The sequence below is a fragment of the Hippopotamus amphibius genome, chromosome 12 (assembly GCF_030028045.1).
Source record: "Hippopotamus amphibius kiboko isolate mHipAmp2 chromosome 12, mHipAmp2.hap2, whole genome shotgun sequence".
Taxonomy (NCBI): domain Eukaryota; kingdom Metazoa; phylum Chordata; class Mammalia; order Artiodactyla; family Hippopotamidae; genus Hippopotamus; species Hippopotamus amphibius.
Genome location: NC_080197.1, coordinates 16,908,844 through 16,979,652, shown reverse-complemented (window position 1 = coordinate 16,979,652; position 70,809 = coordinate 16,908,844). Strand labels below are relative to the sequence as shown.

The following is a 70,809-nucleotide window of genomic DNA, read 5'->3' as shown; positions in this document are numbered from 1 at the left end:
ATTAAGAAAACTGTTAGTTTCTAGCGCTGTGATGACAAAGCTCTCTTGCTCCAATCAGAGCCTTCAGATCCTACTAAATCCACCCTAAACTAGTAATTAGCTGCAGTCTCTCACTACTTAAGTTCAGGGCTGTTCCAGTAAATACCCTTCCCACCTCCTCCAAGTACAAATCACTTATTTATGAAGCCCAGACCCCACTGTCATGAATCAACCCCACAATTAGTCAGATGTTTTACTGAAGAGTAATACCTATTTTGTAATCTAAATAAAAGTGAAACAAACCTTCTGTTAACATGTTAAAATGGCTGGACAAATTTTCACTAAATTTGATGGGTATGCTTAGGATGGTCGAATTACAAGTCACATGGCCTATGTAAAATCCACTTTGGAGCCACCTGGAAAAGAGAGGGATTCATCCTCCAGCTGAAACAGGATAGATTTTTTTTTACCAAACTTTGGAGGGAACTGTGGGCTGGTCAGCCATTAAATACAGGATATGGCATGTATAAAACTCTCTTTGGGGGTTGCTGGGGTAGGACGGCAGTACAAAGAGATAATATTCATCTAGAACATTTGAAACCAAGGCATGAGATCTACACTGCAAGTGACTGAAACATGCCACATGTACTAAAACGCCGGAGACGGAGAAGATGCACAGCAGTTTCAAACATCACACCCCCTCCCTCCAACTGAAGCTGCCCACTCCAAGTTGCTTCTCACGTAAGAAACTTCATGTGACATGTCTTCGGATGAAGAGCACCAGCAGGGGTTTATTTAGTGATGGTTAATGATTCTCTCAAACAATATAGGGCAGGCCAGCTAGTTTATTCATATAGAATCTAAACCTTAGATCTCTGGCTTAACAATAACATAGGAAACCTTTAAAGACACAATAAATCTTGCGTTAAATCAGATGGTTTAAACCAGTTATAAAACTTCTAATACTCTGGGCTGGCAACTACAGCATGACAAATGTTCAGTCCAGGTACAAAACCACATTTCATTCTCCTTGGCATCCAAATCTTAAACAGATCTGAAAAACGCAGTGTTTTTCAAAAGCTTTCCCCACAGACCCACTGCTACCAGTCAAGCGATTACCATTTCTTCATCCCCCAGGAACACTTGTAAATGAGAGGGATTGTTCTTTTGATCTGCTTGACTTGGTGGGTACGTAAGAACTCAGAGAATTACATTTAAAGAATGAAGATTAACTGAGATGCCAAGAAAAGTTTTTATTGCAAGCACAGTGAGCAGAAGGAGATGTCTTCTCACACAAAGTGGCCGCAAGGTCTGCCATTAACTAAATCTCTCTGACAACCCTTCATTGGTTAAAGCACAGTAATGAGCTTCTTGCTCTCAGGTGTACATCATTTCTGCCATGTGGGACATTTTCTTGGGAATATACAAGTAATATTCCATGTAGCCTGACAGGTCCTCAATGGTCACGTCATCCACGTAGACGCGAGCTTGCTCAGAACAGGAGCGGGGGGAGCCAGACAGAGTTCTCGTGTGAAGTGACTGAGAGTAGTCCTCAAGCGTGGATCTTCGTTCTGGGGCCAAGGGAGGGACACTTTGCAGGCCTGAAAAGGAATACACCTCCATATCATGCCACCTCTTACACTGGCACTCCTTGCCTATGCATGCACATGGCTTGCCCTGGTTTAGCTTGGAAACGGCTTGAAAGTCAGAGAGATCATTGGCCTTGAGACTTGCTTGGGAGACTTGGGGAGCATCAGAGGAGTCTTCCTCCTTACTCTCTGATGGGAGCCTTGGAACCGAAGTTCTCAAAGGCTCAACTACTGCCCCTGTGTGATTAGTATCGAGAGAAGTTGAGCATTCTCCTGCATTGAACTCCTTAGGGGTTGAAATTCCCAGCCCACTGCTGCCATCAGGGGAGTCAGTCTGGCTTTTGTGCTTGAGCTGGCTGCTGGAAGAAGCAGCTATTGTACTGCAATGTATAAATTTTGGAGGATGAAGGACAGGAGACTTAGAACGCCGACGACGCTGGGTTCTCACTGCTCCTCGTGACGACTTCCTTGTAGACCTGAGAGGAAAAAGATGTACAAGAAGACGTTGGGATACAGAGCTCTCCTTAAGAGATTCTTTAAGATAGTTGGAAATTTGCCACCTCTCTGGTTTATGAGTCTAAATAAGTTCCCCCCAGAGATGTGCCTACCTCTGTTTTCAACCTGCCTAAGTCTCTGTGTCTCAAAAACTTCAACATCTCCTTATTACCAAGCTATAGAAACAGGAGAGGTAAAGGGTAGTTTTAAATAGCATTTCTTGGACCAAACATTTGGTGCAGAATACCTGTCTGCCCTGTCCGAACCCTTGGCTTGGAAGCCTTTGACCAGTGGGTCTGGGGAAGCACCCTGCACAGACAACTGAGACTGATGCTCTAAAACCTCAACGCTGTGCTCCGTGCCCTGAATACAGCAGCATCAGTACCACTGTGAGGCTAATGCTATAAACAGCCACTCTGCTGTGATTACTCAACAGAAAAGCAGATTTAGAATGCATTTCTATCACTGGGAACAGCTGAAAAACAGATTTAGACTGAAGTTTTCAGATATTTGGAATTATCAGACATACTATATAACTTTTTATAAAATATTTAAATAGAATTGAGCAAAGAGAAAAAGACTCAAAATTGCCAAGCAAGTTTGAAAACAGAAACAGGCAGAACTTTAAAAACTTCATAACTGGAATTAAATACATGGGCTAAACAGCAGAATATCATACAGCTAAGAAAAGAAAATACTGAACTTCTTACAACAGGGGTCAGCAAACTGCAGCCTGTGAATCAAATCTGGCCCCCTAGCTGTTTTTATACAGCCCGGGGACACTGCTCCCACAGGCTGGAACTGTGAGCCATGGAGACACGCCTGGGGTATCCCCCACTTCGCCCCTTTCCTCCACTCCCTGTGCCTGCCTTCCTGGCCAGCAGACGTGTGTGTCACACCACTGCCCGGGGCCCTCGCTGGTTACCGTCTGCATGTTGGGGCTCTGCTGTCAACAATCGCTGGGTACCGAGAGGAAGAATCTCAGTTTGCACCAGGTTCTCTGGAGGAGAGAGGCCGTGCTGGAATCTGGGTGCCACTGAGGCAGAGGGGAAAACTGACCCTGGCAATGCCTTCTTCCCACCCATCCCACCAGGCTCGTCATTTCATCCTGAGACTGTCTCAGCAACTGAACACAGTGTGTTCCCCGCTGGGATGGTGAACATCAAGCAAACAGGGCAAGGCAGGAGTTCTCTCCCTTTCAAAGTACCTACATAGATATTTTCTGAATTGACGCAAGAAGAAAATCTACAGATACAAGAAGCACACACTAAAACAGGACAACTAACTGGAGAATACCAAAAACAGCAGGAATACCTTAAAAGCAGCTAAAGACTAGACAGGTTATTTCCAAAAGAACAACAATTAGTTTTTGGAAGTAGGCTCTGCAACAATAACCCAGAAGCCAGAAGACAATGACTAATATCTTCAAGTACTAAGTGAAAATAACTGTCAACTAGAACTATGATTTCAGGTATATCAAATCAGGTATAACTTTCAAGAACAAGGATGAAATAAAGACATTTTCAGATAAATATTCTATGTGGATAACTAACACAGAGGCCCTATTTACTAATACAGTAAGTCCCCTACATGTGAACAAGTTTGGTTCTGAGAGTGCATTCATAAGTCCAATTTGTTCGTAAGTTCAACAAAGTTAGCCTAGATACCCAACTTTTACAGATAATGCCAGACACGTGAACTAACTGGACACGCGAATGCATATTCGCATCTTTAAAAGTTCACAACTTGAAGGTTCCTATGTAGGGGACTTACTGTAACAGACCACTTTAGGAAGGAACTGATCCTATATGGAAGGTCTGAGATGCAAGAATGGTGAGAGTAAAGAAACTATAAATGAGATGAATCTAAACAAACACTCTAATTTAAATAAAATAAAGTAGGTTAGGGACTTCCCCGGTGATCCAGTGGTTAAGAATCCACCTTCCAATGTAGGAAACACAGGTTCAATCCCTGGTCGGGGAACTAAGATCCCACATGCCTCAGAGCAACTAAGCCCACGCACCACAACAACTAAGCAAAGCTTAGAGAGCCTATATGCTGCAACTACAGAGCCCACGCACCGCAATGAGGAGCCCATGTGCCACAACTAAGACTCGACTCAACCAAAAATAAAAATTAATATTTAAAATAAAGTAGGTTAAATAAAATAGGTCAAATAAACTAGGCTAACTAATTTAAATAAATTAAGTAGGTTAAGTTTAAATAAAACAAAGTAGGTTAAATAAAACTGAACTTGTGAGATTAAAAATAAGTGACAGAACTAAAATATTGAGCAACTTTATATCATGGAAGTCAGAAGGTCACAGCAAAAGTTCTAAGAAGGAGGGTTAAAATATTAGCTTTTGTGTTTGTAAAGCATGTATGGTAAAATTTCAAGGCTAACTATTGAAAGAACAGAAACAAAGTATATAATTTCCACACCAGTAAAAGGAAAAATGGTAGTGAGAAAAATGAACATATTTCAAACAATTTTTTAAAAGGTGGGGAGGAGAGGGAAGGTAAGAAGAAAAGGGGGGAAGAAAAGCAAAAGAAAAAGCAGGGCAAATAGCATAAAATAAAAGAGCAGAAACATGTCCAAATATATCAATAATCAAAATAAATGTAAAGACATTCAACGAAGCAGTTAAAAAAAGATTATCAGATTGAATAAAACAAAATAAGCCATATGTATTTATATCAGACACACCTAAAATTCTGAAACACAGAATGGTTGAAAGTAAAAAGGAAAACGATACACTAGGCAAATACTAAAAGACAACTGTACTAGTTATATTAATTCCACATAAAATACACTTTACGACAAAAACCATTATGAGGGATTAAGAAGGTCATTAATAAAAGTCTCAATTCACCAGGAAGAAAACATTCTAAACTGGCATGAGCCTAGGCTATATGAACCAAACCAAACAGCTTCAAAACACATAAAGCAAAAATACAGAACTTACAGGGAAAACAGATAAATGCACTCTGGTGGGGGAGATTTCAACAAACTCCTCTCAATTATTAACAGGTCAGGCTGACCAAAAGAAAAATTATTTGAAAAAAAATCCTATAAGTAACACATTTTAAATTTTAATTTAAAGGACAGATATAAAACCTAAGAATGATTTGAGAGCCATTCTTCTCAAACACACATAGAACATTTATAAAAATTGACTACAATCCAGGCTATACAGCAAGTCTGAGCAAATTCACAATAAGAAAGGGTCTTCTTTAATCTACGCGTCTTGGCTTCTATACCATAACACACTCTTTTTTGGATACTCAGGAAAGAAAATCCAATAATACGTTAAGGTGTTGGGATAAAAATCATCTGCAATGAGAAAAATCATCTTCTCTTACCCATGCCAACTGTCTTTAGATGAACATGTCGTTTTAGGTTTGGTATCATCCACTGCTGTTCTGACTGATGCTCTGACACTTGTCCCTTCTCCAACAGACAGAGATGCTATGGACCTGAAGACAAGAACAAAGTTTACTGCTTAGAAAACCATGCAAGGAGGAGAACGTACTGCTCTCACCAACCCAAATGCAACTTGTATTAATACCTCTATCACCTTTCTAGTTTGGGTTTCTCAAAAATCGTTCAGCTTTTAGTGTAAATTTTCCTCCAAAACCACATTTGGAGGATCCCTAAGAGCTCACAGTTGCAAAATCATAAGCCAAAGAATGATTCTTAAGTATAACCAGCATGGGATATAAATAGACTTTTAGGCTGTTTATCTGGGGCAGATCAGGCCTTATGTCCAGGGAGAATGCTAACGACACTGACCACTTATTTTATGTGGGCAAACCAGAGCCAGGGAAACTAAGTTTAGGAGCAAAATCCAACTTTAGGAGATTCAATCTAAATGAATACTTCTTCAAACTGTATACAATTTATTCAAAAAATTCTAATTTTACAACCAATACTCTTGAAATATTACTCAGTTAAATCTCTGCAGTTTAAAATTACACTAGTAACATGGGTTCCCAGTAAAGAAGATGAAAAAATTTGAAAGAGAGAAAAGAATCATCTATAATCTTACAATTCAAAGATCACCAACGTTAACATTCAACATCAAAATCTTTTGGACCTTTTCAACATGCACACACATACACGCATACACAAGGCTTCTACTATACATGCTATAGTATTGATAAATACCCTTTAGAAAGAGACAATCTACTAAGTAAAGAGATGTTCACTGGAATATAATTTAAAATAAAAACTAGGAATAACCTAAATTTCTAATAATAGAAAATACTGTACTATATAAATTATGGCCAATCGGTACAATGGAATATCAGGAACTTATTAAAAATTAAGCGTACAAAGAATTTTTAATGATGCAGGAGAATGCTTATAATATTAAGAGAAAACAGCAAGTATAAACACCTGTACATACATTCTGATCTCAACTGTGTACAAAAAGTAAACACTGTTATGACAGATGATTTAGATATTAACAGTGGTATTGGTAAATTGTGATTTTCTGCTTCCTTTTTTATCCTTTCTTTTTTGTTTTTGTGATTTATCCATAAGCATGTATTATGTTATAGTCTGATAAAAAGGACTATGTTGTTTTACAATAAATATACAGAGATTCGTCTTGGTAAGACAAATACCATTAGGAACCAAAACCTGTTAAACAGGATCATGCTAAATTCCTGGCACGGCTTGGTTGGTTTATGAGTCAGTACCTCACATGCTCCATTTGTAAATCAGCAACAATACAAAACAACTAGAAACGTATGATACACTACACAAGTCTTATTCTGCTTAGTCACAGGAATGACTCACCCCTTGTACTCTTATTTGGTTTTCTCAAATGTTCTCCACTGTTCCTTCTCTTTCTATAATTTTACTCAAAGTAGGTCACATGCTACAAATATATAATATTTGATCATATATTGCACAGCTATTTTGAAAAGTTTTTTTTATGTTCCAAGTAATTTTTAGGGGCATGGAAATTGCTTAATTTTATGTTCCAACTTCTTAAAACACCAGGAAAAAAGTCTGTATATCAAGGGTTACATAAATTTATACAGAAGGATTTACATATATGTGTGCATTTATACACTCCTAGCATTTTCCTGATTAAAAAAATATATTTCTATACCAGAAATCACAAAGGAATATACTATGACTACAATCTGGAACTATTTGCTTCTCTGCTTTGTTTCTGTTTCACAAGATAGCTTATAAAGTACTGATCAGTTCTAATGGCAAGATGACTATATTGGAAAAATCACTAGGAGAAGATACTTATTTGAAGTATCATGGAAGCAAATGTAAGCACCTGTAATAGCTACTGTGCAAATATGTTACTATAAATTCTCTCATATAGTAGGCCAAAAATAGTACTAGCAATGAGTAGACAGCTATAACGACAACTAACATCTATTTAATTTAACTATGTGCCAGGTACCAAATGCATTTCTTCATGTTGTCTTCAAGGTACCATATAAAGGAATGGTTAAGAGCTGAGGTTCTGGAGATAAACTGCCTGGGTTCAAATCCTGGCTCTACCACTTCTTACCAATGCGACCTTTTCCAAGTGACTTAATTCATCTGTAGCTCCTCTGTAAACTATATAGTATACTCTGTAGTATCTCTCTTCTAAGTTGGTAGTGAGGATTAGATGACCTGTACGGAGACTTAAGCAGTGTCTATAGCACAGTAAATGACTAATAAATTTTAGCAATCGTTATTACTCCTTGCTGTGGAGTGTTTGGTCTCCATTCATGAAATGAAATATTCTTATATCCATTAAAAATCTGAGATTTCTTCTGGCTTAGGGCAAAGAATGGGGATGAAAAGAGTTCTGCATAGAACATTTGGCAAAGGGTGAAATATTAACATACAGACAGCAGCTGGTCTGCAGGTGCTCTAATTAGTTTGGCCAAAGGGTCCAAGATTATTGATCTCAGTGACAGAATCCTAATGAATAGAGGTTTCCATAGTGATAGGCTCAGCAATCAGAGCCCATGAAATCCACAACGTCTGCAGAGATTCCTGCTGAGACAATTCACTTTTAGTGAAAAATACTGTGATTCCCTAGAGATGTATGAGGAACTCTCTGATGGGACACTGCCTGATGTTTGATTAAAAAGAGCTGGTGGGGGAGGAGAACCCTCCTCAAAGCTAAGAAAAACCCCCAATCTTGGAGAACAAATGAACAGCTATTTTCCAAAATTTAACAGAAGAGTTTCTTTTATAAGTAAAACAATGCTGTACAGAATTTGGTAAAATGTCACACTATGAACATTTACACCTTCTACAAATAAAAAGAAATTTTAGAAGAGAAAGTGCTCCCCTGGGGAAATGTCTATTTAAATCTAGTAAACAATTCCCCAATAATATACTCCACATTTAATTACCCTGATGCATCCACTCTTAATTTCTTGAAAGCAGTTTGTAGACTCTCCTCCTCTCCATCCTTGGCTTCAGATTTCATTGTGAAAGTTTTTACACTACTATGGATGTTCCCGTTAATACTAAAAAGAAAGCAAAAATAAAAGGAACAAAGTGAAAACAGGTGAGTTCAAACATACACTTTTGTTAAAATCTATACTCCGGATACTACCATTGCTTGTTAGGGGGAGAAAAAGCAAATTTCTATTTCTAAAAGGAAGTTTCAATGATTAGGAAACTGTAGGTTTTATTTCTTAAGAGGAGACAAATGAAATAATACAGAAAAAAAATTTTATTATGATGGAATTAAACTGTCCAAATACTTTATGCCAATATCCTATTACCAGTTTTGGAAACTACATCACCTAAAATATGTCTTTAAGAATACTTTTCAACAGCAGGGGAAATCTCTTCAGTTGTGGAAGTCTAGAAACCTACAGACAAAATGATCGCTGCATCAGTAACATAAGGGAAAAGCTCAACCTATACGACTCTGAGCTTTAAAACACTACTGGAAAAAAAAAAAAAAAGGACATCAGGATGGCAAAAAAAAACCCAAAAAACACTACTATTTGTCTCCTCTAACTCTAAACATTTTAGGTAAGAATAACTTCATGACACATGACAGCATTTCTCTAAAGCAATTGTGACCTAGATATCAATATTTATACTCATATTAATATTCATACCCAGGTATCAAGATGTTACCATTACTAACAGCAGGATTGCAAACATATTTCAATGATACTGCTTACTCCACACTCTACTTTTGTTTTCTTTAGCTTCAAATACTCTCTTACAAGAATAGATGAACTATAATTGCAACTCAAAAACAAACTTAAAACAAAATTAGCTAAAAGAAAGAGGTAAGAAGGAAAAAACTGAAATTACTGTTCTATAGATGAGCCTTTAAATGATCTCCACTTAATCAACTAGCTTGATTAACCACCGTTCTCCAGTTCTTCCACCCTGATTTTTATATTTAAACTAAAAAAAGGGGGGGGGGGGGACCAACCAAAGCAACAAGAGATACAATAGAGAAGTTAAATCTTTTGACTCGTCTCCCAATTTTTTTACTCGCGGTAAAAAATTTCTTAATAACAAATTCTCAACAAGACATAAATCAGTTTCTATAAGCATATCACAGGGAATCAGAAATAAAAAAAGTAAAACAAGAAATATAAGAGAGGGAATTTTTGAAGCAAAGAATTCACTTCACCTTCTCTATTTCTAACCTCCTATCCCCAACCCCGCCCAACCCTCCCCACCCCCCCTTAGGCACTCTCAGAGCGAGCAGTGCCTCTCTGTGGATCCTTGGATCCTCTGATTCTGTATCTGTTCATTTCTCAGGAGTGGGTTTGATGTTATTGTGAGACCTCTAATATTCTAAAGGTCACGGTGTCATAATATGTTTGATATAATGTAAGCATGTAGTAGTACCTACCAGTGGCAAAATTAAGAAGCAAGGAATCAAGAATATGTTTCATTTATTTATGTGTAGAAGGTATTTTAGGAAGTTCTCTCTGGGGAACACCTAAAACAGTCTCAAAAGAATTCAGCTAGCTTTCGCCTCAACTTAAGACAAAAAATTTAAATACACTCCCCACATGTATTTTTCTGGTTTACTTAACCAGTACATCAATTTGAGGAAACATTTTCAATTCTATATTTCACTGGTTCCTAATTCTTCTGGATTTAGAGGAGGATCCTCTCCCAGATACACGATAATGTCTTATATACTTGGGGAGAGGGGTGAGCAAAGATCACATATTCTATTATTTTTGAAGCGCCACAGCATTAAAAGGGTGCTAACTGTAGGCTATAAACAAATTCTTCCTGCTGAAGAATACAGGGATACAAGGGAGATACAAGGGAGAAGCTGACACCAGGACAGCGAACCCCATGCCTGTAAGAACTGGCATCTCATTTCTGCCCTAACACTGTGCTAAGATGCTTTGCACCCAAATATGGAACTTTTAATTATACAGTGCTAAATTAATACTATTGCAGGTGACCTCTAGATGGTAATAGAAACTTAGCTAATATTCTTGTTGACACACTAAAAGATCCATCATTTAAAAACCAAAACAGACCAAAATAAAACTGGCCATAGACAAAAAATTTAGAAATGAAGTTCCATCTAAACTATTTTCAGACTTCCAGCATTTTGATTATTCACCTTTTCCCTCAGTTATATTAACCCAGGGCAAAGGTGAGTCTTAGGCATGACCTTAAGGGCTAAAATCAGAGCATGTTTGTAATTACAAAAAGGCTTATTATGCTCCTCCCTCTTCCCAGCTTCCTATTCACTCAAATCAAGAGCTGTACAACTAACTCCAGGAAACATATACCTGATTTGCCCTTCTTCATCAATATTAAATTTGTGGGAGGCGTTCCTGCGGTTTTCACTGCACTAACTTCTTGAAATTGAACAATCCCCTCAAAGACCAAACTTCTAAAGTTACTTTAAGTTAAATCACACGGGGCCTCGGATTTTCCCCTAACCTTTCAAAAAACACAAAATTCTTCTAAGTTCCTCCAACAAAAGGGCAAATTCCTGATTCCTGATTTTCTCTGACTTTCACCGAAGAGTATGTTTCACAATCTTATTGATATCTTGCAGTTTTAACCAATACCTCTTCGAACCTCAAATCTAGGTCCAAGTTTCCAGGACCCCGAAAAGACCTAAGAACGATCAATAAAGGATCTGCACGTAAGCATGTCATCACAATGTTAAAAGATTTAGAAAATGTCCCAGCCCACCAGGAACTGTGGAGTCCGGGAAAGAAAATCCCATCCAGCAACTCTGGAAGACGCCAACAAGACTAAGCTGCAACAATCGGCCCGCGAGACAAAACACGTTCACGCCTCTCTCTACCCACCCAACCCCTACACTCTCGGTGCAAGAGCACGACGTTAATTCTTTCTACCCAGAAACTGCATCTGTCGTGGTTAAATAGGATGGCGGGAAAGGTCGGGACCTGGGGGTTCGGAGAGCAGGGAGCTGTCCAGGGCTCTAGCTGTACCCGCCCGGGCTCTCCCGCTGGAAAACTGCCCCTCGAGAATACCTTCCCGGCCCGGATGAGAGACCTGAGTCGGGCCAACGGACAAGGGATGCAGGAGGAGGCGGGAGCAGAGCTGAAGAGACAGCCAACGAGACTGGGGCTCAGGAACGAGCGGGAAAGGGCGGGAAGGGGCAAAGGGCGGCCAAGGAAGGCGAAAAGGGGAAGCTACGCACGGGCGGGAGAGGGCGGAGACGCGGGACGGGGCGGGGGCCGCGGAGGCGGGAAGGGGCAAGAGAGCGGAGCTCGGGCAGGGCCCGGCGCAGCGGCGGAGGGGGCGCGGAGAGGCGCAGGCCCTGCCGGGCCCAGGCAGCCAGCGCTCGGGGGCGACGCGAGGCGGGAGGGCCCCGAGGGCCCCGAGGAAGCCGCCCGTGGCCAAGCCGGGCCCGGAGGCCAAGACGCGGTGCCGCCGAGCCTCCCCGTCCCGTCTGGGCACTCACCTCCTCGCAGCAGGGGCGCTCCGGTGAGCCAGTCCCGTCAGCTCAGATCGTCTCTCTCCGATCGCGGCGCCTGACTGACCCGGATCTAAATCCGTGGAGGGGGCGACCCGCGCCTCCGGAGTCGCACTGCGCCTGCGTCACTCGGACACGCGCCCCGCCCCCTGTTCATGCTCCTCCCACCCCAGTGACTCTGCAACGCGGCAGGCGGTGGCTGCGCAGGCGCGGGGCGGTGGCCACGCCTCTCAAACGCCTGACGGCCGTCCCTCTTGAAGCACGTGCGCCTGATGTCATTTCCTGTTATTCTCTGCACTCACTCCTCCCTCGGCGAAGGGTTCGCTGGGGAACGGACTTTGGGGCGTGCCTGCTTCCTCCTCTCAGTCAGGTGAGTGTGTGGGCGTTACTCTTCGTGGTGGAGCCGCCTCCGCTCCCCCGGGTCTCCCTGTGACCTGGAGTCAGCGAGGCTGCGGAATTCCGCGGGGCGAGGCCAGGGTGGGGGGATTTTTATGGTAGCCGAGCCCGTCTGAGCGCTTGGTCCGAGCCTCCTCGGTGCTCGAATCTGGACTGCCTGCGACATCTCCAGGGCTGCGACACCAGCCCCCGCCTCCCGGGGATCTTCCACGGCTGCCGAGGAGCAAGGAGGTATGGGACACAGTCAGGACCGTGAGCGTGACGCCGAAATTGGAACTGAAATGCCTTCGCTTTGATGCCCCTGTTGTTTGACTTGAGACAACTCTCTGGGCCTCAGTTTCTCCATTCCGTTAAGTGAGGACCTTTGGACTGTTCAAGCGAAGCTCTTTTTTTTTTTCTCCCAGGGATGGACTCCTTTGAGAATCTGGTGAGAACTACAGACCACCTCTCCAGAGAAACGCACATGCATACTAAACTTTGCAAAAAGGTTTGGGCGGTTCACCTAAGTAGTTGATTTTTAGGGATCTTTTCCGTTTATTTGACTCTGACTGTTGCTCAGATGGCAGGTGGAGAAGGGGTGGGCTGAGCAACAGCTGCCACTCCCTCCAACACCAGGACTGGTTCTGCTGCGGTCGCTCTGTCGCTCTGCCGCTCCTCGCTCACCACGCCTCAGCTCCACGTCTGCACTTCTCAGATCTTTATGGGAAAAGATGGCTTTCCTCAGTACACTGGGCTAGAGTTGGTTCTGGCCCAACCTTTGTGTGAGGTGGTCACCTGAACCGCAACTGAACCCTCCCACTCTCCAGTACCTTAGCTATAATCACCTAACAAGGTAGGCTGCTGAAAATAACTACAAGCCAGACCTTGGAACATCTGGCCCATGTCTGGAAAAGGAATCTACAGGTCTTTAGGTAAGGTTGTGAGAGCATGTTTTGGGCCCTGGGTAAAACATTGTAAATCCTCCTTGTTCATATTTTAGATCCTTGTTCATAGCAGAGGGTCAGTAACTGACAACGGATGAAAAAAACCCTGTTAATTATGAAGTTCCAACATCAAACCTAATGATGCCGATAATGACTTCTCTCTACTACGCAGCAGCCATGCACATGTTCGCACATTTAATGTTCCTGTGATTTTACACATTTTACAGCTGAGGATGCCTGGGACTCAGATATTAGATAACTTGTTCTAGCTCCTGTTCTGTGTCACACAGTGGCAGGAAGTGACTGAGTCAGGATTTAAACAGTCTCAAAAGCTGGCCATCTACTGCTGCCTATCTCTCAACATCTCTTAGAAAAGAATAAGAAACAGGAACGTATCAGGAGTTCCCTGGTCGTCTAGTGGTTAGCATTCTGCACTTTCACTGCCATATCTGGTGTTCAGTCTTTGGTCAGGGAACTGAAATCCTACAAGCTGTGTGGCACGGCCAGAATTTTAAAAAAAGAAAAGAAACAGGAAAATAATGATGCATTTTTTTACCCGCAGAAGTTGCCAAGTGAATTTCATCAAGACCAAATACGTGTTTCTAAGCTGTCATTTGAAAACATTGCTTCAGATGAAAGCACACATCCTTGAGGGCAAGCACTGTATCTAGATCAGTTGAATTCCCAAAGCCTAACACAGTTCCTGGAGGTTAGTAGGTGCTACGTATAGTTTTGGTGAATTCTTCATTTTACCTTACTTCTACCCATTATGGTTTTAAAACAGTAAAACACTAAAACGTTTTTAAAATGCTTCATTTTAGGCGAGCATGTCTCCGTCATAAAGTTGGGTGCTTTCTGAGGATGTGGCTCATTACTTGGAAGGCGAGAATCTCTCGGGAATAAAGTCTGTTAACTCACACCAGCTGATGTGGCCTGGAATTTCAAGTCCTTAGATATAAGCCTGACTCATGGTACCTCATGACTTAGAATGAGAGAAAGAGAAGCCACAAAACACGCCATCTGAGCGAACAAAAAGCCCAATCTGCCTCCCACATCAGCAGCACAGGACCTTTCCAGTTATAGAAAAAGCCCTGAACTTATGTGGAGACATTATATTCAGGAAATTGACTTGATATTAACTTCATGCACATGGTAATGCCATTTAATCAGAGAACTATGGTAGCTGTACAATTCCTTTAACAGTTATTATGTCCATTTCACAGCTGAGGAAACTAAACTCAGAGCGGTTCGGTAACTTGCCCAAGGTTACACAGCTTGTAAATGGCAGAGCTGGGGTTCAAATCTAGGTGTCTGACTCTACACCCACCTTCCTGACCACTGAGTTACACTGTCTTTGTTCTCATCAGCCCCACTCTCACTCTCACACCCTCCCTATGTGCCTGCCTGTACCTGGGATATACTGTTGGGCTTGAGGAAATTGGTCGCCCAGGGTCTGGGACTGTGATCCCGCTGCCTGCCTTGCCTGTCCTCGCGCTCACCAGACGCATTTCCCTCTCGGGTCTCTCGTATTCGTTGTTCTTCCTCCTGGGCACACTGTTTACCCACAACTCATCTCTTCGTTCAAGTCTGCTCATTTCAGTACCCCAGAGGGGCCTTCCCTGGCCACCCCAGCAGCCCCCTCCACACTGTGTCTCTCTGCTTGGCTTTATTTTTCGTTCCAGCACGTGTCACTACTTGACAGAGTGTATCCATGATCACGCCCCTGACTCGAATAGAAGCTGCCTGAGAATAGAGACCTTTCTCTTGTTTATCACTACCTTTTTCATTGACTCTAAGGTCCACATTTTCCCACAGTTTAGCACTCTGAAAATCTGGATGCATCTTCTGATTGACAGTGTGTCCTAATTTAATTGGTAAGTATTTATCGTACCTACGATAAATGGTGAGTCTTTAAAATGATAACGTCTTAGCGTTGTTGAAAAATACATTCTATCCCCAGGGCCAAAACGCTGGCACCGAGTTGTCACGTGACAATTACGTGTCTAATGAAAGCATTGAGTGTTCACTGTGTGTGAGAAACTATTTAAATATTTTTGATCTCCACGATTATCCTGTTACGAAACACTTCCTGTTCTCAGAGCCGTGTGGTAGTGGGGATCCCATGTGTATTCATCATTTTGGAAGACGGCGAGTAGAGAGAGCTGTGTCCCAGTCAGCTCTGCTCTGCTGTGGGACCACAGTGCCTTTCGTGTCTTCAGTTCCCTCTCATTCTTTCCACAACCTTGGTGAGTGCCTGCCGCTTGCCCAGCGCTGCGTGGAAGCCCTTGAGAAGCTCACGGGCTAGGTGGGAGCCCCGGCAGAAGCAGAAGCACAGGATGCCAGTGTGGGCACCCAGAAGGGTTGCCTAGCCGGCCTGGGGGTGCGGAGGACATCTCCAAGAAGGCTTCCAGGAGGTGGTGCTGTCTGAACTGGATTTTAAACTTCAGGTGTTGACCTGGGAAGTGGGAAGGGTTGGGATGAGACCGGAGAGAGAGTCGAAGCCAACTCAAGGAGAGAGTCGTGTTACGGATCTGGGATTGTGTCCTTAAGCAAAATGGTAAGGTGCCCATGGGCAGTTTATTTCACTCTGGAAGCCTCTTAGAAAGTAGATGGGGAGGGAGGCCAGTTAGAAGACACTCGATCTGAGTGAAGCTCAGAACTGAAAAAGTGGCTGGAGGGCAGTAGGAGGCCACAGAGTCTAAAGAGATGAGCGGGACTTGCCAGAGCCCGCTGGTCAGAGAGATGTCCGGCCTGAGTGAATGAGTGGCCAGTAGGTGGCATCATTTACTGAGGAGGGAAATCCAGGAACAGTACAGATTTGGGGACTGGGTAGAGTTTCGTTTTGGACATACGGAGTTTGAAGTGCAGATGAAAGCAGGAATCACGTCACAGGATTTATCCTAAGAGTCGTGGGAGCTATGGGAGGGAAGAGGAATGACTGCATTTATTCTAGAAAGATAACTGGTTTGAGCATGGATGGCACAGTGACCCAGGCCTGAGATGGCAGTGATCCACAAGCAGGTGGCCACAGGAATGGAACGCATGGTAACAGGCGAAGAGACGTATAGGTAGGCTTTGGCAAGAGATTGGACATGAATTCGGTGGGAGGCAGGAAGAGAAAGCCGACAACAACAATCCACTTTCTAGTTTCAGCAACCCAGTGGGTACTGTTGCATATTTATTTTTTTTATTTTTTTAAAATTTATTTGTTTGTTTTTTTATTGGCAGTATTGGGTCTTTGTTGCTGCACACGGGCTTTCTGTAGTTGCGGCGAGTGGGGGCTACTCTTTTTTGCGGTGCGTGGGCTCCTCATTGCCATGGCTTCTCTTGTTGCAGAGCACAGGCTCTAGGCGGCATGGGCTCAGTAGTTGTGGCTCACGGGCTCTAAAGCGTAGGCTCAGTAGTTGTGGCACACGGGCTTGGTTGCTCCGCGACATGTGGGATCTCCTTGGAGCAGGGATGGAACCCATGTCCCCTGCATTGGCAGGCAGATTCTTAAGCACTGCGCCACCTAGGAAGCCCTGTTGCCTATTTCTAATGTAACTGTTGAATCCAGTTGACAGGGAACAGATGAAGAACCTATTTAAGTGGAAGATCATAATAAAAGCTCATACTTTATAGCTTTTCCTTTGTGTAAGAAAACTCATTCTAATCCTCACAACGGTCCTGTGAGATTATCCTCATCTTCATTTTCCAGATGAGATGGAAGCCAAGAGAAGTTAAGTAACTTGCTTGAGGTCACATAGCTGGTTCTTGGTGGATCTGGACTTTGAACCGAGGCACTCAGGCTAGAGTCTGCTCTCCCACGGGCTGTGCCTTCCTGTGACACAGGACCTCTAAATGATGAGCTCAGTTTAGACACTGACTTTGAGAGATCTGCAGGGCAACCGTGAGGAGGTATCCAAAGAACAGGAAGAGATTTGAAGTGAGACATTCGGACTGGAAGGAGATTGTGGAGTCAGCACACAGGTGGCCAGTGAAGCCACAGGGGAGGGCAAGGGCCCCCATGGAGAGGTGAGACGTACCAGGAGGAGAGAAACGGGCAACCCTGGAAGGCAAGCCGCAAGCATTCCAGTTGTGGGAAAGGTATCTTCCCTTCTGCATGTGAATAAATTGCATCAGGTTTACAGGTCACCAGCCAACATTTATTGAGTCCACCCCCTCAAGTTTGGACAGCTCTGGGTACCCTGACACAGCAGAGTTCTCGGACCCGCAACCCTAAGGACCTATCCTGGGTGGTGGTGACACTCTCCACTCTCTCCTGCTACAAGGTCACACTTGGTGGGCCGTTAGCTTCCTGGACATATTTTTTTTTGCCCCCTCACCACAATGGAAGGGCATCTATCACCTCTGTCTACCACCTGTCAGCATTGTCAGCCCAGGGCCACTCCCCATCTCCTGGACTCCAGAAATATGTCACTTGGGACTCCATGTATCTCCCTAAGTTTTTTTGTTTTTTGGCTGTGCCAAACCCATGCCCCCTGCAGTGGAAGCGCAGAGTCTTAACAGTTGGACAGTCAGGGAATTCCCTCAAGTTATTGTTTTAGCTTTTAACCTGTACATTTCTTGTGTCTCCAGCTAGATTCTAAGTTTCCAGAGGACAAGAAGCACATTCCCCTACCCCCCCCCCCAACTTTCTCCTATTTCCCCCTCAGCCTTTAGTCCGCCTTTGTATGTGGGTTAGATATCCCTACGCTGTGTGCTCCCGCAGCACCGCACGCTTCCTCCACCATAGGTGGGGCTGTATCTTGTGTCCCTGGTACCAGGCACAGGGTCCGCCACAGAATCGGCTGAAAGAGGGAGAGAGTCCATCCGTCCATCAATCAGTCATCTTGCACAGTTGCCCACTGGCTTTTGAGACCTGTCGCTGGGGGTTGTTGGCTCCTTTGGCAGTTGATTTTAGTAGCAGGGCCCTTCACAACAGTCTCTAGTTTGGGGAGGAATAGGCGAGAGGTGGGGAAGTGAGATTAACTGGGCTTTCCTGTTATTCTATTCATAGCCCCCAAAGCTATTACTGTCTGTTATTTGATAGTTGTCTTCCTCAAATGTTGGCTGACAAAAAGGGGAGGGAATAGGGACTTCGGGATGCCTTGATAAGTGACCTCACTGTATCCCTCTGTGCACTGGTTCGGGTTAAGTCTACAGCAACTTGAGTCCTAGGACTCAATCCTCAGGGCCTGGAGAGGGGATGGGAGGCGTTTTCTGGTAACTACTGATCACCAGCAGGGGGAGCCCTAGGATCACAGATTCTCTTAAGTGTGATTAAAACCCTTTACAGAGTAGAGTGTGTTTTCAAAACTGTTGAAGATGGAAAGTTATGAATCACTTGCCTTCTAGCTCAGATTTTCATTCAACTTTGCAATTTAAACTGTATGATGAGGGACTTCCCTGGTGGTGCAGTGGTTAAGACTCCACGCTCCCAATGCAGGGGGCCTGGGTTCAATCCCGGTTAGGGAACTAGATTCCATATGCACGCTATAACTAAGAGTTCGCATGCCACAACTAAGGAGCCCCCGAGCCACAACTAAGACCCAGTGGAACCAAATAACTAAATAAAAATTTTTTAAAAATCTGATGACATCAGGAAGATATTAAGGCCAAAAAATAGAATCAAGCAGTAAAACTACAGAAGAAAAGAATCTAAATAGTGAGGACTGGAAGGGATTATTGAGAGAAGCTACTAGTGTGTTGGTAATACTCTGTTTCTTGATCTGATGTTGGTTATAGGAGTGTGTTCATTTTGTGAAAATTCATCAAGCTGTGACACATAGTATAGGTACATTTTTCTGTGTATGTTTTAACTTTCAATAAAATGTTTTAAAAACTAAAGAAAAATCTCTGTACATATAACACAAGATATGTTTTGGATTAGGATGACTGTTCTTTTTACCCTATAATTCTTAACCTTATCTGAGTCCCAAGTCCCTCTGAAAAAGACCAAGGTTAAGAACTTTTGCGGCAGCAAGATAGAGAAAAGGAGCTAAGGACATGAACAGATAGTTCACAGAAAAAGAAGTACAAATGACTCTCAAACGTATGAAAAGATGCTTACTTTCAGTCTTCAGAAGATGAATGCTTGTTAAAAGTGCACAGAGGTACCAATTTTAACCTGTCTGGTTGGCAACAATCCCAAAGTTTGACAGCACATTTGGTGGGGTTGGAGGTAGGGGTGGAGCAGTAGGCACCAGGCTCTCTCAGATATTGCTGGAGGGATTGTGAAATGACAGGTCTAGGAATCCACTCTGTAGATGACATTTGTACATCTATATAATGACTTCTGTCAAAGGTTAGCCATTGCAGCAATGTTGTAAGAGCAAAAGATTGGAAACAACCCAGGTGTCCATATATACAGGACCAAGCTCACAAACCATGGTGTGGCCACACGCAGAAGTACTAAGTAGCTGGAAACAGAGGAAGCTCTCTAAGGTATAGTAAGTAAAACAAGCAAAAAAGATGCAAGAATATATAATTGTGTTACTTGTGTCTGAATAAAGAAACACTGAAAAGACATACCAGACAGCAAGAGAAGCGGATCAGAGAGTGGTAGGGGCGTGGTGGGGGCAGCCAGACTTTGTACCGTGGACCTTGGGTTCTGATTTTTGAATCCTGTCAGTATCTTACCTGCGCCAAACAACAGCAGCAGCAGATTTAAAGAGCCCTGTTCTAGGACTTCCCTGGTGGTACAGTGGTTAAGAATCTGCCTGCCAGTGCAGGGGACACAGGTTCGATCCCTGGTCTGGGAAGATCCCACACGCCAAGGAGCAATTAAGCCCGTGCGCCACAACTACTGAGCCCGTGTGCCACAACAACTGAAGCCTGCATGCTCAGAGCCCATGCTCTGCAACAAGAGAAGCCACTGCAATGAGAAGCCTGAGCACTGCAATGAAGAGTAGCCCGTTTGCCGCAACTAGAGAAAGCCGGAATGCAGCAACAGAGACCCAATGCAGCCAAAACTAAAAGTAATTAAATAAATAATAAAATAAAGAGCCCTGTTCTGAAGCTGTTTAATAAGCCTCTAGGCTCGCATACTTATTATATCTGACAGCTTCACAATGACTGGGTTTGGTTTTTTAAATCTGAATGAAGCTGTGCCTTTACAAGAATCTTCAACTTATTCTACATTTGAGCTGCTGTGTCATGGTTTCCTGGCTCAGCCTTAACTCCCAATATTTCTTTCCTTGTCCTGCCTGTGCTTAAACCAGTCTGCCCTCTCAAGTGTTGAATTTACCCATAATTCATGAGCATCTTATTCTGCCAGAGGAAAGGAAGAGGTTTCACCAAAAAAAAGTGCGCCTGTGCCCTCAGACGCCATTTGAGATCTTGCTGTTCGTCCTTTCATCTTTACCTGTCTCTACAGCCGTTCTTTCTCCCTTCCTCCTCCTCAGAGGGTCTTCCCTCCAAGATCAGCCTCCGCTGTAATGTGAGCCTCCAAGTTCCTGTCTCTCACACCTTCTCGGGACACTTGCACCATTTTCTCTGTACGTGCAAACATACATCATGCCTTCTCTCGTATTTGAAAAAAGAAAAAAAAAGACCCAGAAAACCAAAACCCACAAAGCCCCCTTCTACCTGGATTCCCCCTAAGCTCCTGTCCTTTTCTCCCCTTTAGAACCATGGTCAGTGACTCTCCTTTGATTCTCATTCTTCGATCTGCTGCAACCAGACTTCCATCCTCACTGAAACGCTTCTGGCCAAGGGCAGGAGTGACTTGCCTTGCTGCTGAAGCCAGCGACCCCTTTCTCACTTCTTACGGTGCTTGAGTTCTGAGCATGCTGGTCGTGGCCTCTTTAACTGAGTCCTTCCAGCTTCTGTGGTCCCTGTATGCAGGGCCGTCCTCACCGCCTCTCCTGTTGCGTCTCTTCCCCGGGCTCCTCTTGTGCCCGTAGGTGGTCTTCGGGCCTTGCTTCACCACACTTCTCACCTCACATTCACTTGCTGGAGGAGCCTGTGTCAGAGAATAGAGAAATCCACTATGATTTGCTTGAGTGGAAAAGGAATTTACTGGAAGAATATCAGAAAGCTCATTCTACAAAAGGGAACGCTGAACAGTCAGGCCTCATCAGACGGGACAGAGCCTTTCCCAGGTGCCAGGAATTCTCAGGCAGCCTCTCTGGGGCATGGCCATCACATGCCATGCGTGTGTGATCCCTCCAGGCCCCTGTGCACAGGATTCAAGTTCTGAGGGAGAAGCCCTGGGTGGCCGTGCAGCAGTCGTCAGGCTTTGTCCCCCACTGCCAGTACCCGGGGATGACCACTGTCAGCATTTTGTCATAGTGTTGTGACACTGTGCCTAAGAGCCAGGCTAGATCTGTTAGAAGTTGGCTTCACCACACCCACCCCTCTGTGTGGCCTTGGACATGCTGCCCAAGCCCCGGTGCCTCCATTTACTGCTCTGAAAAAATGGGTCTAATGACAGGACCCACCCCAGAGAGCTTGGAGAGAATTGAGTGAGTGATGTGATGGGACACTGCCAGGTTCCTGTGAGTGTCCAGCAAATGTTAGCTGCTATTATTATTCTTATTGTATTAAATGTATCTATTTGAATTGCTGATACACTGTGTATATAGTTTTTATATTCTGCTTTGTTATTCATTAACTATAGGAAGCATCTTCCATGGCACAAAATATTCCTCAAAAACATGATTTTAATGATTGAATTCTAGTCCATTGCTTCAATATATTCATAATTCCTTCTGTAGGTAACCATCCCTTTGTTTTTGGATGGTTGTGTCTGTGTGTGTTGCATGTGTGTGTTTGCTATAATAAAGAACTCTGAAAAAGAGCACGAACTGTGTGATTCCATTTCTATAAAGTGCAAAAATATTTAGAACTAATCTATGCTATTAAAAGTCAGGACTGAGGTTACATAGTAGGGGTAGGGGACAGAAGTCACCAAAAGAGTGCAGGAGAGGGGCTCTCTGGGATGCTGGTAATACACAGTTTCTTTTTTTTTTTTTTTGGCTGCATTGGGTCGGGTCTTGATTGCTGCATGCAGGCTTTCTCTAGTTGTGGCAAGCAGGGGCTACTATTCATTGCGATACACAGGCTTCTTAGTGTGGTGGCTTCTCTTGTTGTGGAGCTCGGGCTCTAGGTGCATGGGCTTCAGTAGTTGTGGCTCGTGGGCTCGGTAGTTGTGGCTCACGGGCTTTGTTGCTCCGCGGCATTTGAGATCTTCCTGGACCAGGGACTGAACCCGTGTCCCCCCCATTGGCAGGCTGATTCTTAACCACTGCGCCACCAAGGAAGTCCAACACACAGTTTCTTGATCTGGGTGCTGGGCCCGTGGTCTGTTCTAGTTGTGAAAATTCATCAAGTCATACTGCTAGGATATGTGCATTTTTCTGTATATGTATTATACTTTTTATGTTATTTTACAATAAACTGCATATATTTATTGTGTACAATTTGGTATGTATGTGTATTATACTTTAATAAAAACAAGAATAAAAATTAAAAGAACTCTGAGCTGAAAAACCCTTGTTTGTGTGTATGTATACAGATAAAAATGTGTGTGTGTGTGTATGAATGATTATTTGCTTAGAGTAGAATTTTACACCTGGAACACCTGAGTGAGGCAGTATGAACTGTTCAAAGTCTGCAGTAACGCACTGAATAAATTGCCTAAAAGAAAGGTTATCGGCCAGTCACACACTCAGGGCCCACCTCCCTACACCCTCTCCAGCAGTGAGTTGAGCTTGTTTAAGTCTGCCTGTTGTGGGTGGCCATTCCTTTATGAGGTCACTTTTATTTACCACATTTCACCGAGATGGTAGGAGATGGTTCCCTGCCCAAGGTGCATACATTACCTTTTATAATATTAGTAAATTAACTGAGGAATCCCATAAACCAGTATGGACATATTAACTTTCTTCCTGCCTGGTCCATTTTCCTGTAGATGGAAATATAACCCGTAATGCTGGTAATACATTGGGTTTTTTTGTTTCCCTGTTCCCCCTGTCCTAAGATGTATAGCATGTGGCATCTCTTCCTGGGGACAGCACAGGTCCTCAAACCCAGTAACAGGCTCTAAAGGAACCTGGCTCAGATAAGGTGCAAGCTTAGATGGACAGACCCATTATCTGAACTCTGCCTGTGGCCTTCTCTTCTCAACATATCTGGCTAATCTTTGTGCCATATTTCAAATTCAGATTTCCATTCAATGTACTACTCTCGCTTGCAGTTACCCTAGTAGTGTTATTCTAACCCCACAGAAAGAGAGCTTTGTTAAAATGAACTACTGTTTTTAAATCCTTTATATTTTACAAAATATATTCATACACGATTACTTGAATCCCCAAAACAATTCTTGGAGGCAGGTATGTTTATCTCCATTTTACAGATGAGTCCCAGAGAGGTGAAGCCACTTGTCCAGCTGGAGATTGTCAAGGTCAGATCTTAAATCCCTGCTCTTCTCAAAGCATGATGCCTTCAGCCAAGGAGAGTCAGAAGACAGAATTACTTCGGGGAGAGGAGAACCAGCTTTGGTTGAAGGAATAGCTGCTGAAGAGGAGTTGAAGGAGTGGAGGCCACAGAAGGAGTGCTTGCACAGGGCAAGCATGTTAGGCCCATGGTTATGAGGTTAGGCCTGTGGGTAGACTGCTCCCATTACTATGGGGCGTGGTGGGGGTGTGGGAGAAGGTCTCTGGGACTCAAGAAACCTGGGTTTCTCTCTACCACTTCCTGCTGGTCAGCGCTTGGGCAAGTCACTGTACTCTGAGTCTCAGTTTCTCCATCTGCAAGATGGAAATAGCTACCTCTCTCTGCCAACTTAGAAGAATTACTTTGAGGATCTGGTGAGATGGGGTGTATGAATCCTGCATTGGGAATTTTAAAGTGCGGGCCACAAGGAATCCCATAAGCTGTGTCAATTGTGCTGAGGTTGAAAAACCCTGGCCTACACCTTGGCCAGTGTTGGATATTGCCATTCTTTTTAATCTTGCCAATCAGGTAGTTTGAAAAATGATACCTTATTTTACTTTGTACCTCTTCAGGAGAATGGAGTTATTTTTACTTCTTCGTTAATATATTATTTGAATTTTTTTTTTTTTTTTTGGCCATGCCCCGCAGCTTGCAGGATCTTAGTTCCCTGACCAGGGATTGAACTCGGCCATGGCAGTGAAAGCGCAGAGTCCTAACCACTGGACTGCCAGGGAATTCCCTTGAACTTGTTATTAGGAATATGTAAAATTTTTGTATTTTTTTGAAAAACCATTAAAGGTTTTTAAAAACCTACACCTCTTTGATGATTTGTATGCAGTCTGTTCTTAAGATTTGATCATGTAAGTGTCTGTTTGTTTTTCCCTGATAAGAGGTAGCAAGAAATCCTCAATGTGGGCCTTGAGAAGCTGTCAGTATTTCAGGTTCAAGTCCCCCATCCTCTGCCTGCAGAATTTCTCGACTGCTCTTCCAAATCACCTTCTCCCAGCAGACACCTAGGCCCAGGAGCCACCTCCAGGAATCATTTTAGCCTCACCACAGATCAGGGCTCCAAGACAAGATGTATCCCAGGCTGACCTTAGGGCCCCTGGAACACCTGCCATGGACTCATCTGCCCAGACGCCAGGAAAAAAAGTCCTCAGGCTCCTTTCTTGGCTGTGAAACCTGAGATCCAGTCACCCTGGGCCTCTCCCCAGCATCACAGCCAGCCAAGACCATGGGGCTTCTGCAGAGCCTGGGGCTGCTGGCATCAGCTCTGGTGTACCAGGGGCGTGCTCACCTTCCCTCCCTCACCTTTGGGATTTGGTCCAAATGGATAAGGGCTAGAGCCCCGTCCCAAGCCCAGCCCAGCATGGCAAGGACCCCTGGAGAAGGGTCCCACTCCTTTTACTTGGCTCAGAGCAAGCCACGGCCAGCCTGAGGGAAGGGTCCATGGGGGACTTGTTGGTGTTACCTGGATCCTCCCGAGAAAATGTCCCACGTGGTAGAAACAGCGTAGGCTTGCCTGCTGCCTTTGCAGGTCTCCCAGTAGCAGACTTTCAAAGTGGGCAGACAGCTCCTGGCCCAGGGATGGGAGGGCAGGACTTCTGCCAGCAGTTCTGTGCCTTTGATCTGCAGCTCACTGTAGTTTTATAGGAAGCAAGGGCAGATGTGAGGCTGCCTGATCTAATGGCTCTGTCCACTCTCTGGAATCCACACGGATCCATTCACCCAGTGGGATGGAATGTCCAGCCTGTGAGGCCATGGATGCCTAAGACACCCTGCATTGCTGACTTAGAGAGAGAGAGGGAGGCAGAAGGGAGAGAGGGCTATAAGATGCTCCCAGAGCAAAGGGAAGGGAGTGATGTGAGGGAAAAAAACACCGATCCAGAAGTCAAGGCCTGAGTTCTGCTCCTGCCTGGCTGTTTCTCAGGGATACACAAACCACTTTACTTCTTTGGGCCTCAGCTTCCTTGCTAATTGGTTACTGGTGACATTAACTCTTTTACAATTTGCAATTTTTATAATTAAAAATATTGTCAATTAGATAAAGCTAGCTAAAATAAATGAGAGATTTTAAATCAAGTTTAGATCCAGACCAGTTCCTCTTGGTCAGTTTTTCTTATTCAAAAGTAATAGATGCTCAGAACAGGAAAAAAAAAAAAAATTCAGAAGATGCGGCCAGGCAAAAAGTAGTTCATAGAGAATTCCTAGAGAACACCCATGATTCCACCCATCCAGAGACCCTGCTGAGTAGACCTCCCTTGGTATACAGTAGGTCCTTTTTAATTGTCTATTTTTGGTGTCATTGGATCCTTCCAGATAAGAGGTTTTTTGTTTGTTTTCAGTATTTATTTATTTATTTAGGCTGTGCCCGTCTCAGTTGAGGCACAGGGGATCTTCACTGCAGCATGTGGGCTTCTTAGTTGTGGCATGCATGTGGATCTAGTTTCCCAACCAGGAATGGAACCTGGGCCCCCTGCATTGGGAGTGCAGAGTCTAACCCACTGGACAACCATGGAAGTCTGCAGATAAGAGATTCTTAATGTGTATTGGTGAATGGGCTTTGGAGGAAGAGAGCCCTGAATGATTTGAGGAACCCCATTTTGTGAGCCATTAAGGATATTTCCATTATTTTACCATTACAAAGAATGCCATGCACAGAGAAGCTAGGTGGAAAAGAATTAGAACTTAATGAGCAAACAAGAAGAAAAACACAATCTGAACACCTGACAAAAATGCTTTATAGGACACAAAAGGAGTGCACAAAAATTGCCATTCATAGACAAAGGACTAATGCTCATTTTCAGCCATTTACATTTAAGTCGACAAATATTTACCAGGCAGACGCTGTTACATGCTGGACCCTGTGCCAGCTGGTGTGGACGCCACAAGAGCCCAGCCTCTGACCTCACTGAGCTTTCAAACCAGTGGAGATGCACAGAGAAATTATTTCATGCACCAACGGTAGTTTGTGTTTAGCCAGACTGCCTTCATGACTGATGGGTATAGTAGAACTCTGAATTATCCTGTGCTTCTCACTTCCTGGCCCGGCCTCCCTGCCTTCAGGGGCCCTGCATGTTTCAGCCTCAAGAAGAGGCCGCCTTCAAGCTCACATCCAATCCAGACGTTGCCTCCAGGTGCCCCCAAATGAAGGCTGTTCAAATTGTGTTTGTTCTCTTCTAAGAACAAGAATCTCCCTCCCCTCGACTCAGTCCCTTCCTACTTGTTTGAAACTTTTCCTTCTATTGATTTGCAACCTCCATCCCTATAACTTCCTCCAGTTGGTCCCAGAAGCTCACAAAACAAGTCTATCTTCTTCTCCAAACTGCATATCTAAAGAGATCTTCTTCAGGTGAAGCAACCGATCCCATGGACTGGTCCTCAAACAGTGCCCAGTGTCTGTAACGTCCTGCCCTGGCAGGAAGGAACTGTGAGCTTCTTGTTGAGTCATCAACCTGTGCGCATGCCTAGAACTTCCAACAAAGTATCCACAAACAGATGGCCACAGCATGGGGGCAGCAAGGCCCAGACCTTTGAGGACAGACTATGCTGGTGGCACTAGAAAAGGTTCTGCAGCCTCAGGAGGTGGTGAGTGGGAATGGGAGAGAAGCAGAGCCAGCCCTAACTGGAGGAAGTAAACTGCTGTCCTCACACAAAGAGCCAATGTGCCTTAGAGCAGTGTCTCTCCCACTTGCATATGTGCTGATCCCCTGGGGGTCTCGTTAAATTGTGAATTTTGATTCTTCACTTATAAGTTCCAGTGATGTGCTGATACTTCAGACTAGTCTTTGAGTAGCAAAGCCCTAGGACAGTGGAATCACAATCCCCTGGAGGAACTTTAAAAATATGTAAAGTTAGGCTTACCCCAAACTTATTGATTCAGAATCTTCTGGTCCATTTATTCAGTAGGTCTCAACCTGGGCCGCATGTTAGAATCATTTGAAGAGTTTTTAAAAATACTAATTCCCAGAGCTGAGAATCACATGGTCTTCCTTCCTTTCTCCCTCCCTCCCTCTTTCCCTCCCTTCCTTTCTCTTGCTGCTTTAGTTTGAAAAGCTCCCCCGGGTGACTCTGATGACCCGCCCAGTTTGGTTGGGGACCAGAGGCAGTGTTTCTGAGTCCTGGCTGCACATCAGGGTCACCTGATAGCTTTACAACATGTTGATAGCAGGGCCCCTCCGTGCAGACCAATTGATTGAGAATTTCTAGGGGCTGGAGCCAAGAGATTAGCATTTCACAAAGTTCCCCAGACAATCTCAGGGTGCAGCCGCTACTGCAGAGCCTGATACAAAAATCATCTTGGGATTCTCAATGGAAGTACAGGTTATCGCACTCTCCCCCGAACATTCAGTTCAAGGTGTGGGGTGAGGGCTGGGAACCTGTGCGTTTAACAAGTGATACTCATGAGATGGCAAGTTTGGAAAATGTTAAAGTAGAAAAAAGATCCCCAGATTGGCGTCAGAAAGACAGTGCTCCTGGCTTTGTGACTTCTCACAGTCTCTTAGCCTGAGACTTGTATCTCCATTGATAAACCAGAGATGATAATAACTGCCTGAGGCAGGGATGGATAAGATGTGTTTATCGGTGGATAGGATAGAGTTGTTGGAAAGGGGCTGCCACAGGTCAGGGACTTACATACCCAACCCTGCTTTGCATTTAAGTGGGGCAGCCACAGGGTTCTCCTCCAACAGAACGTGGGCAAAGTGAGGCATGCTCACCTGGTCTTCTGCTCTCTCTCTTCACTATCTGCCCATTAGAGAGCAGTGCCCATTGGATATCAATGCCAGAGTGATGTTAGAAGCCATGAAGGCAGGTTGACAGAACTCCCTGCCCCTCCCCCCACCTGCTGCTAATTGGACTTAATGTGAGTCAAAAAACAAACTTCAACTGTGTAAAGTCACTGTGATTTGGCAGTGCTATATTAACTAACACACTGCCTCCAGGATTGTGGTAAAAATTAAATTATCAAAAGCAGAGGGCTTCCCTGGTGGCACAGTGCTTAAGAATCCGCCTGCCAATGCAGGGGACACGGGTTCGATCCCTGGACCAGGAAGATCCCACGGCCGGGAAGATCCCACATGCCTCGGAGCAACTAAGCCCCTGTGCCACAACTACTGAGCCCATGTGCCACAACTACTGAAGCCCGAGTGCCTAGAGCCTGTGCTCTGCAACAACAGAAGCCACTGTAATGAGAAACTAGCACACCGCAGTGAAGAGTAGCCCCCGCTCGCCACAACTAGAGAAAGCCCTGCGCAGCAACGAAGACCCAACGCAGCCAAAAACTAAAAATATAATAATAAATAAATACATAATAAAATAAATCTTAGGGAAAAAAAAAGCAAAGGCTGCAAACTATGTGAGGGCTTAGCTCTTACTCACAAGTATGTTTTGTTACACCTGACTCTGTGTTCTTTTTTAAAAATCTGTCAAAAAAATTTTGTGAGCAATTTCACACAAACATCTGCATTTCCAGGTTCTTGAAAACCCAGAATAACTGGCAACTGGGTTTGCATTCCAGTAGGGCGGTAATTGGCTGGAGCCAGAAGCTGCTGTCCCCGTAGGGTAGGACATGTGGCCTATGATTCGCCACCGTCTCCACCACACCCCGTGGGTCCATACGTGGTCAGCTTCATACTCATGGCATTTATGGCATTTCTCTAATCTCTGTGGCTTCCTGAGTCAGCAGGCCCTGATGTAACAGATGGAGAAGTTAGATGCGTTCGCTGTTAGGATTTTTCACAGTGGATTCCTTCAGGCAACTTCTAACTCGCAGGAGAATCACTCATCCTGCCCAGGACTTGGAAGCAACCAGCTCCTGAGTGATCCTTACTGGCTGAAGGATGTTGTCCACCCCCACCCTGCCCACGTCTGTGACCATTTCAGCATCTATTCAATGGAGGCAGTGGTAAGAGGAGAAAAGGACTCAGGTGTTAAAACTTTCCTGGCTGTCCAGTGGTTAGGACTTCACCTTCCAATACAGGTGGTGCGGGTTCAATCCCTGGTCAGGGAGCTGGGATCCTACATGTCTTGCAGCCAAAACACCAAAACAGAACACAGAAGTGACACTGTAACAAATTCAATAAAGACTTTAAAAATGGTCCACATTTTTAAAAAAATCTTTAAAACAAACAAACAAAAAACCTCAGGTGTATCTGGGGACCAGGTAGACGCAGATCCCAGCTCCAGCTCTGCTGCTTCCTGGATGGTGATATGAGGTTAGGCATTTCGTGTTTGCTAAGCCTGTCTCCCCATCTATCAACTGTGGACATTAATACTCTTCTTGTGCGATTTTTGTAAAGGGTCTGGCTAAAGGACACTGAGAAGACCATGTTAATTCCTCCCTCTTTTCCTGTAGTGTGGGGACTAAGATCAGCTTTGCCCCCAGTAGTAAGGGGAAATCCAGTAGTATCTTTTTTTGTGTGTGTCAACTTTGAATTCTTTTGAAAAGATACACTTGAATAATGCACTTCTCTTGTAGGTGTATTAATCTGCTTTGGCTGCCATAACAAAATACCACAAATTGGGTGGCTTAAACAGCAGAAATTTATTTTCTCACAGTTCTAGAAGCTGAAAGTCCAAGATCAAAGTCCCACCAGGGTTGATTTCTGGTGAGACCTCGCTTCTGGCTTGTAGACGGTCTCCTTCTCACTGTGCCCTCACGTGGCCTTCCCTTGGTGCTCAAAAGAGGATAGAGAGATCTCTGGTGTCTCTTCCTCTTAAAAGACATCAGTCCCATTGGGTTAGGGCCCCACCCTTTTGACTGCATTTAAACTTAATTACCTTCTTAAAGACCCTACCTCCAAATACAGTCACATTGGAGGTCAGGGCTTCAACATAGGAATTTCGTGGGGATGCAATTCCGTCGATAATGGTAGGAAAATCAGAAAATCCAATTGAGAAGAAAAAAAAAATCACTCATCATCTCCTCTTGCCTGTCTCAACCCACCCCAATCTAACCACATAACCACTTTCATCGACAATCCTTCTATGATTTATATATTTTAAAAATTGAATTGTACATACTTTTTTGGTAACCTGCTTTTTTTCCTTTTTACATTTATAGTAACCTGAGCTAAATAGAAATTTTATAGTAACTTATATAATTGTAACCTTCCTCATTTAATGAATATAAATTGTTCCATAGTAAGGATCCACTCTAAGTTATTTATCTAACCCCCTATTTTCTGGACACTCAGAATTCCATTTTCTTTGGACTTGGGTGTTTGTTAGCTCTTAGCTTTGGCCTAATAATAAGCATCATTCATCTGTGTTATTAGGATGATAACAATATCACCTCAACAGAGATAATGACTGTAAAATGCTTAGCACAGTATCTGGCACATGGAAAACCCTCAGAGCTGTTTTTACAATCACATATATTATATATTATAATCTGCCAGTAGTGGGCCCAAGTGAAATGTTTCCCTGAGATTCTCCATCTCGCTCTGCCCTGAGTTCACATTCAATGGCAACCTCTTGGTGGCCGAGTCCATCCCTAGTTGTCATGGAAGAAGGGCAGGAATCCCATCACTGGCAAGGAACATCTAGCCCCCAGGGTGGATTAATACATTGGAACGTTGGTATGAACACTTCAGGCTCTGCCAGATTTCTGGCACCCAAACCAATGTTACTTCCCTGATTAAAACTCTCCTGTGACTCCTTAGTGCCCTTGGCACGACGTGATAATTTCTAAAGGTGGTTGAACAGGCCTGGCATGGCCTCATCTCTCACCTCTGCCTCCAGCCACATGAAAGTCCATCGATCCCTCAAACTCACCACTTGCCCTCACCTCTGGGCCTTTGCATCTGCTGCTCTCTTTGCCTGAAGCATGAATCCCTTTCCCCATATTCTCTTCAACAGGCTCATGCCTCCCCATCCTTAAAGTCTCTGCTTAGAAGTCCCAGCACAGATGCTGGTGGCGCCCTAATGTTCTCACTTTTACCATTTCATTGCACACTGGCTGATCCTGGCTGGCAGCACACACGTGTATTGCTTGAGGGCTTTTTGTGGTCCCTGGAACCCAGTCTGCCAGCTGCAGGGTAGGCCTGAAGTGCTGGCAAATTAACACTCTCCCAAGGAGCAACGCTCAAGCAATGACGGACAGGACTTGGTGTATAAATACCCCAGCTCTCTTCCTCTGGTAGATAATGCCAAGGTGCTTTACACTGGCCTCAGAATTTCCCCATGGCATTAAGCTCTAGCTCCTCACAGTGCTAACTTGCTTGATGACACACCTTCTTTGGCTGTTTTTCCTGTCTCATTGCCCCATCTGCCTCCAGGATTTCCTTCATCTCCCAAATGAACTGCTTCTCCTTCAATTCTTGTCTGAGGGTCTACTTTGGAGGAACTCACACTGAGAGCCTCCATCTCCTGAGAGCCATCCCTGGCATGTTCAGCACCTCAGCGGGGGAGGCCAGATGTCCCTTCCCAGCTCTACCACAACCCCATTTCCTTACCCCAGTCACAGCCCTCACCACGCTGTGCCATTCCTGCCCGGATCCCCATGGAAACACAGAAAATTCGCCGGGAAAAAAATGTAAATGGCTCTTAAACATTTGAGAGGATGGTCAGCTTCACTCATAATTAATGAAATTCAAATGAAGGATGCCAGCTGATAAATGCAGATGAAAGGACAAAATTAGAAAATCATTGTTCAACCCCCAGTAATTGATTCAGTCAAGGACCATCCATGGATGAGAAACTGGATACCCACAGGTTCTGATGGGAAGAGGAAAAATAGGCATTTGGGGAGAGATGGGGTCACCGCCTGAAGCCAGGAATCAGACCTGGCATCATTAATAGTGGGATAGCAAGACATTGTGGACCTCCTGATGGAAGGCAAGACAAAGCACACAGCACCACCCATGAAGTTTTTATTAAATTCTTGACTTCAGAGTGTTTAATCTGATCTAATCTATGCTTTAGATCTAAGTACTAGTTTAAAGAAATACTGGGTGGGGGTGGGGGTGTGGGTGTGGGGGAGAACCACAAGTTAAAGGAGACTGCAATCAGACAAACCCCAAAGTGGGACATTATACAAGACAACCAGTCCAGCCTTTTCATGAGTCAATGTTGTGAGGGGGAGGGGGAAGATGAGGCCCATTCTAGATTAAGAGACTTAAGAATTTATTGCATGCTGCTTGATTGGATCCTGGTTGAAACCAAGTATAAAGACATTTCTGGTACAACGGGAGAAATTTGAATATAAACTAGATATTAGGACCTTAATCTTAACTTTTTTTTTAAACCTTAGCCCGTGGTTTTGTCTCGTTGCTTTTTAAAAAAAATTAATTTCTTTATTTAATTTATTTTATTTATTGGCTGCATTTGGTGTTTGTTGCTGCATGCGGGCGGAGAGTGGGAGCTAGTCTTCATTGCAGCGCTCAGGCTTCCTATTGCAGTGGCTTCTCTTGTTGTGGAGCACTGGCTCTAGGTGCGCAGGCTTCAGAAGTTGCAGCACATGGGCTCAGTAGTTATGGCGCACGGGCTTAGTTGCTCTGCAGCATGTGGGATCTTCCCGGACCAGGGCTTGAACCCGTGTCCCCTACATTGGCAGACAGACTCTTAACCACTGCGCCACTAGGGAAGCCCAAATCTTAACTTTTTAAGTGTGAAATTTGTGTTGTGTTATGTAAGAAAATGACCTATGTTAGATACAAATTAATACTGAAGTATTTAGTGGATGAAATATCATACATACCTATATTTATTTCAAAATACTTCAAGTTCTCACCCATTCCCCCAGTTAAACAAATACTGTAAAATTTTAACAATGATTCTGTCTAGGTGATAGATACATGTGTGTTCATTGACCTATTTTCTTTGTTGTTTCATATGTTTTAATTTTTTATAATAGAGTCAAAAAACAAAAGCAGTGACTTCCTCGGTGGTGCAGTGGTTAAGAATCTGCCTGTCAATGCAGGGGACACAGGTTCGATCCCTGGTCTGGGAAGATCCCACATGCCGTGGAGCAACTAAGTCCTGTGTGCCACAACTACTGAGCCTGTGCTCTAGCGCCCGTGAGCCACAACTACTGAAGCCCATGCACCTAGAGCCTGTGCTCCGCAACAAGAGAAGCCGCCACACTGAGAAGCCCGTTCACCACAACGAAGAGTAACCCTCCCTCACCACAACTAGAGAAAGCCCTCGTGCAGCAACAAAGACCCAACACAGCTAAAACTAATAAATAAATAAATAAATAGCAAATAAAAACTATGAGATACCATTTTCATCCACAGAAAAGGAAAGAAATAATTTAAAAATATGCTGTGTTGGCAAAGGTGTAGGAAAACGGGCACTGTCACAGATTGTTACTGAGGAGTATAAATTGGTACAGCCTGTTCAGAGGGTACTTTGGCAAAGACATATTCTTTGATCCAGCAATTCCACTTCTAGAAATTTATCATAAAGATTATCCTCAAACATGTGCACAAGTGTATATGAATAAGGATATTCACCGCAGCATTGTTTTTATGACAAAAGACCGGGAACAGCATGTATACCCATCAATTTATGGTGCATCCGTACAGCATGGACTGTTATAAAGTATGGATTAGACCTGTGCTGATAGGAAACTCTTTCCAAGATATATTGCTCAGTGAAAAATACAAAGAGCAGGCCAGCATCTGTCTGTCTTATCACTTTGCCTCAAAAAGTGTTTTGCACCTAGTGAGGTTATGATTAATATTTGTTTAGATAAATAATACATATTTCGATGTGACTGCTCTGTGTCAGGCTCTCTGGATGCATTTGGGTCAAAGACACAGATAGGGTCTGATTTTCCACACTGATCCAATTTTTAAGGTCTTAATCCCCTGAATTCACAGATATCTGGATTTTCCCTCAAGACATACCATGTCCTTCTTTGCAAAATCAAACTAAAGAAGACACTTTGAGGAAGAAATAAAAATTTCACATAAAGATAATTTGCTGAACCAGAGAGGTTGATGTGGCAACTGGAACATAGTTCCAAGCTTCCTGGCAACCAGTGCAAAAAGGGAAACCCATGGGCCACAGTGCTTTTGTTATCTGGTAGAAAGAAGGACATTAATTCCTCCAAAACCATGCTTATCGGTCTGAGAGGGCGATGGGCCCAGGGGTCCTTGGTAGCATGATGTGGGGGAGGGAGGGGCAAACTGAGAAGCTAATCTTCCTGGTGCATCTATTTGCTCAATGATAAATAAAATGTTATAACAAGGTAAGCAAGGGTATATTAAGGAACTTTATGTAAAGTTCCCATGTTTAAGATAAACTATGTGACAGCAAAGGCATTACAGGGCTCCTCTAGTCATGCCTCAGTCTCCTGGGGGTGAAGATGTGACCTTGGACCAATGACTTCACACCTCTGAGCCTCACCTCCCTCATCTGGGAAAAATGATTACTGTGCAGATGAAATGAGATGGTGCATGTCGAGTGCTTGGGTTGATAAATGCTTGCTGTGCTGTCATTTATATTAATGTCATGTTATGACCTTATGGCTAAAAACAGAGACTCTGGAGCTGCTCAGCCTCGGTTTGAATCTCAGCTCCACCACTTACTAGCTACGTGACATTGGGCAAGGTCACTTAGCCTCTCCGTGCCTCAGTTTCCTCCTCAGTAAAATGAGGCTAATAGGATTATTGTGAGGGTTTTAAATGAATTGATGTGCCTGGACACACAGGAAATGCCAAGTAAGCAATTGTTCAATAAATCATGTGTTCCCTTCTGCCCTTAAAGGTCCTTCTGGAGAAAAGTTAGAAACTAACAGCTTCAAAGAGAGAGCAAGAGCTATTTCCGGAGACTAACTTATAAATGGAAAGGACTTCTAACACGCGTTGTCCTATTTGCCTTTTAGAAGACTGAGAGGCAGAATGCGTTTATAATGGTGCAATCTTCGGCAGGTGGCTGGCCAGATTCGAGCTACTTGGGGGCATGGCCCACTTCCCTATGGCTCCTCGTGCCCTTCCACGCAGCTTGACTGAGGACTGGTGGCTTTTCTGGCACGGGCCAGGGGCGGGCCAAGGGGAGGAGGAGGAAAGGAGCTCCCGGGATCCCCTCGCCCCTCCCCCGCTCGCCCAGTGAGGAATGACATTCACGGGGAAGGGAGGGGGGGAGCCAAGGAGAGGGGCAGGCTCGGCGAGGCCATGTGATGCTGGGCGAGAGAGAGCCGCCGCCGCTGGAGCCTCCTTCTTTCCTCCCTCGGATTTCGGGCTGTCATGGCGACCCCCAACAACCTGACCCCCACCAACTGCAGCTGGTGGCCCATCTCAGCGCTGGAGAGCGATGCGGCCAAGCCGGTGGAGGCCCTCGACGCACCCGAAGCGGCCAGCCACGCCCATTGGCCCAAGGAGAGCCTGGTTCTGTACCACTGGACCCAGTCCTTCAGCTCTCAGAAGGTAGAGCCGGGAGGGAGCAGGGGAACCGGATGCGCCCGGTGGCTAGGAGGCTAGGTGGCTAGTTGGTTAGGAGGCTAGGTGGCTAGGGGAGGCGGCCCAGTAGGGCTTAAGGGGTCCGAAGACCTGGTGAGAGACTGCAGGAGAGAATCCGGGGTTTCCGGGCCCGGAGGACAGGCGATGCTGGGCTACTCTCCCAGGAGGTGACTGGCGCTGTCCTGGGCCCCAGGAGTACCGGCCGTAATTCCATTCTGCCTCTTTCCCTCCCAGAAAGACCCGGTCTGTTGGAGAAGAGAGACAAAGGCAAGGGGAAGAGGCACTGCTGGGAAGGTGGCCTCTTGGAGGGGCGGCTGCTGTGGGGAGGGGGCAGAGCGCTTCCTGGGGTCCAGCCTCCAGCCCCACTAGTCCCATCACAGGCCCGCTCTCCATGCTGTTGTCCCAGATTCCACAGGCCTGTGGGTCAAAGCTCCCCTGCCCCTCTGCCCCGGGCTGGGAGCCTTCTTAGGATTGGGGCTTGAAGGATCTGACCCTAGCCCTACCCCCCACCCACCCCCCCCCCCTGCAATCTTGATCGAGAAGGAAGGAGTTAACCCATCTCCTCAAACCAGCTCAGCTCAGCCCATAAGGTCTGTGTTTTTTGCTCTTAAAGGCACAGACGGCCCCACAGTCCCTTCTCAGACTCAGGGGAGCTGGAGGGCTGTTGGGAATCCAGCTTGGTGTTGAGTTATTGGGGTTCCCGCTTCCTGGGGGTGAGGTCCGAGCACTGTGCCTGTAAGACCAGGGCGCTTCTAGGAGCGCAATCTCCCACCCTGGGCTGTCCTCTCTGAGGGGCACGGATTCAGCACCATGGCCAGGTCCCAGCAGCTGGTCCTGCTGGAGCCTAAGGGTCACCCATAGCCTGACCATTTGACTTCTCTTTTCTCTGGAAGATCCTTTTGTTCCATTCACTTATTTTCCAGATGGAGAAACAGATTTCTTAATGAGAAATGGCCTTGGAAGCAGGCTCTTTGGTTTGATTCTTGGTCTAGGCTCAGTTTCATCATCTGGAAAATGGGATAATAATAATAATAATAATAATAATATCTATTTCTTTTCATTGTAACCCCTTCTCAGGGTTGCTGAGAGAGTTGTTGAAGAGGTGGTATAGCTTAGTGTTCTACACTGGCACTAGTCAAACTTGAGCATACATTACTGGTTCAAGCACAGAATGCTGGGTCCTACCCCAGAGATTTTGATCCAGTAGATCTGGAGTAGGGCCAAAGATGCTGCATTCTAACAGGTTACCAGGTGATAGTGATGAAGCTGGCCCACTGATTCTGCCTTTGAGTACTTCCTAGTTTAAAGTATAGACTCTGAGGCCAGACAGTCCCCAGCGGGAGAGCCATCTTCCCCAACAATTCAATGTGGAGTTTTTGGCAGGTCACTTTGCCTCCCCAAAGCCTCAGTTTTATAATCTGTAAAATGGAGCTAATGGCAGTACCTTCTTCAGAGGGCAATTGTGATGGTGAAATGAGATGGTGCATCAAAAGTGCTGATAGCAGTGCCTGGCACCGTGTCTGTTAATAATGGGTGTTATGATGTTACTAAAGTGCTAGGTAAAGGAGGGGCTGGAGTTAAGCAAGGTCATGCTGGGACTCATCCATAAATTCTGTACACACGTGCTGAACACCTACTGCATGCCAGGCTCTATATAAGTTGCTGGGGTTTGGGAGTGAATCAGACTGACCTCCAGTTGCCAGGATCTCCTCCTACTCAGAACCTCAGAAGCCAGGCCCCAGTGACCAGGACTGGACAGGGGGTAGGGGAGTAATCCCTCCCATCACCATTTCCCGGGGGAGACTCCTGAATATCCCTTATTCAACATGAGCTCAGGGTTAAGGTGGCCCCTTAGTCAGGGATGGGACCACCCACTGCAATCCCATTTGTGACCAAGCCTCTGACCAAGGCAGCCTAGCATTCTCTTGCCTCTCCTGCCAAGGCCTTCCCCTTGCCCAGGGGCCCATGGTGGGTTCTAGAGACAGTGTAGCCTGGCAGACAGCATATGGGCTCTGCCGTCAGATGGTCCCGGGTTCCAGTCTCATCTTGAGTGCATACTGGCTGTGTGACCTTGGACAAGTCCTTTCACCTCTGTGCCTCAGCAACCTCATCTGGGAAAGGGGACGTTTACATCCGAGCCTGGTGGACTGAAAGGACGTGGGTATGTGTTAAGTGTCTGGCACATAGTAGGGGCTTAGCAGTGCGTTTCCTTCTTTTCCATCAGTCCCAAAGGGCCTTGCCTGCATACAGATGGCCTCCCAGACACAGAAGAGGAGAAGTAAATGACCTCTACCTGCCACCCTGGCCTTACTTTTCAAGCTCTTGGGCACTGGCGCCCCAGCCCTGTCCATGCTGCCCTTGACTGTTCACCACCCCCACCCCCACTCCCAGGAAGTCCACAGGAGAGAACTGCACATCACATCAGTCCTCTGCTCAGAAGCCTGCAGTGGCTCCCAGGTCCCTCCAGGAAATAGCCAGAGTCCTCACAATGGCCTCAGGCCCTACTGCAGGATCTAATCTTGCCTGGGTCATGGACCCCTCATCTATCGGGAGAAGCCTATGGGCTTTTCTCAGAATCATGCTTTTAATTGAATAACATCAAATACATAGCATTATTAGGTTAGAAGGAAAACCAATCATACTGAAGTACAGCTATTGACATATTTTCAAAACAAATTTGTTACATAATAATATGTGTTTCTGTATTAACCTACTGTATCACATGATCTAGTGGCAGAACTGATAACTACTGTAATGTTGAAGTCATGACGGGTGTAACTGCAGCGACTGTGCGGTGATGAAAATATCCGATTCCTAGTGGTGACAATATTACAGGCACTGCTAACACTACCATGCTTTGTCGCCTACACGCATAATTGAAGAGAATGCTAAGTGTCAGCTTGAGATGACTGAAAATAAACCTGTAATTTTCCCATCCTAGTTCGAGGACTCCTTGAATTTATTCATAGACCCCTGGGTCTAGGAGTCTCGATTAAAAGCCCCTGTGCATGACCCTTTCTGACCTCCTCTCCTTTCATCAGCCCCATCCATCCTGTTCCAGCCACACTGGCCACCTCACCATTTCTCAAATATGTCAGACATGCTCCCACCTCAGGGTCTTTGCACTGGCTGTTCCTGCTGCCTGGAACTCTCTTCAGATCCCTGTGTGGACTACTCCCTCACTTTGTTCTTTGCTCAAATGTCACCTTCTCAGAGAGGCCTGCCCCCTGGATCACCCTATTTACAATTGCCACTTGTCTCCCTGAAGCCCTGGCACCCCCAATTTCCCTTACTTCACTCTATTTTTTCTTTTTTCCAATGAATTCACTATTTTTTGACACACCATCTCATTTTAACTGCTTAGCATCTGTTTGCCTCCACTAGAATGTCAGCTCCCCTAGGGCAGGGATTTTTGATTTGTTCACTGCTGGGTCTCAAGCACTTAGAACAAGACCTGGCACAGAGTAGGCACTCAATAAATAAGTGTTGAAAAATGGTGCATTTGTAAGCCATAAGATGTTACATAAAAAAGCATTTGATTCTGTAGGCCTAAAACTGCTCTAAGAAATAAAGCTTATTAATTTTTTAAAAAGTATTTGAGATACAAAAACTATGGCTCAGAGACTCTAAGTGTCTTTTACAAAGTCAAACAGCAACTAAGTAGCTGGGCAGAGACACCAACCCAGCCCATCACAGTTTTATCATAGACAAGGGCCTGGGTGAGGGGGGGCAGTGCCTAACCATGACGATGAAGCACCAGGGGGTGAATTTCAGGCACCCACAGCAGAGACAGTTTGCTCAGAGATGGCTGATGTCTGGTCACAATGAGTGGTGACCAACTAAGTCTGGTGCAGCCTTCAGGAGGCAGAGATGGCAGATGGCCTTGGTGGCTGCATGCCCTTCCCCTGGGCCTGGCTGCCTCCCACACCCCCTCCCCCGCAGGATGGCACATGGCTCTGGCCTGCAGCTCAGCTAAAGGAGAAAGTCTCCTGGCTGCTTGCCGGCGTGACCCTGAAGCAGCTCCACGCAGGACTGTTGTTCCTCTAAAGATAGTCCCCTCCCCAGGCAGGAGCCCTACCAGGCACCCTCACTGGAGTTCAAGGGCAGTGCCCAGGGAATGGTCCTGGGGATCAGATGCCCTGCCAGGATGGAAGGCCAAACATCTGGACCTGCCAAGGGCAAAGGCCTGATTTAGTTTCTGTTTCCATCCATTCAGGGATCCCAGCTTGACCCAGAGGCTGGGTGGCCGGGTGGAACCTGCCAGGAGGATGCCAGGGCGGGCAGGAAGGGAATGGGGTGGTTCGGCTCCAGCAGAACTCCAGCCTCGACTGCTCTGGGGCTCCTTCAGGGCACGGGCACCACCCATGAGCTCAGAGATACACATACACATGCTCTCGTCTTGCCCACTCACACTTACACAGACACACACGGGCACACACATTCACACTCATATCCACACTTACAAGCGTGTGCTCACACAATACTTGAATACTCACACTTATGTGTACACTCATCCATACACACCCACACTCACACACACATACGCACACTTGCTCACTTACACAGCTGTCACTCACGCTCAGACACATGCACACACACTCACATACCCAGACCTAGCAGATGCTGCACTGCCACCCCCCAACCTCCTGCTCAGTGTCTACCATAGCCCCTCCCCCTCTGTTAGAACCAGAAGTGCCCACCCCCTGCTCAGGAGGGCGGAGCCAGCTCTGTCTCCCGCAGGATCTGAAAGTAGTGTCAGCTGGCAGCACGGCTACAGGGCACTCTGCGAGCACGGAGTCCAGCCCCTCATTTTATTAATAATTAAAAAAGGGGGTTCAGAAAGGGGCAGTGATAGCTCTAAGGTCACACAGCATTGCCATGGCAGCGCCAGGCTGAGACTTTAGTCCCTACCTCCCAGCTCCACCCGCAGGACCTGCTTTCAGCTATTGGACAAAATGAATCTGGGTGAGGGTTGGGGTCCAGGGGCTGATCTCCCTCCCCGCAGTCCACCAAACAGAAGAGGTTGTTCATGTTAGCTGTGAGGGTAGGGCATGAAGTACTCTAAGACATCAACAGGAAGTGCAGGGCAGCCTGTGTGTGTGTTTGTGTGTGTGTGTGTGTGTGTGTGTGTGTGTGTGTGTGTGTGAGAGAGAGAGAGAGAGAGAGAGAGAGATAACAGTGATGTTGGAACCCATGTATTAACCTTCCATGCTGGGATTTATCCATGTCATTCCATCTCAACCTTTTGCCAGCCTTAAAGGAGTGGATTACAGTCCTCATTTCACAGAAACTAGGGATCAGAGAGGTCAAGTGACTTGCCCAAAGTCACACAGCAAATAAGCAGCAAAGCCAGGCTTCAAGTCCAGGTCTGTCTGTCTCCAAAACTTAGTCTAATGCAAACAGCCAAGACACATATTATGCCTACCATATGCCAGGCACTGTTCCATAGGGACTGCTTTATCTAATCCTCACAGCAGCCCTCTGAGAGAATTGCTAGTGGGACTCCCGTTGAACAGGTGAGGAAACTGAGGCACACAGATGTAAAGCTACTTGTAACGCCAAGTCATCCAGCAGTCAAATGCTAGAACTGGGATTTGAACTGGCACAGTTTAGCACTCAGCCCAAAGTTTTGACCATAACACTATGTTGCCTCTTCCTGGGAGATTAACTCCTGGCATCTGGGAGGGAGGCTGGAGATGCCCAGGCTCAGGCGCTACCACCTAGATATGTAGGGGGGGTCAATGATGCTTGATGAGAATAGACCTTTGCCTCTGTCAGGGATATCCTCTCTTTCTCCTGGGCTGGAGCTAGAAGTAGGGAGGGGCATGTAGGAGTGGAGCTTGCCATCCTTTTGCTGCGGGACCTGAGACAAGTCTAGCCTTCTTTCTGAGTCTCAGTCCACAGACAGGGACAGTTGGACTCGGTGATCATTAACCACCTGCCAGCTCAGAACTGTTGGGCTGGGTCAGGAGCAGGCCTGGCTTCAAGGCTCTCCTGTAGCATCTACCAGCTCAAGTGTTTGTCTGGGACCCCCTGGACATTAGGGAAAGACTTAGGAGGGGGCAGCCCCAGATTTCCCTGGAAGGAGCCCCCAGGGCAGAGAACACTGATCTGGGCGTCAGGAACCACCGCTTCTAGTTTTAGATCTACTGCTAAATCGTCTGTGTGGCTTTGGCAAAGTTAGTTGCCCTTTCTGGGCTTTCGTTTTCTCATCAAGAAAAACAGGAGAGCGTCTCTGCTCTGCCCTCCTCTGGAAGGCTGTGGTGAGCATCCAACAACCAGATGGGAAGGTGTTTGGGGATCATAAAGGGTTAGGATGATGTTGGCAAATTCTTTTCCACCTCACTTTGTTTCTCAAATAATTTGAGAATTTCTGCTACTGATTATGATGATGATAAGAATTTCTGCAAATTTCCTGGCCAGATTCACGTGTGAAGGCCAGGCTGAGAGTCCAATCCTGATAATGGGAATTATGAGTGAAGCACCATCTAAGTACCAGACACTGTGTTGGTACCACTATGGATACTTCAATTCTGCAAATAAAAAAATTCCTGAAATCCAGAAAGTGTAAGGAATCTGCCCAAACTCACACAGTAGAGCCAGACATCCTACCCCAGGTACGTCCAGCTGTGACACCCAGTCCCGTAACCACCAGGCTGCGCTGCCCCTTGTCCCCAGGGCAGAGCTGCCTTCCTCCCACCACCAGGCCCCAGGCCCCAGGCCCCGGGGAGGTATCCCCCATCCCACACCCCAGGGGCCCAGGAATGGGCTGGAAGCAACAGTGTCCCCTCCAGTGTGTGACCTCTGACCTCCCTCCCCGCACGCCCCGCCGCCCCACCTGGGCAGAGTGTCCCCGTGTGTCCGCCCGCCTTCCCCGCTCTGACCCTGGTGCCTGCAGGTGCGTCTGGTGATCGCCGAGAAGGGCCTGGCATGTGAGGAGCGGGACGTGAGCCTGCCGCAGAGCGAGCACAAGGAGCCCTGGTTCATGCGGCTCAACCTGGGCGAGGAGGTGCCCGTCATCATCCACCGCGACAACATCATCAGCGACTATGACCAGATCATCGACTACGTGGAGCGCACCTTCACGGGAGGTACGGCGGCCACGCAGGCCCAGGCGGCGCCCCGGAACCTCGGGAAGCCTGGGGAAAGCCCCGGGGCCCAGTCTCCCCCGCAGGAAACCACGGCTACAGGCAGGGCTCAGATGCCCCCCAGGAACCGCAGAGCATGGCCACAGATCCCCCGGGACCCCACAGATCTGCCCCCCTCGCTGGTACTGAGGGAAAGGGCATGGCCCAGACACCCCACTTGGAGCACTGGGGTTTATAGCCTCCTGCCCCCGGGAACTCTGAAGTCACAGGCTCGGCCACAGACCCTCCGGAGCCCCTCAGGCATGAGCAGGACCCAGACTCCCTTCTGGGAATCCCCACAGACAGGACCCAGATCTCCCAGGGATGCCAGGGCTCGGGCAGGACCCAGCTCCCCGAAGCCCTGTAAGCAATAGTTAGGGCTACGGACTCTCCCGGACCCCACAGGCATGGGCCCAGATACCCAAGAACTTTCCAGACATGAGCAGGGCCCAGCACCCCAGAACCCCACGGAACCCTAGGTCCTCCCTCACCCTCCCTCCTTCTGGCCTCGCTCAAGTTCAGGAGCTCAGTGCCCGTGGCAGAGGCTGCAAATGCAGCTGAGAGGTCAGGGCCCCGACATGCACTGTTTTAAAAGAATATGACTTAGTTGCCAACATTGAAAAACCAAGGCGAGTTCAGTTTCAAACATCCAGGTTTCCAGCTTCTCTGCAAGTCTGGCCCAGGTAGGTGAGGAGTTCAGCAGGGCTCCAGTGAGGAGAGGTAGGCCGGCAGGACCATTAAGGTCTGCTGTCAGCTTGGTGGGGACTTTATCTCAAGAGGCAGGGAAAGGAGGTGCCCCCCAAACCTCTGGACATTTAGCTGTTCCAGGATGCTGTGGTTGGGGCACGGGGTACCAGAGGCTGGCCGCTTGGAATCAGGGGGCTGGAGGTCCGAGACACAGCCCTCCGCCCCCTGCCCAGCCCCTGCCCGTGCCCCGCAGAGCACGTGGTGGCGCTGATGCCCGAGGCGGGCAGCCTGCAGCACGCCCGCGTGCTGCAGTACCGCGAGCTGCTGGACGCGCTGCCCATGGACGCCTACACGCACGGCTGCATCCTGCACCCCGAGCTCACCACCGACTCCATGATTCCCAAGTACGCCACGGCCGAGATCCGCAGTGAGTGCCGGAGTCGGGGTTGGGGCCGTGGGACCCTTGGGGTAACGCAGTCTTCACCCACCTCCTCTCTTCAAACGGAATCATCCCTCCTCCTCCTCTTCCTCCCGTTCCTGTGTCTCTTACTTTCTTCCCTTTCTTTCGCCTCTTCCTCCTCTTCTCTTTCCTGTAGATATCTCTCTACCTCTGCCTCTCTCTCCATCCCTGTGTCTGTCTCTGTCTCTGTCTCTGTTCAGCTCTCTGTCTCTCACTCTGGGTCTCTCTTTCTCTCTCTCTTTGGTTTTCCATCTCACTCACCCTGTTTCGAACTGAATATGTCTGCTTCTCTGGCAGTCTCTCTCTCTCCTTCCCCTCTCCTGCCCCCTCCTTTTGTCCTGCCACCCCATACAGAGGCTACAGGGCTATCTGTCCCCCCAGAGGCTTGTCTGTCCATGGGAGATGGGGTACCTCCCCACAGAGGTCCAAGATCCAGACACCTGGGGTTGGCAGCCCAGGGCGCTGAGTGACATCAGGGCTGGTGTCACCAAGGCAGACTACCCAGATATTACAAGGCCCCCTTTGTCTGTCTTTCTTTCCTTTGCTTTCTTTCTTTCTTTCTTTTCTTTCTCTTTCTTTCTTTCTTCCTCCCTTCCTTCCTTCCTTCCTTCCGTCCTTTCTTTCTTTCCCTTTTTCTTTCTTTCTTTCTTTCTTTCTTTCTTTCTTTCTTTCTTTCTTTCTTTCTTTCTTTCTTTCTTTCTTTCTTTCTTCCTTCCTTCCTTCCTTCCTTCCTTCCTTCCTTCCTTCTCTTTCTTTCTTTCTTTCTTTCTTTCTTTCTTTCTTTCTTTCTTTCTTTCTTTCTTTCTTTCTTTCTTTCTTTCTTTCTTTCTCTTTTCTTTCTTTCTTTCTTTCTTTCTTTCTTTCTTTCTTTCTTTCTTTCTTTCTTTCTTTCTTTCTTTCTTTCTCTCTCTCCCTCTCTCCCTCTCTCTCTCCCTCCCTCCCTTCCTTTTTAATTAATTTTTATTGGAGTATGGTTGCTTTACAGTGCTGTGGGGTCTCTGATTTCCAATTCAAGCATCCCCATATACTGTCTTAACTGCCAGCCTGAGTGTGCCCACAGCCTACTTTATCCTTTCATTTTCCTGTACTCAGTAAATAAGGGTTGGATTAAATCAGATTACCCATCAACAACTGTTTACAGACTTTGGTCCAGGTGCTCTATGCAGACACCATGGGGTCCTATACACAGATGAAACATGACGATTCTAAGTAGATAATAGGTGCTTGGTAAATGGCCACTTCCACCCTCGCAAAGAAACGAGGCTCATGTTCGAAGGTGGGGCATATTGTGGAACTCAATTTCGTCCCTTTGAGAGTGCCCTTGAACAAGACTCAGGATATATCTCTTGTCCTGTCCACATTGAGTCAATGACATTTATGAAGTCTGCTATAATCCAGGCCCTGGGCAGGGGGCTGGGGACAAAAGGGGACTGTCACAGCTTCTACCCTCCCAGGGTCACAGTTTCATGGGAGCAGAAAGACAAATGACCACGTAATTACAGTACAGGATTAAGTAAATTTGAAAAACCTCTCAGGAGGGCAGTCTGGCACTCTATATCAAATATAAGAAGGCCCACACTTTAGAGATTGTCCTGCAATGACACTTGGATGTGTGCGCCAAAGAAGTATGTGCATCACACCTTTAGAGGTAATAGCAGGAGGCTGGAAACAACCCAGCTGTCCATGATTTGGGAACTGGGTAGACAAAATCTAGTACTTACACACAATGGAATACTATGCAGCTGTTAAAAATATAATGGGCATATGGAATGCTCTCTAAGGTACATTAGTAAGTAGGAAGAAAGTGAAAGGCAAAAAAATGCATCTAGTGTGCTATCATTAATGTATGTAAAAGGGGGTCATATGGATACACAGGTACTTGCAAACACAAGGAGTATTTCAGGAAGGATGCATGAGAAGATTGGGAAGCAGAACTAAGGGACTGCAGATTGACAGGAGAGAGCTTTACTTTTTGCTGCACTGTCTTTAATATTGTTTGAATTTTTAAACAAGTATGCATGTATAATCTGTCCAAAACTAATTGATTTGGGGAATTCCCTGGTGGTCCAGTGGTTAAGACTCTGTGCTCCCGCTGCAAGGGGCACTGGTTCAGTCCCTGGTTGGGGAACTTAGAGCCTACATGCTTTGAAGTGCAGCCAAAAAAAAGAAAACCACAATCTAATCGATTACAATTTTTCTAACCTAGTACTAGTCATTGTTATGATAAGGGGAACACAGAGGCAATGAAGCCAGAGAAGATGCCCCTCCCAGCCTCTGGGGTCATGAAAGACTTCTGGAATGTAGCAACATCCAAGGATGACCAGGAGTTGGAAAGGGAAGGAGAGGGAGAATCCTTTCAGGTTTGGGGGTGGGGGGGAGGGCATGGTGTATTTTGGGAACTGAAGGACCTTAATGTGGTTGAAGTGTAGCCCAATGGGGGCACGTGCGGTTGTGGAGTGCGTTTGGGGAGTAGGGTTGCCAGAATTGAAATTTTATCCGAAGAGCATTGGAGAAACAGTGATGGAAAGTGGCATGATCAGATCTGCATTTTACAAAGAGAAGTGTGGGTAGGGCAGTTAGGGGGTCCTGGCTCTCACCTAGGTGAGCAATGATGGTGGCCTGGACTAGGTGGAGGGAGTCCCTAAGTGCTTCTGGAAGCTGGAGATGCGTCCCCATCCTGTCCTGAGCCATTTGAAGGTGCCTAGAAGGCAGTTGGGGGACAGAGAGGATCTCAGGTCTCCAGCCCAGCTTGTGGGGGTGGGGGTGGGGAACCTCACAGGATGCAGAAGTCATCTTGTAGTGACTCCCCCATCCCAATTAGTCCGAGGTCTTTCCTTGGCCTGGTCTGCCCTCCTGGGATCTAAAGAGAACCACGTGGACAGCCCTGGGTGACTGGCAAGAGGGAAGATGCTGTACTTGACCTTCAAACTCATAAGACATCAATGAGACAATATAGCCCCAAAGCTGAAAGTCTGGGAATGTGCTTACTGGTATCAGGCAAGGAGATGGGGTGGTGGATAGTGAAACCTCAGAGGGCAGAAGCTGAACAATTGCAGTCACTCATTTATTCACTCATTCCATTCATTCATTCATTAATTTAGTCATTCAACACTCACTAAGCTCCTATCCTGTGCCAGGCTTGTACTGGGTTTTAAGGGAACAGAGATGAATCTGATATAGCCACTGCTCTCTAGACTAAACTCAAATTCTAGTGGAGACATATACATCAAGAGATAAGTAAATTAGCATCAAAATCTCCATGTACAGCAGTACAGGTTGTGCACTGCACAAGTCCAGGGTTACTTTTCACATAGACTACAATGTGAATGGATTTGTGCAACAGCAGTTCTGATTAGTGTGTGTGTGTGTGCATTTTCTGGTGGAAGTCTGTGCATTGTACTCTGGAGGACAAAGGCATTGAGTGGTCAGACATTCTAGAGGATCAGGAAGGGCTTCATAGAGGAGGTCATCTTGAGCTGTATCTGAAAGGGGATTTTCAGGAATATTGGAAAAGGCTATTCCAGAAAGAAGAAGCAGTGTGAGTCTAGAAGTCTGGAATGATCTGGCACATTCAGGGAGTGTCAAGCATTTGGAGTGAGTGGCTGAAATGTTACATCTGGGGACAAGGACAGTGGGGAAACTCAGTGGAAGATGGGGTTGGTAAGGAGAGAGGAGGTGATCTTGCTGGGTCTTTTAAGGCACATTGAAGAACTTGAACATTATCTGAGAGTAGTGAGGAACAAGAGGTGGGTTTTCAGCTGGGAGTGGCATGGTCAAGTGTGTGTTTAAGGAAGATCTTTTTGGCAGAAGTAGGGAGAAGGGCTTGGAGGAGAGAGAGTGCAGGTGACCGGGGTTGGGTCACATCATCCAGGCAAGAGATTAGTGGGGGGCGTGGGGGGTCTGAACTAAAGGAGAGTCAGAAGAATGAAAGGGAGAATTTAAGCATGAGAAGGATTAAATAGGAAAATCAACAGGACCTGGGACAGATTTGGTTTGGGGAGCATGGAGAAGGCAGAGTTGAGGACAACCCCCAGGCATCTGGCTTAGCTTAGTGTGGGGCAAGGGTGCTGCCATTTGGATAGAATGCAGACAAGGAGCAGGAGGAGCAGAGAAGATGCTGAGGTTGGTTGGGCCAGGATGAGTTGGAGGAACCCAAGAGATGTCCAAGTGGAGTTGGGGCCCAGGGGAGAGGGCAGGCCAGGTCTGGGCACCACCACACACTGACCCACCGTGTCCCGGACTTACTGGCTAAGAATTCTGGAGAAATCCTGCTCCAATCATAGAACATATCTCAGGATCTTATCCCACTTAGTATTTCCACCTTCTCTTGTAAAACCCACAGCTTACAGTCAGACCTTCAAAGTTAGATGATAGGACACTTCGTCTTCCGTTAAGAACAATTCTCAAGGTGCTGCCTTGAGTTCCATCATTGACCTGTATTCTTTCACCCTGGCCCTTTTGGCATCTTTAAAAGGCCAATTTTTGCAGTAAAGATGGTCAATATGTCTGAATCTTCAGGGAATTTGCCTCACCAGAAGTGGAAATTTCAAGACACCAAACTCTCTTATAGTTTTTTTTTATATAAATTTATTTATTTGTTTATTATTGGTTATGTTGGGTCTTTGTTGCTATGCGGGTTTTCTCTAGTTGTGGCGAGTGGGGGCTACTCTTCATTGTGGTGCGCAGGCTTATTGCGGTGGCTTCTCTTGTTGCAGAGCACGGGCTCTAGGCATGCGTGCTTCACTAGTTGTGGCATGTGAGCTCAGTAGTTGTGGCTCACAGGCCCCAGAGCGCAAGCTCAGCTGTTGTGGCGCACGGGCTTAGTTGCTCCACGGCATGTGGGATCTTCCCGGACCAGGACTTAAACCCGTGTCCCCTGCATTGGCAGGTGGATTCTTAATCTTTACACCACCAGGCAAGTCCCCTAGTTTGTTTTTTTTTAAACAAGTTTTTCCCTGTGGGTTACAGTGAGTGAGCACTAGACTGAGAATTGGACAGGTCCAGGTACAAAATGAGCTTGTTATTTACTAGTGTGGAACGTTCTTTAGCCTCTCTGAATCCATTTGTTCACTGCAGAAAGGGATGGGGGAGACATTCACTGAAGCGTGAGCTTGTCCAGATTTAGGGTGATACTCATTTCTGGCAAACTCCTACTCACACCCTAGGACCTCCTCCTTGGTAAGGTTTCTTGACACTTTGTGCCCCAGGCAGGTGGCCCTCTGGGTCCCACAGCATTCTGTTCGCTCTTTGTTAGAGATTGATCATGCTGTATCATAGGTCTCTCTCTTATGGGTCTAGGGCAGGATGGCATCTCATTCGTCCCTATGTCCCAGCCTGTAGTAACATAGTGTCAACTAGTTATGCCTGTTGATATTGTTACTTCCTGGACTAGTGTTTGAATGGGACCTATTCCAAGTTGTGTGGGAGAAGGGAAAGGAAAAGCACCAGGTATCCGAAGAACGGGACCTTTGCTATTCTCTCCCCAGGACATTTAGCCAACGCCACCACGGACCTCATGAAATTAGACCATGAAGAGGAGCCCCAGCTCTCGGAGCCTTACCTTTCTAAACAGAAGAAGCTCATGGTGAGTGCCCCCAGGCCTGCTTGTTCCCCTTTCCCTCCATCTTTTCCGTGCAAAAGAAGAACTGGGAGAAGCTGGTTCTGAGTAGAGAATCAGCTGATGACATGAAATGGGAAAACCACTGGCTTGCTTTTCCAATCCTGTCTCCTCTGTCATTTACTGGCTCTTTGACCTTAAGCAAGTCACTGACCCCCTGGAGCCTCACTTTCCTCATGTCTTAGGTTGTGTCCCTAAGAGCAGAGCATTGGACAGAGGCTCTTGGGCAAGTGAGGTATTGAGGGAATGCTCTAAGGAGAACCCAGTAAGGATGAGATAGGTACGAAGAAGGGGCCAAGTTTACCTGATCCCACAGGGAGCTCTGGAGCATAAATGGTGCCACAAAGTCTATCCTCCTTGAGCCAAAGGACAGACTTTTATACTCCTATATCAGCCAGTCATTGGCCCAAGTATTTCCTAAGTATTTCCAGGAAACTCCTCATTGGCTGAGAACAATTCCCTGAAGAAGAGGCAGCTGTGAGCCACTATCAGCCAACTCTCACAGCAGCTGGTGTGTGAGTGTACCAGCCCAATGAAAGGGATCTGGCCAGGACAGCCAAGCTCACAGGGCTGCTGTGAGCACCAGATGAGGATACTTTGTATCCCCTTAAGTGTACAGGGGATACACTTAAGGGGATATTTGGAGACTGCATTTGCAGAAGAGGGTTTGGGCCAAGATTCTTCCATTCCTGGTCATCCTTGCTTTATTGAGGCCAACTCCGCTCCTCTAGCTCCTACCTGTCCTGCCCCCAGGCCAAGATCCTGGAGCACGATGACGTGAGCTACCTGAAGAAGATCCTCGGGGAGTTGGCCATGGTGCTGGACCAGATCGAGGCTGAGCTGGAGAAGAGGAAACTTGAGAATGAGGGTGGGTGCCAGTTCTGGGATAGGTGGGTGCTGGAGCCCATCCAGCCCACCCTGTCCATGACGGTCCCAGCATCTTTGTCCCCAGAGATCTCAGAGGACCTTCCAGGTAGTAAGGATCATGGGCCACGGAGTCGGAGAAGACCTAGGTTTAAGTCCTAGCTTGGCCACTTGCTAGTTGAATGACCCTGGGCCAGGTACTTCACCTCCCTGGACCTCAGTTCCCCATCTATAAAATGGGGATAACAATAAGACCTACCTCAGAGAGATGTTGAGACATTGCATGAAATAATACAGGTAGAATGCTTAGGTCAGCGCTTAGCACACAGGAGGTATTTAATAAAGGTTAATGAAGATGATGGTGGCAGTGGTGGTGGTGACCCCTGTCCACTACACCGTCTCACCTTTCCCCCACCGAAGGATGTATTATGGCTCCTTCATGCTATAGCCAGACATCTAGGCTCACCCAGACTCTCTGACCTTGACTCTTTCTGTTCTCAAGCGCCTCTCTTCTCTGGCCCCTGAGCACGCCAGCTTCATTTCCACCTCCACACCTGCACTCCTGCAGCTCTTCCAGCCTGGAGTACCCTCTCCATACCACTCTGCTCCTTTTTTCATCTATACACCATCTTTGCCACCACCCTTCTTCAAATTTCATTCTGGACCTTCCCACTTGCTCTATTTTAAGTGGCCTGTTGGTCTGGTCTCCTCAACAATGCAAATTTGTGGAACCCATGCAACATGTACTGCTACCCCACGGCTTGAGACACACACACAGATATCTGTGTATGTGGGAAGGTTGTGGGGCATAGTGTTCCAAAAGACGGGTTTAGAGTGAGACATTTGAGTTAGGGTTCTAGCTCTGCTGCTTGTAATGTGTGACTTGGACAAGTTCCTTTCCTTATTGGAGCCTCAGTTTCAACATCCGTGAAACAGGATGGTTAATAGTAGAATTTAAAACCTTAACTCCATCTTGTTGAACTCTTTTAAAAAATGAAAAGCACTCAGCACAGCGCCTGGAACATAGTAGGTTATTATATATGACAGCTAAAGGCATGTGCATTCTCCAGATGATAAAACTGAAGCTCAGAACGATAAAGTGACTTGCTTAAGGTCACACAGCTCTTAAATGGCATAGTTGGGGTGAGAACAGGTTCCCTCTCGATGGGTCCAATGTCATTCCAGCATTTCACAACTGAGGCCTCAAGCACAAGGCACACACAGATACCTAAGGTCCTAAACAGGGACATCATTGTGCATGCTAAAGCCAGCTGCCATAAATACTTTCTAGAAAAACTCTTAGGATGGCTAAATGAGTAAAAAGAATACATACCTCAAGAAGGAACTTTCTCATTTCTATCAGAGAGAGTGCTTGAGAGGGGCCACTACAGAAGAGTGTTCAGGGGCCAATGGATGTGGCTGGACCACACGTTGCCCATCATTTAGCAAGCTAAGCGAGACTAAGCCATGTAATGGTGGTCACGGGGATACCGAGAGCAGCAAGAGAGCAGAGACCCAATGTGTAAACACGTTTCAAGCCTCTACTTGTGTCACATTTACGAAAGCTCCATTGGCTAAAGCAAGTGGCATGGCAGAGCCAGGATTAAAAGGGTGGAGGGTTGGACTCGGCCCCTCGATGGCAGGAGCAGTAAAGCCTTTGCAATGGAGCCTGAGTGCAGGAATGGGAGCAATTTGCGGCCATTTTGGCAGTCTACTCAGGGGTGACGTATTCTGATTTTACTCGTACTTTTTACTCTGGTTGCTGTAATAATGGACTTCAAGGGAGACAGAAGCCCAGATAAGATGGTGGTGGCTTGAACTGAGGCGGTGGCAGTGGAGATAAGGAGGCATGAAAGACTTGAGAGGTATTTTGAAGATAAAATCGGTGGGAACTTGCTGAAAGGTTGAGGATGTTGGGGGAAGGGGAGTAAGAGGGAAGGAATCAAAGATGACTCCTGAGGTTTCGGTCTGAGCTGCTGAGTGGTACCATTTCCTGATATGGGCAAGGGGGACCCACAAGTTCTGTATGGGACACAGTGAGTTTGAGATGCTTTTGCAACACCCAAGAGGGGATGTCACATAAGCCATTAGGTATTCTAGTCTGACTTTCAAAGGAGAGGTCTCCATCTCCATTTGGAGATGGAGAGTTGTGAGTCTTCAGCATATATGTTCTGTTTTTGTTTTTATTTATTTATTTATTTTGCCTGCACCACGCAGCTTCCAGGATCTTAGTTCCCTGACCAGGGATCGAACCCATGCTCTCAGCAGTGAAAGTGTGGAGTCCTAACCACCGGACCACTGGGGAATTCCCATATATGTGGTGATTAAAGCCATAGAATTGGATAATGTCACCTAGAGGGCAGTGGAGAGAGAGAGAAAGAGGAATCAAGATCTGCTCATTAGCTATTTATTGCTTGTCACAAACTGCTCCCAAACTCGGCAGCTTAAACATTTGTCATGTCACATGTTTCCTGTGAATCAGGAATTCTGGAGCAGCTTGGCTCAGTGGCTCTGATTCAGGGTTGCGTGATGCAGGCTGCAGTCAAGCTGTTGGCTGGGGCTGCAACGCACTGAGCTGCAGCGTCCACAATGGCTCATGCACACGGGTCTTGACTAGAGGTCTCGGGGCCCCACTGGCTGTGGGCAGGAGACCTCGGCTCCTCACTACATGGGCATCTCATTAGGCTGCTTGAGTTTCTTCACAACGTGGCAGCTGGCTTTCCCCTGAGCAAGTGATCGCAGAGAGACAGAAGCAGCGGAGGCCACATTATCTTTTATGACCTAACCTTGGAAGTCATTCTGTCACTTCTGCCATATTCTATTCATTTGAAGCAAGTCATTAAATACAGCTCATATTTAACGGGAGAAAAACTGGGCTCCACCAAAGAGAAAAGTATCAAGTAATCTGTGGGCATGTTTGTTTTTTTTTTTAATTGAAGTATCGTTGATTTACAACGTTATATTAATTAATTAATTTATTTATTTATTTATTTATGGCTGCACTACAAAGCTTGCGGGATCTTAATTCCCTGACCAGGGATTCAACTCACGCCCTTGGCAGTGAAAGCACGGAGTCCTAGCCACTGGGCTGCCAGGGAATTCCTTACAGTGCTATACGAGTTTCAGGTATACAGCACAGTAATTCAGTAATTCAGTATCTACAGATTATACTCCATCAAGTCATTACAAGACAATGGCCGTACTTGCCTGCACCGTACAGTATAGCCTGGCTGTTTGTTATGTTGCACACAGTACGTCTGTACCTCTTAACCCTATTCTCCTAATTTGCCCCTCCCCCTTCCTTCTCCCCTTTGATAACCACTAGTTTATTTTCTCTCTCTCTGTGTTTGTTTACGGAAAGGCATTTTATTTTAAATACAGCAATGTGTACATGTCAATCCCAAACTCTCACTCCATCCCACCCCCTACCCCCCCCCCACCCCCCGGTAACCATAAATTCGTTCTCTACCTCTGTGAGTCTGCTTCTGTTTTGTAAATAAGTTCATTTGTATCTTTTTTTCTTTTTACATTCCGCATCACATGAGATTTGTCTTTCTCTGACTTACTTCACTTAGTATGATAATCTCCAGGTCCATCCATGTTGCTGCAAATGGCATTATTTCATTCTCTTTATTTTATTTTATTTTTTAAAATAACTTTCTACTTATTTATTTGGCTGCATTGGGCCTTTGTTGTGGCACACCAGATCTTCAGTGCAGTGTGCAGGATCTTTTCGTTGTGGTGCCCGGGCTCTTTGCTGCAGCACGCGGACTTCTCTATAGTTCCATTGCACGCAGGCTCAGTAGTTGTGGAGCACGGGCTCATTCTTTTTAATACCTAAGTAATATTCACTGGTTTATTTTCTATATCTGTGACTGTTTCTGTTTTGCATATATGTGCGTTTGTATTATTTTTTAGATTCCATGGAGAAAGACAAATACCATATCAGCTGCCCTGAGGTTCCCCTGCATTGAGAGAGGGGTAAAGGCAGAGGAGTTGGCAAAGCTGATGAGACACAGTGGCCAGTGAGGTGTGAGGACTCTTGAGTCATAAGAACCCAGAAAGGATTGTATTTTAAGGAGGGAGAACAGTGTCAAAACAAACACAGCCAGCCTGTGGTAACCTGCAGAGAAAACAACAGGGAAATAAGACTCTGATCTCACCCTCACCCACCATCCTATCTCCTGCCTCTGCTCCCCACTGGCCAAACCCCCTGGAGGCAGAGGGCACGGAGACCCATCAGTGTATCGGTGTCCATCAAGTCAGCCTTCTGGGGGGCGCAGAGCAGCATGGGGAGGGGAGGAGAGTGGATCTAGAAAGGAAAAGGGAGGAAATGCAGCACTGGGTGGGTGCAGAGGATAGCGGAGGGCCTGGCCTTGAGTGTAGGCGATTCACACTCTCCCTTGTGTCAGCAGGTGGCAAATGCAGGGGCCTGGAGTGGGTTTCATGGTGGGGGCTTTCGTGTCTGAAGGCCCCTGTTTTCTGAATGAAGCATGAGGTGATGTCATCAGCGGAGAGAACCAACAGGTGTGAGGAGAGAAGATGAAAGATGTGTATTGTTTCCTGGTTGGGGGGGAGGGCAGAGCGCGGGGAAGCAAGCCTCCTTCCAGAGCTGCTACGGGACCTGGCCAGGGCTGCCAGCCCTCCTGGGCTTTGTGGTCAGGATTTAAAGTGTAACTAGTAAGGGTGACTGTCTCCAGTGTACTCAGCTGATAGACTCAGAGAAGGCACGAGATGGGGTTCATCCAGGGCTGCGAAATGGCAAAGGGAACCCACAACTGCGGAGTGGGGAGGAAACTGAATGGGTCAGGCCTTCTAGTGACATGGCAGATAGCTAGCTACCCATGTCCACGGACGTGTGGAGTCACGGCTAGCAGTATTTGCCTACAAACATAAACACAGGGATGGACATTCTGAAATAGTGAGGCACGCTTACACACTCATGAACATCTGTTTGCAGGCAAACACCAAATGCGTGTGGGCATACACTTCCCTTACACATGTGGTAATCCCCCCACTGCATGGACACATGTTCATGTGTGCAGCTGTCTACATGCTAATACACAACCAGCTGCATGGATCTGAGCAGGCATTCACATGGGTAAACATACACACCGTGCAGGATGCAGATGCATAGGTCCACACAGAGACCCAGATAAGAATGTACCCATTGAAAGGGGCCTGCGTGTCGGTGGAGATACATACGTATGTATGGTGACGCACTCTCTCGGGTAGATGTCTTACATTTGATGCAACTTAGATTTGCTGAAAGATGGTGCCCCATACCCCCTATTGTTACCAAGGACAAACTGTTCTTGAAGTAGCTAAGCCCAGTCCCTTCCCTTGTGTACTGGATGCCACCCACGCTCATCCACTCAAAGACGCCACATCAGTAATTCTCTCCACTCCCTCCTGTAGCATCACTTCTCCTCTCGGCTCGATCTCTCCCATCAACGTGCTGTTTTTTTCTTCCCAACCTCCAAAAAACTCTCTTGACCCGTCTCACATTATCGGCGTATCCTTCCCATGACAGCAAAGCTTGAAAGGGTGACCTTTGCCTACCGTCTCTGATTCCTCTCCTCCCTTTCTCTTTGGACTCCTTGCAACCAGGCTTTCATCGTCAGCACCTACTCCCACTGTTCTTGTCAAGGTCACCAGTCGCCAAATGCAATTCTCAGCCTCCTCTTCTGTGGCTTCCCCGCAGTGTCTGCAGCCGGCCGAGCCCTCCCTCCTCGGAGCATTTTCTTATCTTGGCTTCTGGGACATCACACTCTCCTGGGTCGTCTCCCACCTCACAGGCTGCTCCTTCTCACGCTCCTTCGCTAGTTGCTTCCTGTTGCCCAACATCTAAATCTTGACGCCTCAAAGCCCAGCCCATGGTCCCGTTCTCAGCTCTGTCTCCACTCACGGTCTTGATGATGCCGCGCAACTGTATCTCTCCCCACAGACCCATCTCCCCTCAGAAGTCTCACGGGCGTCTGGAAGCTCTCACGTTCAAGAACAGAGCTCTGATCAGAGCCTTCATTGCACGTTCGTTCCTCCTCCCGCGAGACCGTGAGCCTCTTGAGGGAAGCCATCATGTCTTGTCATGTCTTCATGCCCAGCAGATGCTACCAGATAAACATGTGTTGGATGAATGAGTGAATGAATGAATGAACATGAAAACACGGAGTGAAAGGGGGAGGCTCAGGCTTTGAGAGTGAAGGGCATTAGACTCCCGGAATTTCTGAGCTGAAAGGAACACCTCTACAAAAGGGCAGAAGCAAGCTTCCCAAGAAAGTGGACCTCACCGGCAGTGGAGAGGGAGGGGAGAGCATTCCAGGCATGGGGTGCAGGAGGGGCAAAGGCCCAGAGATTGAAATGGGCGTGGCTTGCTTGGGGGGAACCGTGGGCAGGTGGGCACTTTGTGAGAAGTCAAGATCAGGGAAGTATTGGGTTGGCCAAAATGTTCGTTTGCGTTTTTCATAAGACCGTAGGGAAAAAAACCAAACGAACTTTTTGGCCAACCCAATACGTTGGCGCTCTTCTAACAACTGAAAGGGCTTAAAAGCCAGGCAAAGGAATCTGGACATTAATGTGTAGTCAGTGGGGGAGAATTTTGGGTTTTTGAGCAAAGCGGCGATGAAGACCAAAGGAGCTCCAGAATTTCAAGTCTAAACATCTGGGGGGAACATAGTGCACAAAACAGTGTTTCCTAAATACGCAGGCACATGACCGTGGTGATAAATAATATAAAACCACATAGTGAGAATTATTCTCTTTTTGAGTCATCTGATTGCATTAAAGGAACAGTATGCGTATGATGCTAGTATTTAACTCATATAAAGGGGTTATGTGTTAATATCTGCCCCTTTCTTCAAACAAATAAATAAAACAAGTCTTGGGCTCAGGGATTTGGGGCAGGCAGTAGTTTTGTTTTGTTTTGTTTTTTATTATTTTTTGGGGGGTACACCAAGTTCAATCATCTGTTTTTATACACATATCCCCATATTCCCTCCCTTCCTTGACTCCCCCCCCCTCGAGTCCCCCCCACCCTCCCTGCCCCAGTCCTCTAAGGCATCTTCCATCCTCAAGTTGGACTCCCTTTGTTATACAACAACTTCTTGGGGCGGGCAGTAGTATCCAGCTGGAATTTAATAGCGTTTGTTTTGTTTTTGTTAAACATACTCTTATAGTTGCACATAGTTTATGGCAAATGATACTCATTGATACAGTTTATCTTTTCATTCATCATTCATTAAGTAAAGATCTAGTGAGCCAGACACTGTTCTAGGTGAAGGGGATACAGCTGTGAACAAGACAGACCCAAATTCCTGCCCTCATGGAGCTTCTCTTCTAGTACAAGGTGACAGGCAATAAATAAAATGAGCAGTACAATATCTGGGGGAATAATGGGGAAAAGTTGAATGAAGAAAACAGCCGGGGAGGAGGACAGTGACTGCTGGGATCGGGGTTTCAATTTTAACTGGGTGATCAGTGAAGCCCCCTGAGAAGATGGCTTTGAGCCAAGACCTGAAGGAGGTGGAGGAGTAAGCCCTGAAGCTCTGTGGGGGAACAGTGTTCCAGGCAGAGGGAACAGCAAGTGCAAAGGCCCTGGGGTGGGAATGTGCCTGGAATGAGGGACTGCAATGAGGCCAGTGTAGTTGAAGAAGAGTGAGTCAAGGGGGAGAAATTCCCTGGCAGCCTAGTAGTTAGGACTAGGTGCTTTCACTGCTGTGGCCCCGGGGTTCAATCCCTGGTTTGGGAACTGAGATTCTGCAACACATGCAGCACGGCCAAAAAATAAAAGTCAAGGGGAAGAAAAGTAGACTTCTAGGTCTGAAAGGTACCTGGGAACCAGATCACATAGACCTCCAGGCCATTGGAAGGGCTTCAGCTTTTATTCTGACCATGACAGAGGGTCATTAGAGGGCTTGAATCACAGAGAAGGACATGATCTCACTTAAGATTTAACAGGATTCCCCTCTGTGCTATGCAGAGAATAGACTCTCGGGAGTCAAAAGGCAAAAGATAATGGTTGTTAGGACCAGGATGGTAACAGTGGAGGTAACATCAAACTTTGGATGCATTTTGAAAATAAAGTTGATGGGAACTGCTGACAAAGTGTATGTGGGGTGTGAAAGGAAGAAGAATTCAACGTGGCATGAGGCTTTTGGCCTGAGTCGCTGGAAGGATGGAGGTGCTGTTACTGATGTGAGCATGTGTGGTGGGTTTGGGGTGACGGTCAGGAATTCCATTTTGGACATGTTGAGTTTGAAATGCATAGTGGACACGCAAGTAGAGCTAGAAAATGGGCAGTGGGATATATGAATCCAGAGTTTAAATATATTTGCACTTAATAAGTCCGTCGATTTAAAGAAAAAAATAACAGAGGTAGTATGTGTATATGGCAAAAATCATGAAAGAAGTACAGGAATGGGTGACCCTGGGGAAACACGATGGCAGGCAGACAGAAGTCAGAGACATTCCTGAGAGAGGAAGGGGTGTTCGGGGTGGGGAGAAACGCTGACCGCTCCCCGCCCCCATCTCCTCTCTCTTCCACTCTAGGGCAGAAATGTGAGCTGTGGCTCTGCGGCTGTGCCTTCACCCTTGCAGATGTCCTCCTGGGAGCCACCCTGCACCGCCTCAAATTCCTGGGACTGTCCAAGAAGTACTGGGAAGACGGCAGCCGGCCCAACCTGCAGTCCTTCTTCGAGAGGGTCCAGAAACGCTTTGCCTTCCGGAAAGTTCTGGGTGACATCCACACCACTCTGCTGTCGGCAGTCATCCCCAATGCCTTCCGGCTGGTCAAGCGGAAACCCCCGTCGTTCTTTGGGGCATCCTTCCTCATGGGCTCGCTGGGCGGGATGGGCTACTTTGCCTACTGGTACCTCAAGAAAAAATACATCTAAAGCCAGGCCCTGGGCTTGGTGTCTGACTGTCGGTGTCTCTGTGCTGTGTGAATCCCAACGAGCTCTCGGTCACGCCCCGTCTCATGAACACTTGGACGGCCCCTCCCACCCCTTGTTCAGAGTCATGCTATCGTCCGTGTGAACACATTCCATAGTTTAGGAGTAGATGTTGCCAAGGCCGTGAGTGAGGCCACGGTTCTACTAAAGGAGAAAAAGAGTAAGTGAGTGGGAGAGAGAGAGAGAAACAAAAAACACGAATGCCTTTTTTTTTCGATTCAAGGTCTCAAGATGGAACTGTGGGGACTGGTTAGGTTCTGAGGTGAGTCCCAGGCCATTTCATTCACCAGGGTCCAGCTTCTGGGAGGTGCTGGGGGCTCGGAGGGCCTGACCCCCGCGCCTCCCCTTCCCTTTTACCCAGGGAACTCTTCCACAGGACAAAGCCAACATCAAGACTTGACTCTTCTAAGCGCTACCTCCGGGTGGGGCTGGAGATCCGGAGACCCCACAGGAGGCCCCTGAAGATCGGAAGGGGCTTCATTCTTCTCCTGGACATGAACTGAGACAGCACTGGCTTAAGCCAAGGCAGTGACTTCCAACCACAGGCCGTGTCCGGGACCGACGCCATGAGAACACCCTCCCATGCCCCTCTTGATTTGGCCAGTGTGCTTGGTCTGGCACTTGACCAGAAGTCCCTGAAGGCAGTGTCCATCCTCCTCTTCCCACCTGGAGTTGCATTTTCCCACCACGTGAGGTGGACTTTCAGTAAAAGCCACGTTGATCTTCTCTCGGAAGTTCAGCCCTGGCCCAAGTGCAGGGGTGGGTCTGGAGATGGATGGCCCTCAGGTCCCACCTCCAGCCTCTGCCAAAGCCATCTCCGTTAACACCTGCCTTCCCCTTCACTCTTGGGGCTCCCCCTGCGCCCCACCATGCCACGCAGGGGGGTCTCTGCAGCCACGCTGCCAGCCCTGGCGGCGTCTCACTTCCCTGTGCCTTTTGCATGTTGGGAGAGGGTCTGGGTGTCACTGCCACTCATGCTTAGAAACCACTGAAAGCCCCCAATAAAAAGCATCCAGGAGGAGCAGCTGCTTTCCATTTCTAAACCTGTGTTGTCCACCGAGTTCTCGCTTCCAAAGGTCGAGGCCAGAGGGGTAGAGATACGACATTGAGACTCAGTGAGCCTCACTCTCCTGACACTCTCACCAATGTTTTGACCATTTCACTTCTGGTAAGAAGGAAGAGGTGGCTGACGGCTGCTTGGGGGCCCAAGGCTTGAGCTGGGGAGGCCTGGTTCTTGTTTGTTTATTTCTGGCTGCACCACACAGCTTGAGAGATCTTCGTTCCCCAACCAGGGATCAAACCCAGGCCCACGGCAGTGAAGTTGCTGAGTCCTAAGCAATGGACTGCCAGGAAATTCCCAAGGGCAGGTTTTATCTGATAGGAAAGGAGAGAGAGAGGATGTTATAGCACATGTCCAGTATTTTAAGGCCCAGCCATGGAAGAGGGTCACGTGGCTTCCACTCACAGTCCACAGGTAAGAATTTAATTACTAGGCCTCACCCAGCTGCGAAGGAGGCTTGGAAATGTAGTCTGTGATTGGACAGCCTATTGCTAAGGAAGGAGAGAACAGATCCTGGTGGACAGCTAGCAGCCTCTGACGTAAGGAAGCACTGAATGAGAGGATACCCAGGCAGAATGCTGCAGAGGACTGTAGACTCAAAGACCCCACAGCTCCCACCTGCCTGTTGTACATGTGTGGAAACTGAGGCCTTGGATGGGCATGTGCCTGGTTTGGTCAGGATCCCACCATGAGTGAGCTAGAGCCAAGTGTCCTTTCCCTGGTCCCATTCTGTCTCAGAACGTCACAGAGAGCAGCTCAGGTGCGGACAAGAGTCAACATGCAAACGTTTACTCAGAATGCATCAGCTGCTGAGCCTTCTCCGAGGTGCCGTGGAGGGTTGCAGAGATGGGGAGGATGTGGGGCTATCAGAGGTCAGTCTAGTCGGGAAGACAGAGACCACCGCCACCAGGACTGTGGTAATGGGCGCCCCCAATGTTCTCACTGTTGAGAAGGTCTCTCCAGCATTTGCAGAAAGATGCCTGTTGGGGAGGACGGTACGGGCTGCTGAAGGTTGTATCTTCTTTAGCGCCTTGGCTGCTTGCTGCCAAAGTCACAGAATCAACTGCCCAGCTATCTCGAAAGACCTGTTTGGTGCTTCCCTAGCAACCTGGGCCAACATTGCCTAAAACCTTTCGTTTTCTCATCTCTAAATGGAGCTGATACTACCAATAACTGCCATTCTTTGAGTACTAACCAGGTACTAGGAAATTCACATAGATTATTTCTAACTCTGCAAAGCATAGCTTTTTATGTTTCACTGATGAGGAAACAGAGGCTCAGAGAGTTAGCACCCAAGGTACAAGTAGTAGATTGGATTACTGGATTCCTTAATAGGGTTATACATCCACAACTCTTGCCATGTGACTTTCTAGTACCTCCTACTGTGGACAGAGTTTATTCCCTGCCCATCAGGGTACTGTTCATGTGACCAGCTTGGGCCAGTGGACTGTTAGCAGAAGGATGTGACGGGGAGCAGAGGCTTTAAACATGCCATGTGGGTGCCTCAGTGTTCATCATGAGAAGAGCAGGGCCCAGGTAGTTGCTGCCCTTTTCATCTGGACTTTAGAATGAAAGTAGAACAGACTTGAGCCCAGCTGTGGCCTCAAACCAAGTCCAGTTGGCCCACTGCCTGGAGAAAAGCTCACCAGTTGAGGCCAGCCCATATCTGCAGAGTTGCAGCTACCTGTGAGCATTTGCTGTCATCCATCAGGTTTGGGGGTTATTACCGCAATAGCTGACTAATACCGTAGCAGAGCTGGGATGAAGCCGCAGCCCTTCCTGCTTTCTCTATGGCCTAGGCTGTTGGGAATTATAGTTGAGATTAATTCAGTAAAAATGTCAGGCAGCAGATTTTAAAAATCAGAACAAATGCTGGTTGTTATTCACTTTAGTCAATGCTGCATTTATTTTTTTTTAAATATTTTTGTTTTTTAATTTTTTTTTTCATTTTTTGTTATTTTTTTTAATATTTTAAAAATTATTTATTATTTACTTTTTGACTATGTTGGGTCTTCGTTGTGGTGCGCGGGCTTCTCAGTGTGGTAGCTTCTCTTGTTGTGGAGCACAGGCTCTAGGCACGCAGGCTTCAGGAGTTGTGGCACACGGGCTTAGTTGGTCCACAGCATGTGGGATCTTCCCAGACCAGGGATCGAACCCATGTCCCCTGCATTGGCAGGTGGATTCTTAACCACTGTACCACCAGGGAAGTCCCAGTCAATGTCTCATTTTAAAAAGTTATTTTAAAGACACCAAGCCATTTCAGGTTATTGGGACATGTAGAAGTTACAGCACCCAGCCTTCTGAGAGAGACATTCACCAGGCGAAGTAAATCTCTTTCAATAACAAGCAGCCCTCGTATGCACCCAACATTTTAAAGCTTATAACATATTTTCTTATCCATGATTTCATTAAACCAGTCAAAGACCAGTGATGTAGAAAGAATCATCCCTGTTTCATAGATGAGTAACAAGCCCAGAGGGGTTAAGTGACTTGCCTAAGATCACACAGCTGAGGGATTGATAGGCAGGATTTGAATGCAGTCTGCTTGCTCCAGTCCAAGGTTTCTAATAACTCCAGATAAGAGTCAGCTTTTGCCCTGACCTATTCAGCCCTGCATCACTCCCCAGCAGCATGGGGGACCCTGGCAGGTGAAACAAGCTCAGGAAATGCAAATAGAAGGCAAGAAGGTTTAAAAGGAGTGGAGCTGGGAAAGGGTAACAGCAGCTTGCTCAGGCAGGACCTGAATACCTTTACTCCAGAAATTAAGATGCTCATCAGTGGTGACTCCCAGGCTTCCCCACCTGCTCACCTCCTAGGTACTCAGACACCTCAGACACACACCCTGGGGAGCCACGCCCTGGCAGAGAAGACAGGAGAAGTGATAAAGGCTCGGAGCCCAGTCCCCCAAATAAGCAGCCTGGAAACCAGGGTCAGGCAACCCTTAGCTTACCTGTGAGTGGACAGCACCTCAAACACCTACATTACCTTGGCCCAAAGGACCCCACAGATACATGGATGTCCTTTCCCTTCAGCTCTCCTGGAAAACAGTTCTCTAACTCTCCTCTACCACCTAGTTAGCCCTGAAACCAGACTGCAGTCTTGGAGACTCCATTCAATCTAGATATCCTGGGACACAGCCTTCCACACTCGACTGTATGTTTTAACTATCTCGGAGTCCATCAAAATTAAAACACTGACATGTACAGGGTTTCTTTTTCCCAATTTTATTATTTTTACTTTTATTTTTTGGCTGCACCACGCAGCGTGAGGGATCTTAGTTCCCCAACCAGGGATCAAACCTGTGCCCCCTGCAGTGGAAGTGCAAAGTCTTAACCACTGGACCACCAGGGAAGTCCCTCTTTTTCCTGACTTTAAAGAGTTGTATTGATGGCACATTAGGGATGTATTGTGCACTTGGAAGACATTTATATAGTGCCTCCCGTAGACTAGGTCCTGCTCTAAGTAAGTCCTTCACAAGTACCAATTCATGTAATCCTCACAACAACTCTACAAGGTAGGTACTTATATTAGCCCCATTTTACTGATGAGGAAACTGAGGAACTTGTTCGAGGTCGTACAGCCAGTGTGTATGGCAGAGGCAGAATGATCTCCTCCCTCCTTTGCTTTTCTGAGTGTGTGATGTAAATCATCTCTGCCTGAGCTAGGACAGTGTTGGGGTAGGGTAGGGGAACATTCTGCTTCTGACACTCAGCACTCCGTTTGGATTTGCTCATTTCATTGCTTGTGCCTGGCTAGACTGAGGGCAGAACCGTGTCTCTGAATTAACACTGTGCCCAGCACAGTGCCCCTCACCTAGTGGGGCAACGGGTGTTGAAGGAGGTGAGGCGTTATCCCCATCTTAACCTCCACAAAGAGGGTCAGAGATTCTGCCCTGACGGAGGGCACACAGCTGTAATTTCTAGTCAGCACAGATGCAAAGTCGTTCTGCCTCCAGATTCCGTGCTAAATATAACACCATCTATTCTTCGCAGGGACTGCATTATAGTCCTGATATAGTTACCATAATTTATTTAACTGATTGGTTACAGCTAGTTAAATCTTGACAAATTTTCACTATCACGAATAGCTGCAAGAAAATCTCTGGGTTTCTCTTTGCCCCCCGCTATGAGCATGCCCAGAGCCAGAGTCCCTAGACTGACATTGTTGGGTGTGCACATTTTTTTTGGTTTGTTTTTATTTTTGGCCATGCCGCATGGCTTGTGGTATCTCAGTTCCCTGACCAGGGACTGAACCTGGGCCACGGCAGGGAAAGCCCAGAATGGACATCACAAGGTTACTGTCTAATCACATGGGATCAATTTACCATCTCCCCTCTCCCTAAGGTATGGGAGGACCTGTTTTCTGTGCTGTGTGTGTTCAATTTTAAAACTCCCCAGAGACTGTGTTAGGGGTTTCTGGGCCAATTTCTGAAGGTGACTATACTGCACAGAGTTTCCCTTAACAGAATCTACCTTCTCCTTGATAGAAAGCGAAATTGGTTTGATTTTGGAGACTTTTTAAAAATGGCTTCTGAAGTTCATCCCTCCAGGAGCTAGGTCCAGCTCCCCACGTCCAGGAGGTCCCTATAAAGCCAAGCAATCAGGTCTGAACTGCATTAGACTGTGGATGCACAGAAAATCAGGGGTGTGATAAAGTGCACCGAGGTCGGCTCTGCCGTCACTCACCGGGAAGCCAGCTGCCACCTCAGCTGAGTGGGAGTTTCTTTTCATGTTGTTTCCTTAAATAAAAGTCATAACCAGCTTGGGAAGAACTTTTCATCAAGCAGAGCAGAGAAACAGAACACAGTAGAAGAGCTGGTAAGGTTAACCAGTCTGTGCCCATCATTTATCAGATAAGGAAGAGGAGACCCAGAGAGGTTGAGTGACTCGGTCAAGGTCACACAGAAGAGCAGAAAAAGCAGTGGTGGAAGCCAGCTCAAAACCAGGCATTCGCACTTCTAGCTGAGTGCTCTTTATAATACTGCAGGGCACGTCCAGGACCTCCACTGACAGTTCTTTCAGTCTGCCTTTCTTCAGTCTCTATTGCTCTTGAACACAGGGGGAACGTTAGGCTTCTTGAGAGAAGGGATGTCTGAATGAGAATGGTGGCAGCTGATCCCCATGCCTTTGTGCATGCTGTTCTCACGTCCTGGGATTCTGTCCTCTGCCTAACTGCTTGAACTCCTCCTCATCCTCAAGATCCAGAACAACTACGTTCTGTGAAAATATCCCATGATTCCCCAGAGCAGCTGAGTGTCTCCTGCTCTGTGGCCCCAGGCCCTGACCTTGGCCAGCACTCGGAACACTTTATGGTGATTGTGGGCTCCTTATGCATCTTCTCCATGAGCGAAAATTCCTCAAACACACAGATGTAGCAAATTCACCTTTGCAACCCCAGCACACACCTTAAGCCCTGAAGGGATGGATTTTGGACCACAAGCCAGGAGGGAGGGAGTTTATCATCCTGCCCCAGCTCCTGGCTCACAGGATAAACTCAAGAAGGGTTTGGCACTGCTGACGGAATCTGAACAGGGAAGTCCCGCCCCATGAGGAGCTTCAAGTCCTGGAGCCACTAAGCTTTCGACAGACATGCCCTGGACGGGCCAAGCAGGTCAGACTGACAAAGGAGTGGGCACTGAAAGGTACAAAAAGTCCTCACATGCATTTAGGCCTCCGGCGCGACAAGGCTTTTTCACAGATGACCTCATCTGAGTGAATTTTGTAACTGTTCTTTGCGTTACTTCTACGAGGCTTAACCTTCCTCCTATGGCCGAGAAAACCCGCTCCCAAAGCTGGCTGATCTGGACCTCAGGACCCTGAGACATGCATGTGGCACAGAGGGAAGGAGTAAATCAAGCTAAGAAATACATGACAACAGATCCTTAGTTTACGGGATTGAGGAGAAAAAAAATAAGTGACTACAGCCTTGAAATTCCCTATATAACAACCAGTAGCTCTAGTAAGAATTACCCTCCTTTCATGAAGTGGGCTGAGCTCTCTTGGTTCTGGAATTGAGGGTTTTGGAAAAGAACACACGAAACACAGGAATGTGGTATTTCATTATCTCCAGTTTACTTAATTTGCCTGTTTACACACACGATCTGTGTGTGTACACAACAGTGGCAAGAGCCATTCTCTAAATACAATCTGGTACTCAGACTATGACAGATGCACGTGGAAAATGAGGTGCCAGTGAAGGAACCTCAACACAGAGAGGCAACACAAGCACGGCGGTCTTCCATGATCACGGGTGCCCTCGAAAGCCTCTTGCTCAGCACCTGGGGAACAGACACTTTTCAAAAGACAATACGAGCCTATTTCAACAGGACACCCAGGCCCCAAATGGCACTCCAAAGATGTTAGTTTCCCTGCCTTCTCTAGAGGAGCCAAAAAGTCCTAAAGGCTTCATCAAGAAAAAGGAGGCAGGAAGGTTTTCACTGGCTATGCGCATGTGCTGGGCATTTCACATGTATCGTTTCCCTTCATCCTGACAGCACCACCTCCGTTTTACAGATGGGGAAATTGAGGCTTGACCAGGGTCAGACACGATTTGGACCCACATCTCACGCCTACCTAAACCCACTTTCAGCCTTGCCCACTGTCTCACATAGGGACTGACGGCACGTTCCCTAGAGACAGGCAAAGGTGCTAAGACTGAACAGGAAGTGGCCGAAGACTAACCACTACACAAGATTCAGTAATAGATGCTTTCCACAAAGTTAATGTGAGGCTGAGCCTGAATCAGACCTGCAGGAAAGAAATGTCTGGAGATTTAAGTGGGACAAATGAACTAGAGTCACCCTGTGCCTGTTGCCTTTTGGTGCTGAACATGAAACTTAGGAGAGAGTTCAATCCCTTCAACAAGCCCCTGCCACCAACCCTACCACCACGTCCACCGCTGGTTTGCAGATGTAAGCTCCAGAGAGCAAGACAATTCTCCCGGGGCCCATCATGTCTTACCAATGGTCCCAAAGTACCATGGTGACACCTCTGACATCTCACTGTCAGGTGTTTTTGCCACCTCTGGGTACAATGCATCACACCCCACATTTTGATCAATACAGGTTAACCTGTGGCGGGATGAGATACAAACTACATATTTTAAGTATATCTTTATATGCAGTACATTTTACACTGAAGATTTTCCAGACTTCAAGCTCCTAACAACCTAAGCTTGAGTTAGTTAAGCCAGTCAAGTGCCGTGCTTATCAGTTAAGGCTATTACCAGGCTTGACTGGGGGGGGGGGAGGGGCATCAAAGAAGCTTCCAGGATGATTATCCAAAATGCAAGGGGTTGGGTTTGGAAGGCTTAAGGCGAAACCCTGGAGAGGGAAGGGGTAGCTTATCACAGAGCAGTAACTGTGTCTTTGTGGGGTGGAGGGGACAGGGTACCTAACTTTTCCCAGCACTCCCAAAGTGAGGGCCAGACAAGGACACGGCTGGAAATTGAGAAGTGCTGCAAAGGGGGAAGAAAAGGTTGAGTCCAAGGGCAGATAAAACAGCCCTCCGTTTAGTTCTGGTGGTGTTCCAAGTAAGAGGAGGGTGGGACCAAAGTCAAGCCACCATTTAACAGGGACATTTTTGCAAACAGGTTGGCTTCTTGCCATCAGAAGCAAGGGAAGATATTTTCCTCCGCTTCTGACTTACCATAATCTTGTCCAAAAGGGTACAAGTGCCTTGGGCCACAGCAAAGGACAGAGAAGACTTCTTATCACGTGACTCTGAAGCACCATTCAGTCTATACCACTGACATGTGGTCCGGAGAGTTTCTGTGCAAATATGCATTTTGCAAAATTACTCTGACTCCGCTTAAGATTCAACAGGTCATTGAAACGTCTGCTTTCAGGTTTTATGCTTAACAGAGAAAACAGTCCTGTGAGCTTGAATTTAATACCGTAAGCCCAGAGTGTTCTAAAAAGCACTCGGAGCAACCTACACACACGCCAAAGTGCAGCAGTGGAGTCGAGAGTTATTTTCAGGAGTTTTGTCAGCAAAGAACAAATGTCATGGTTGTTATTAAAAACTATAAAGCATTCACTCAAAATAGAAGGGGGTCACCAAAAACCAATATATAACAGACAACATGGACAGAAAATTATCCATGTTCATTACATAAAAAATCATCCAATACTCTTTCACAGAGGCACACCAGTTTAACTGTTTTGGTAGCTAATCACAAGCCAGTTGCAATATTTGACATTCCTCGGATGAAATAAATACTACAACCAGGATGTGTCTTTTAGGTGGTTGGTTATTTTATAAAGAACCCTGCTGGAAATAAATGCTTATGCAAAACTGACCAGAGGGATTACTGTTAAATAACAGCGTTAACACAGAAGACAGCTGAGAATCAGGGAGCGTCTGACGGCAGCAGAGGAGAGTCCTGAGGTCCTGGCCCCCCTTCAGCCACACCACAGAGGCTTTCCTGATGCTGCCCTCTGGCTGACCCTGAGCTCAGCCCTCTAGGGACAAAACGGACGTAACCGATTAAGGTCAACTCTTGCCAGGGACGCAAAGTAACTGACTAGGAATGGTGGTGCTGGTAACATGGGGTGATGTCACCAAGAACAGTCTGGGGCCTGACCTCGCCTTCCCCAGACTCCACCACCGCCCCCCAAAACTGCCCAGTAAGCTCCCTTCCGGAAGCAGGATCAATAATTTAGTCAAATAACCAAGAAAAGTATATGGAAAATCTATTAGCCAGTGTCCTGCTGTCATCCCTTTGGTTTCTCTTTTATTTTTTGTAACTGTCTTGCTTCAAATTCAGGCTAGCGCTCTGGGGAGGAAGTCCCGGAGAGAAGGATTTCAAATACCAACACCCGTACGTCCCGTACCAGCCCAGCAGACCGAACAGGGTGCCAAACACTTTCTGGGACAAGTTGTGGAAGTAAACGGCCGTGCACAGAAACATCCACACCCAGATGAAGGTCAGGAAGCCCAGGGCGACCACCAGGGTGGTGATGGCTGCGTGGAGCCAGTGGCTGCGGTCCGTCTTCACCTCGTGCAACACGGCCATCTCCTCCACGATCATGAGGGCGCAGAAAGTCAGCAGGAAGGAGTGGCCTGAGATGTCAAAGCCGTGCCAGAAGCCTCCTTCCCTGTGGCACTGCTGCTTACTCTGGTGCTCCTTTCTCACCCCCTGCAGGGCTGCGGACTGGTAGCAGCTGCCTGTGTAGTGCTCGATGTTGGCGAAGACGGCCGTGCCCACGTACCAGACGGCCGTGCCCACAAGCAGGGTGCTCAGCCGCCGCAGGACCAGGCCAGCCTTGCCCGTCAGGTGGTAGTTGGTGAGGGCGATGAAAGGCAGGAGGAGACAGAAGGTCCAGGCCCAGGCCACTTTGACAAAATACCTGGCAGAGGAGGAAAGTGGAAGTGAAGAGTGGGGATGTGGCAGAGAGGGTACAATGTCAGGACTCAAGACTCTGGACTCTCAAGGGAGGGAAAAAGGAGAAGAGGTGATAAAAGTTATAGACGACAACTTCACGCACTAAGTACTTTAAGTGTATAAACCACTGAATCCTTACACAACGCTAAGAGGTCAGTTCTGCCATCATCCCCATTTTACAGATAAGAAAACTGAGGCACAGGGAAGCAAAATGCCCAAAGCGGAGGTCATCCGTGGTGGAGCTGGGATTCAAATCCAAGGTCTATGTTATTTGCTCAGGAAAGTTCATCACATAGCTTTCATATACATCCGCTTTCCCATAGAACACTCACAGTTACCCTGGGGGGAAGATGTCATTAGCCCCATATTATAGATAAAGAATAGTCCAGTAACAGGCACAGGATCACACTCACATGACCAGCAAGCGCAGGTTAAACCAAGGTTTGGCCAGCCCCAAAGCCCTGCTTTTTCTACACCAAGGCTTTTTCCTACATGGTAGAAATGATCAGACAGAGGCTGACT

At 46.8% G+C, this 70,809-nt stretch overlaps 3 protein-coding genes across 7 annotated transcripts in view; 1 reads left to right on the top strand and 2 right to left on the bottom strand.

Moving 5' to 3' along the window:
• Positions 1-806: 806 nt before the first annotated feature.
• OSER1 (oxidative stress responsive serine rich 1) lies at positions 807-12,112 on the bottom strand. The gene is made up of 4 exons (XM_057702146.1): positions 11,984-12,112; positions 8,448-8,564; positions 5,427-5,540; positions 807-2,044 (listed from the first exon to the last, which is right to left on the bottom strand). The coding sequence occupies exons 2-4, from the start codon at positions 8,522-8,524 to the stop codon at positions 1,357-1,359; spliced, it is 879 nt and encodes a 292-aa protein (XP_057558129.1). The 5' UTR covers positions 8,525-8,564; positions 11,984-12,112; the 3' UTR covers positions 807-1,356.
• Positions 12,113-35,865: 23,753 nt separating this feature from the next.
• Positions 35,866-59,813, top strand: GDAP1L1 (ganglioside induced differentiation associated protein 1 like 1). 5 transcript variants are annotated; one of them, XM_057702848.1, is made up of 7 exons: positions 35,928-36,107; positions 41,442-41,450; positions 43,039-43,231; positions 44,208-44,381; positions 49,901-49,998; positions 50,785-50,899; positions 59,443-59,813. In XM_057702848.1, the coding sequence occupies exons 1-7, from the start codon at positions 35,928-35,930 to the stop codon at positions 59,784-59,786; spliced, it is 1,113 nt and encodes a 370-aa protein (XP_057558831.1). In that variant the 3' UTR covers positions 59,787-59,813. The 5 variants fall into 5 exon arrangements, with proteins under 5 accessions (XP_057558829.1, XP_057558831.1, XP_057558830.1 ...); XM_057702846.1 differs by lacking the exon at positions 41,442-41,450 and having other exon boundaries at positions 35,866-36,107; XM_057702847.1 differs by lacking the exon at positions 41,442-41,450 and having other exon boundaries at positions 50,785-50,916; positions 59,442-59,813.
• A 7,144-nt stretch (positions 59,814-66,957) lies between these two features.
• Positions 66,958-70,809, bottom strand: part of FITM2 (fat storage inducing transmembrane protein 2) — a 6,165-nt gene continuing 2,313 nt past the window's right edge. The window contains exon 2 of the mRNA XM_057703867.1: positions 66,958-70,252. Within this exon, the coding sequence (XP_057559850.1) occupies positions 69,637-70,252 (616 nt within the window). The 3' untranslated portion in view covers positions 66,958-69,636. The remainder of the gene's footprint in view (positions 70,253-70,809) is intronic.

Bases quoted from the DNA above. Each gene is read 5' to 3' on its own strand.
- OSER1 (XM_057702146.1), bottom strand. From the start codon at position 8,524: ATGAAATCTGAAGCCAAGGATGGAGAGGAGGAGAGTCTACAAACTGCT. The intron at 5,541-8,447 runs GTAATTAAATGT...TCTTGTCTTCAG, and splicing joins TTAAGAGTGGATGCATCAGG to GTCCATAGCATCTCTGTCTG. The intron at 2,045-5,426 runs GTAAGAGAAGAT...TTTTCCTCTCAG, and splicing joins TCTAAAGACAGTTGGCATGG to GTCTACAAGGAAGTCGTCAC.
- GDAP1L1 (XM_057702847.1), top strand. From the start codon at position 35,928: ATGGCGACCCCCAACAACCTGACCCCCACCAACTGCAGCTGGTGGCCC. The intron at 43,232-44,207 runs GTACGGCGGCCA...CGTGCCCCGCAG, and splicing joins GGAGCGCACCTTCACGGGAG to AGCACGTGGTGGCGCTGATG. The intron at 50,917-59,441 runs GATAGGTGGGTG...TCTTCCACTCTA, and splicing joins AGGGTGGGTGCCAGTTCTGG to GGGCAGAAATGTGAGCTGTG.